The sequence below is a fragment of the Silene latifolia genome, chromosome 11, assembly GCF_048544455.1.
Source record: "Silene latifolia isolate original U9 population chromosome 11, ASM4854445v1, whole genome shotgun sequence".
NCBI lineage: Eukaryota > Viridiplantae > Streptophyta > Magnoliopsida > Caryophyllales > Caryophyllaceae > Silene > Silene latifolia.
In genome coordinates this window covers 118,009,844-118,081,932 of record NC_133536.1, presented here as the reverse complement: position 1 = coordinate 118,081,932, position 72,089 = coordinate 118,009,844, and the positions used below count along the sequence as shown (strand labels likewise).

Here is a 72,089-nt window from a genome sequence, read left to right as displayed (position 1 = left end):
GTGTTAATAATGTGTGATGAGTGAACATGGTATCTTGTGAGTTAGGAGCGGGAGACATAGGTTTATGGTAAGTTGTTCAATCGATGTGGATTTGAGCCGTGTAAGTAAATTGGCGTATGACTTTGTGAAAGAGAAAGAGTTATTTGAGAAATAAGGAAGTTATTAGTCTAAGTTGTGGAAATGATTGTTAGTGATTAAACTAGATTCGATAAGGTGGTAATGTGGGTATTGTGGGTAAAGAAATTGTGAATGAAAATGATTGATGTAAGAGTATGTGTTAAGGAACATAGAATATGAAAATTTAGAGATATGAGGACGTAGAATGGTTATTGACTTTTGAGGAAGAAATCTTTTATGTTAAGCGGTGATATTGGTGATTTTGTGCATAATATATCTTGAAAATTAGGAGTATGAGAAAGTGACTTTTGCTTGCGTAAGGTGTCTTGAGTTGAGAAAGATGATTACATGAGGCAAATTTTGGATAGTGAGTTAAGTGTAATCTAGGTTGGATATTCGTTATACGCTTAGACTTATGGATAGTGAATGAGGTTTGAATTGCATGTTAAAGGATATTGTTAATAAGCATGACTTGGGGAACTTTGGTTGGCAGATAATCGGGATATATGATCGTCCATTTAATAGTACCATGTTTGATTTTGCGGTCATGAAGTAAGAGTGTGGCCTTTAGTGCTTGTGAATTCAATCATATTGTTAAGGTAGTTGTTCATTCGTGTTAGAGAGTATAACCGTTTAATTTAAGTGTATATGCATGAAGTGTGAAAATGGTTATGTGGGAATATGACCCTATGAGTGGTAGTATAGATGTTGTATAGTTGCCTCCCAATGGTCAGGTACAGCGTCTATGGTATACATCGTGATTGTTTTGTAGTGTCCATTTGGGTGATGTTGTTGTTGTTATTCCGTGAGAGAAATGAGTGCTTAGGGCCGTGTCCATGAGGTAGTATGTGTTGTGGCTACCGACGTGACTATTATAGTTGTTGATGACGGTATGGTGATACCGTCGTCGGGTATGGAGAGAAAATAGAACTGTTGCGAAAAGAACTATAAAATAGTATTTTTTATCGGTAGTGTGTCTCAGATGTTTTATTTTAATTGTGTAATCATGATGGTCATAGGGCCAAGGGTTATGCTCAAATTCGGTTATTTAATGGTGTGTTAGGCACCATCGGAGTCTATTAGCATTTATGTGATGAAATAGGGAAATTTGGAATCGAGTTGAGAATGAAAACATTCTGCCCAGGTGACACTCGACCGAGTGCACCATGCACTCGACCGAGTGGTCGCCTACTCGGCCGAGTGGTCACATAAACTCGACCGAGTGGACTGCTTTGACTCTTGTTTTGTGGACCGAATATTGAGTGAGTGATTGATGATAGAACTGATATGATGATCTTGTTTGATGTGTGTTACTCGACGTAATTTTATTCTGCTGTGTAAAAGTAAGATGACAAATGCAAATTATGTGTCGTACAGTGGTCGTTTGCATGATTATGATTGTGGTCTTCCGTATAAGCGGAAGTGTGGATGATGGATGGGAACAGATATAGAAACACATTTGTGATCATGTGGTGGATTTGACGCGGTACATGCGTGGCATGATGTCCGAAAATGGGAGTGTTGATCGTGGTTGATTCGCATAACGAGAAATTTTGCATTATTTGTTTTATTGAGTCCACATATTTGTTATTGATTTGCATAGATGTTAATGTATGAGATTTAAGGCGATATAGATATCTAATAATAATCAATTTATACCTCGTGATAGATATGTATACATATAACCAACATGAATTGGGAGTCATTTGTAGGTTTATAGATTGGAACCGTGGATTTCACCTGACACCGGACTTTTGGGAGGCTTGTAGATGGTGGGGGGGGGGGTGTTTATATTGATTGAATTATAAATATATGAGATTTGATTGTAGATTTACAATAGGAAAGAGAGAGTGTTGAACCTAAAACACAAGTATTTCTGGAATTTAGTAATGACCGTATGAGAGCACCCTATGAGGTTTGATGGTTGAACTTCGAGATGAAGTTTTATTTAAGAGGGAGTGAATGTAACAATTAGGAAATTAAGGAATGAGAAAGTACGGAATGTGACGAAGTATGAGATTTAAACAAGAACGTTGGGATGAGTGCGATGTTATAAAGGAATTTATTCGGTAGACAAGCAGGTGAGGCAAAAGAGAGTGCATGAAAATCAGTGATGAGACTTGAGGAAATGAGAGAGTGAGGCGAACTTCGGGGACGAAGTTCATTTTAAGGGGAGAAGATTGTAATACTCCGAATTTATATTTTATAAAATTATATTATATTGTATTTATACGAGTTATATTTGAGACAGAATAATAAAATAATAATAATTATTATTAGATGGTAATGATGATGATGATGATAATAATAATAATAATAATAATAATAATAATAATAATAATAATAATAATAATAATAATAATAATAATAATAATAATAATAATAAGTTGTAATGATAATAATAATACGTAATATGATACATGTATACATATACGTATACTAGTAACTACCCTTATATAATCTACCCTACCCCTTATCCACCACCTTATCCACATGAAATCTCAAACAGAATTCTCACCCAAGACTTTTTAGAGAGGAAAAGATAGGAAAAAAGAGAGATTGGAAGAATGGAGATTTTGTTCCTCCGCCTCGAGATCGTAAGGTAAAACCATCTTAAACTTATTTATCTATTATTTAATTTATACCATTGACCCGCCTTGACCCCGACTCACCTCTGACCGTCATTGACCACCGCGTTCACAGCCGTTGACCATGTAATTAGGTGTTTGACCGAGCCTTTAATTGGTTATTTGTTGTTGTTGTGTGACCGTCTTAAGACGAATTTTTAACCCACATTTTTTCTATCTTGGGCTGAACTTCAGTGGGTTTTGTCGAGGTTTGAGTGGGGGTTATAGTGGTGGTCATTGGTGGCGGAATGGGTGGTCGTAGGTGGTCGAAAATAGTAGGTTTTGGAGGGCATACGGGTTGATTGTTTGGTTGTCATTGTTGTTGTTCTCGTGTTTTGGAGCGGTGATGGCCGTGGTTGGTGCCAAGGCTGGCGGCTGGGTCCACCGTGGTCAAGGGAGGCCATGGTGGTGGCGGGTGGTTGCTGCATTGGTGGTGTTTAGATGGTGTGTATGTGTCATGTATAAGGTTGCTTAGGCGTGTATTGTTGCTGTTGTTTGGGGCGGTCGTAAGGGTCGTGTGAGGTGGCTGACGAGGGTGGTGGTTGGCCTTGGTGAAGGTGGTGAAGTCGGCCATGTGTGTGGTGGTTGTCGGGGCTGTTTTATGGGCTTTTTTGGGGGCGGTCCAACACGGGTCAAACCGTGTGTCCATGGGTGTGTTGGGTAGTTTTAAGACGGGTTTTAATTATTAAATAATGGGTATGAGTCGCGATTTGAAACTATGTGGTTAGTGAGTTGTTGAGTCGGGATTTAAATAGCTTTAACAAGGGTTTTTATTATTTAATTTATTGAATTCGTATGTAATTAAATTAGATTAGTTTGTAATTAAATATATTTAATTATTATATTTTAGGTGACGGTTTTTGTGGATGATTATTTTATTCGGGTTGCTTATAGAGATTTGCTAAAAGGTAGGTTTATCCTACTCAGTTTCAATATTGTGTTTATTTGTTAAATGAGTCATTTATTATCAATTGCATTAAGTGAGTCAATAATTGGCATGTTATATGGTATATCGTATTTATTGTGTTGTCTTATATGTCGGAGAATATGGTGGTTTGATTGGTTACTTTTTTTGGAGACATAAGATGGTTGGGAGACCGTCTTAGGCTTGAGTCACCTCTTGGAGCTTCCCACTCCAAGAGGGATGTGCACATTAATGACTTGAGTCACGGAGGGACGCGTGTGGTTGAGACACGACGTCTGGAACGGGATCTGGTTAGCTTCCGGACCCTGTACGTCTGGGCGTGTCCCAGTACCAGTGTGGTTGTTGGTATGTCTGAGCGTGTCTCGGTACCAGTGTGGTTGTCAGTATGTCTGGGCGTGTCCCGGTACCGTGGTGGTGATTGTTGGATAGCATGTCATTCATATCATAGTCTTGTTGCATTTTCACACACTCGAGTCGTGTCACACTTTATTTGTTGAAACCGACGTTTGTTGGGTCTGTGTATTGTCACCCATTCTCTGGGGTAGCCTGTGTCGATCCATATGATATCCTTTGGTCATATGGGGAGCATGTTAAGTATCGGTTGTTAGGATAGTACGCGGGAGACGGGACGAGCTTGATGTGTCACGATATTAGTCTAGTTGATTGGAAGAGTATAGTTGTCATGAGTTGTACTTTATTCATTTGTTTACGTTTATGTATAATTCATAAAATATTTAAATTAACACAATGTTCTTTGTTGAAGTTTTAAAACACTACCTCGGGAAACCGAGATGGTAAATCTCCAATTATGTTGGCCAAGTAGTTGGGGTGGTACACCATAAACATAAGCAAATGATAAATGAAATACAACTCGTCTATGACTCTATCATCCATGCTACACTACTCGACTCCGTGTCCAAGGCGCGGCCCAAATCCCGATCACGTCAACAAGCAAACCTGTACTCAACGTGTCCCCCATAGGATTAAAAATATCATATGGATCCACACAGGCCACCCCAGAAATAGGTGACAATTATACAGACACACAACACGTCAGTTTCAATAAAAATAAATAAAGTGTGACACGACACGAGTATGTGAATATGAAACATCACTATGATATGAATGACATGCAATCAAATAACCACCACCACGGTACGGGACACGCCCAGACATACCGACAACCACACTGGTAACGGGACACGCCCATACATACCCACAACCACAAACAGGTACCAGGACACGCCCAGACGTACCGGGTCCGGAAGCCAACCGGATCCCCTGCCAGACACCATGTCTCAACCACACGAGTCCCTCCATGACTCAAGCCATTAATAAGCACATCCCTCTTGGAGTGGGAAACTCCAAGAGGCGACTCAAGCGTAAGACGGTCTCCCAACCGCCTTACCTCTCCATAACAACAAGTAAACCACCATGTCCTCCGACACGCAAGGTAATACAATAAATGTAGATACCGTAAAACATGCCTGTTACCAACTCATTCAATGCAATTAACCAATATCATGTTATAATGCAATGACCATTAAAATACAACTCACACGACCATTCAAACATATATTAAAACTGAGTAGGATTAACCTACCTTTTAGCATACTCCGTAAGCAATCCGTCTAATAATAATCTTCCACAAAAACCATCACCTAAATATAATGATTAAATAAAATTAATAACTAATCTAATTAAATTAAATACGCAATTACTAATTTAATCTAATTACTAATGTAATTATATAACAATATTAATTAAATTCAAATCCTGACTTGATTCTCGCTAATTAATCCCTCCATACCATACCAATGGTAACATTGAGAATCTTGGCACTATTCATGGTCGTAGGGAATCTTCGATATTATTCTTAATCTATAAGACAAAATAGAGTCATGTGAGATCTTGTTTTATTTATCGTCACGAATGCTATAAGAATATCAAATTTTTATAATTTTTAATAATGTGTAATTAAAGATATTCACGTTGCAAAACGTGTCTCGACAAGTGTGAAAAAGTCCCGACAACAACCGTACCACAACAACACAACACACATGACACATACCCATACAAACACCACCATTTTGCGCCACCAATGGAGCCACCACCACGGTGGTCATGGCATGACCCACATCATTGGCTGCCACCACCAGCCACAACAACCGCAACCAACATCATTAGCAACCACACGATAAAACAAACACAAACCAACCCGTATGCCGCCTTTTGGACCCATTTTACACCACCCAAACGACACCCATTCCACCACCCATTTCCACCCCTATAACCCCCACTCAACCCTCGATAAAACCCACCCATGGTCAGTCCAAGATAGTCATAAAAGGTGGGGTAAAAATCCGTCTTAAGACGATAACACAACAACCACAAATAACCATATAACAAGTCGGTCAAACTCGTTTTTTGGCGGTCAAGGGGGTGGTCAATGATGGCCAGAGGTGAGTCGGGGTAAAGGTGGGTCAATGGTATTAATTAAATAAGATATAAACTAGTTTAAGACTATATTACCTTACGATCTCGAGGCGGAGGGATAAAATCTCCATTTTCTCTCTTCTCTCTTTTCTCATGTTTTGGTGGATTGTGTTGAGATTTTTGTGTGGATAAGATGATGGATAAGAGTAGGGTGGAGTAATAAGGTGAGTTGGAGTATATGTATACGTATGCGTAAATCGTATTATTACCGTTACAACTTATTACTATTATTATTATTAATATTATTACTATTATTATTACTATTATTACTATTACTATTACTATTACTATTACTATTACTATTACTATTACTATTACTATTATTGTTATTATTATTATTATTATTACTATTATTATTATTATTATTATTATTATTATTATTATTATTGTTGTTGTTATTATTATTGTTGTTGTTGTTGTTGTTGTTGTTGTTGTTGTTGTTGTTGTTGTTGTTGTTGTTGTTGTTGTTGTTGTTGTTGTTGTTGTTGTTGCTGTTGTTGCTATTATTATTAGGGTAATTTAATAACTTATACCTTGAATAAGTCACTTTTTCAAATCTTATACCTAAGGTAACTTTTTTTAAAATCTTATACCTAAAATAATATTTTCTTCCAAACTTGATACCAAATCTGAAAAAAGGCCTTGAATTAACAATTTTACCCTTACTAATTAAACATTGTCATCATTTGCCTCACCTATTAACACACACATCCACGATTACCACCACTCAAAACCATCAAATTAGTAAGGGCAAAATCGTTAATTTAGGGATTTTTATAAGATTTGGTATCAAGTTTGTAAGAAAATGTTATTTTAGGTATAAGATTTTAAAGAAAATTATCTTAGGTATAAGATTTGAAAAAGTGATTTATTCAAGGTATAAGTTATCAAATTACCCTTTTATTATTATTATTATTATTATTATTATTATTATTATTATTATTATTATTATTATTGTTATTGTTATTGTTATTGTTATTGTTATTGTTATTGTTTTTTTTTTTTTTTTTTTTTTTTTTATGAAGGGATGCGCGCAGCTTTCATAAAAATAAAAATAAAAGTTTACATGAAATTGGTGGGGAGCCGAGAGACAATCTGGGCTCCCACACCCTTAACAATAGCAAAGCTAAGTCTAGTAAAAATGTAAGCGGCCACCCGAGCCCCCGCATCCTGAGATACCGAGAATTTCTGGATCTGCTTGATCAAGGCAACAGCATCCGAACCCAGCTCCCCAAGTGAAGAGAAAGAGAAAGGTAGGAAACCATAACCCGCTACCGCGCACAAATCCCCATACATAGCACACTTTCGCTGAGCAGCATCAGCGACAACCCGGCCCGGCACAAAATCTGCTAACCCAGTCTGAGTCAAAGGTGAAGAACCTGTCAGGTCGACGCACACATCACGCCCCCTGTCCCAAGAATAAAGCAATAAATCCGCAGGACGAAGAGAGCCACCATGCCCATCAACCAAACCGATATCAACCTCCTTCCTCGCAGTAATACCAGATCTATAGCAGATGTCGAAAAGAGTGTCCCGGACAAGGTTATGCCGATGTTTAACGCCCACAGTACCAGTACAAGAAACAGCGTGGTCCCCAAAAACATCCCCAGCAAAAACCCGAGAGCAAGCAAGACAGGGCCTAGATAACGTGAATAACGGAACACCCGGCGATACCCCAAAGACACTACGGTAAGTCCTCCCGTTCATAGTCCGACCCAACCCCGAGATAGGAACCGCACGTAACCAATCGGAGGGGTGAGAACCTGCTTTGAGACTCGCCATAAAGCAAGGCGGCGCGGTGTCAAAGAGAAAACAGACTACGAGGCAAAGAAGAACCGTCGTGAAATAAATATCTCAATTTCTTCATAAGTTTGGGGCGAGCAATTTCACTAGGGTGACCTAATATACCGAACCCGTAGTCACAAATAAACACTGCGCGCATCATCAAAAGCGGGACCAGCAGCTACAATACCGAGAAGGGCCGAGGAGCTTAGCCTCGCAAATCGCCAGACTAAGCGGGACGCAATAAAAGCATAAAATAAAACATCTCCCGCCGCATAGACACCAAGACCAACGAGATGAAAAGGGAATGTAGCGAGGCGCCACTGCCAATCCCCAAAACCCGGCCCCGACGCGGTGACAATACGTTCCAAGCTAGAACGCAGAGCGGCATCAAAAGGAAGATGGACAGACCCAAAAACACAAGGGGAGCAAGTACGAAGGGAGAAGTAGAGCTTAGAAATACCAGTACAAGCTCGAAGAAGAAGCAACTCACATTGCGGGTCCTCAATCCTCGCAACCAAGTCCATTAGCTCAATGGTCTTAGTTACTCTCGTCGCCACAATCTCACTGCTAAAACCAGGACAAGTACTGACAGGTCCTCCCAAAATAGTAACACCGCGAAATGGCCAAGAAATAGAAGTGGGGAAAACCCCAGGAAGCCAACTCCGTGGATCCTCAACAGGCCAAAAGACCTCCGTCTTGGAGACATTAAGATGTAATCCAAAACTAGGGCCATCCAACATAATCAAGTCCAAAACCTTCCCCACCTCCAAAGTATCACCCACGATGGTGCCATCATCTAAGTACCTAGCCTGCAAAGTAAGGTCAAAAGTGTCCCGGATCTTGCAAACTAACGGATGCAAAACCAAAGCGAAAAGCAAAGGGCCCAAAGGATCACCCTGCTGAACACCCTGACAAGACCACAAGCAGTGCTCCCCATAAAAAAGGCGGGCCGGGCTGGAATAACAAAACTCCACCCAACGGGAAAGTGCCGGGCAACGATGGCGGACCTCCTGAAGCATGATCGAACGATCAACAAGGTTGAACGCATTCGAAATCAACCAAAGAACATAGAAAGCCCCACCCGAGCCCCCCGATCCTCAACAAGCCGGTTCAAGGCATGCAAGATAGCCTCTCCTCCACCAGACACCCCAACACCGAACTGAAGCCCATCAAAATAGGAAGATAAGGACGGACCAACCATAGAAGCACCAACCTTGGAGACAAGCCGTCTCCAAACCGTACCAACAACAATAGGACGAACCCCACCACCCGGTTTAACGAGTGGCATGAGAGGAGCGCTAGCAATGTACTCACCCAGAGGAAGAGGACAACGGCCCTCAAGAAAAAGATTAACCACCCTAGTAATAGAAGTGATCAAATCATCCAAATAGCCACAAAGCAGCCGCCACTCAAACAATCCATAAGGTGTCTTTGGGCACGAAAGCCATCCCTCCCACAGAAGTGCCACGAGGAAGCTCAATCATATCCAAGACCACGGTAAAGAGGCAACCAGAGGATGATGATCCCCGGACAGAGGAGGCAAAGAAGGAGGCGGGGCAACAGGATGCTTCTCACGCAAGGCCACGAGAGTGGCATCGGAGTAGGGGCGACCCAGGAAGAAAGCACTCGTACAAAGAAGATATAATGGCCAACGAAATCTTCCGCCGACATTGGCGGAGGTTAAGCTCACTCAAATCCAGCTCCTCATCCACAACAAGGGAAGAAGGACCCTCATCAAAACACTCCTGTAATAACCGCAACCCCTCCCCCCCCCCCCCCCCCCAGGTGTCCCCCAAGCAAGTATAGACCTGGAAATACACTCCTCCTGATGCTGACGCCGAATAGCAGTCCGACACTCATGATTACTCTAAGGAGCAAAAGTCCTGAGCAAACAAAGGGGTAGAACAAGCAACCGAACCCAGCGGGAGAGATCACTAGGGGCATCAAACACCGCATCCAAGGCCCCTTTCAAAGCCCGAGCAAACCCAAGACGGCACTTACGAGGAATAGATTTGACGGTGCGAAGGCCTAAAGACAAAGAAACGATCCAAATAAGATATATACCACCGAACGAGCTCTACACTATCATCAGAAGAAACCGAAGTAGAAGGAGCCAAAGGTCTCGGAATACCATGAATATGGAAGGTGTAAATGCCATCAACACACCCCGGATGCTCCACAATATCACCCCGATTATGCCGACATCTAGCTCTAACAGTACGGGTCATAAAACACACCCCACACAACCAGAGCCCCATCCGTCTCAAAGAACTCTCGGCATTGGAATAAACAAATCAAACTATCGAAAACTTGATGCGCGTAAGGTCCAACGCCCCGTCATGACAATGTCGGACTGAAATGTTTCTTGCTAAGCGCTTTGTAAGGCCCTTACCGAAACCATCCCGACACCCATGAAGACCCGAAAAAGGACAATGGTACCTAACTAGCTCAGGCATGAAAGGACAACAACCCAACACCCTTCCTTGCGTACCACGGCGTCGAAAAGCCGACCACCAGTCAAAAAAGATAACCACCCGCAGCTTTAGAAACGGCCCAAAACCCTCCACACCAAGTAAACCGTAACACCCACAACAACCAAAACCCACCCACACAAGGCAGTGGCAGCGGCGGTAGTGGCTGGTCTCAGGCAGAAGCTCCGGCAACCGCAAAGCACAAACAGCTTGAAGAATAACAAAACAGCAGCCAAAAAGAAAAAAAAATATAAAAAAGAGCGAGAAGGAAAACGAACCCACACCGGCGGAAGGAAAATAACAAGGCTGTCGTCAGCCCCCACCAAATGGCCGGCGACTTGAGGTCTGGTGACCACCTGGTGATGGCGCATGCCGATAATGATCGCAAAGACGGCGACGCTTATCCCTGAAAAACGACAGACACGCAACCCCTTCACAACCCGGACCCACCGTACAAACAACCCACAACAACTGCCCCTGACCGGCGACGTGAGGTCTAAAGGTCGACGTGGGGTGGTTGTTGGCTGTTGACGGCGGAAGAAGAAACAGAAAAACACTGCCCTAATCCCAAACGACAAAAACACGAAGCCCTAGACACCGTAACTGCAACACCTCAAACAAACGCCGACACCAACAACGGCGAGGAAGGCCGGCGTGAATGACGACAGTGGCGACGGCGAGTAACGTGGCAGAGACAGCGGCTGGAAGGATCGTGCAAATGCCCTATGGAAGGATTGTTATTGTTATTGTTATTGTTATTGTTATTGTTATTGTTATTGTTATTGTTATTGTTATTGTTATTGTTATTGTTATTGTTATTGTTATTGTTATTGTTATTATTATTATTATTATTATTATTATTATTATTATTATTATTATTATTATTATTATTATTATTATTATTATTATTATTATTATTATTATTATTATTATTATTATTATTATTATTATTATTATTATTATTATTATTATTATTATTATTATTATTATGTTTCATGCATAACTCGTATTAGTAATATATATATATATATATATATATATATATATATATATATATATATATATATATATATATATATATATATATATATAGGGTTGAGATCCTATGAGAACCCTCTTCCTATGAGAATCATGAGAACCTCGGTTTCAGAACTTTTGTACTAAAGGTTCAGAATATTATTATCAAATGTTCAGAACCTTTATACCTACCAAAAGTACATGGACTATTTTTACATCTTGCCTCTTTTGCTGTACCTAAAAAAAAAGATATATGCATCTCGCGCATATAATATGTACACTTACTACACTGTACACCTTAGTTTTAGTGATACCAAGTAAACAAGAACATTAAAATTACACCTCATTACTTTAAACATTTACCCTATATACATTACATTTTATACGAGAAAACTTAACATGTACATTTCCCCTATGTATATTACTCATCAGACATTCACACTAATATAGAATACATTCACACTTAACATTAACATCGACATACACCACATCTAAGCTAACAATTATTGCATGTTCGTCGCTGTCGATATATTGCTAGTCATGGAAACATATTTTTTTGTTACGAATACGGGTTTAGTAGGACTACCGACATAGGAGCTCCGATGAGGGACGAGAAATTCGGTGGTTTCCAGTTTGCACCATTGATTGCCAACATAATAGCTCCAACGAAAGTGATGACCGCTACGGGGAGATCGTTGAGGAGTTATGACATATTACAATTGAAAATTGAAGGAATATGATCGTATGCCAGGGCGGATGATGTTGGTGGGCGGCGTAGCTATGACAATGGTAAGGCAGATCTCAAATAAGAGTTCGGTGAAGTTTTGACGATGGGTAGTTGTGGCTGTAGTCTTGTAGTTATCGAGGTAGATGAGAGTTGAGATTATATTTGAGTGTATCTCAACCGTTGCTTTTTATTAGATCTCAACCACTAATTTTATAAAATCAGTGGTTAGGATTGTATAATAATTCTGAATCTTTAGTTTAATATTGTTGTACCTTTAGTATAAAACTACTGTACATGAGAGGTTCTCATGGTTCTCATGGGAATGAGGTTCTCACAGGATCCTAAATCTATATATATATATATATATATATATATATATATATATATATATATATATATATACCCATTTACCGTTTACTAGCTGTTCCGGGTGTAATTCCAGAGCAGTTATTTGGTACCACCCGTGCTTGTAGAATGACGTCTTTGACTGAATCCTCCTTTCGGTATCCTGAAACAATGAACAAACTGAGGGCTCGGCTTTGGACCGAGCGAACTCACTCCGACGCTCAAGTCAGTAAACTTAGAGAGGCAAGTTGTTGTTACTTGGCGAAGTATATATTGTAGAGAGATAAGGAAGATATTACCAGATGAATAGTGATTCTTAGGTTAAATTGTGGATCCTTTCCTCAATGAGAGTTGAGGAGTATTTATAGACTTTCACCTTTTGTCACGTAGTGGCCAAGTGGCCAAGTGGCTAGCAGGTGGAAAGACTTATCTACCCTCGGCCGAGGGACCCGTGGCAGGCCGGCGGGCCCTGTTGACTCGCCGCCGAGGGGTCTTGGATATGAGTTCGCGGATGTGTGCCCCGGCTGGCTAGTTGTCCTAGCCGAGGGACAAGAGACAGGCCGACAGGCTGCGTCGGTTAGGCTGTCTAAGCCGTTGACGTGCTGTGGATATCTTTGACCTTGCTCAATGTGTTGACTTGGTCAGCGGGTGTAGAATATGCCCCATCAATTTGCCCCCAGCGTAGTCTATGCCGTGGTATGGGCTCCGATGTATGCTGAGCGTATATTCTGCGTAAGTTTGAAAATTGTTCTGCCCCGGCTTCTTCTTCCTCGGCTTGGTTTTGCTTAGGCCGTACCATATCCCCCCTCCACATGGATGTGTAATGGACATCAGATGTGGAAAAGAAAGTGGTGTTGGCCGAGACCGAGGTTGTGAGTGCCGCGTGCTTTTGATTGCCCCCAGCCGGTGCTGACAAGCTTGGTTGATCATGTGGCCGGCGGAGAACAGATACTTAGGAATTTGTTGAGGAAGATGAATAGGCAGAGAGGTATGAAGGGGCGTGTTGAAGACGCTTGGTCACTGTTGCATTGATTTACGTTCAACTGTTGCAACGATTGACATTCCGTGGTTGCATGTCTGACATGTGTCTGTTCGCTGATTGGCTGACGTTTCATGGGCTGTGCCCTGATTGGTCCTTCTTCATGGGCTTTCCCCTATAAATAGGGCAGTTAGTCCCTGGAATTGGCCACCAATTTCATTTTCTCAAAAATTTGCTTCTTTCTAGCCCTCTTTGACGAAACTTCTCTCTAGCTTTCAGAATCGTTACTCCGGCGTAGCACTTTTCTTCAAGGTAAACAAACAAATTTTTAACTTTTTCATTGTTAAGTTTTCGTTGTGAATCATGTCTTCTGCTGATGCCGGTCCCAGTAACCGTGCGCCAGGGGGTTCCCCGTCGCGTTTTGATGAGGAGGAGATACTAGACGCCGTCCCGATAAGGTCTGGGGGCCCTAGGTCTCCTTCTCCCGAAGTCGGTCCAAGAGTTTTGGAGGATTGGGAGGATGATGATGATGTTGATGATGACAGTGATGATGCTGAAAGGGCTCATCCTAATGAGGGGAGGCAGTACATCATGGATCACGGCGACCCTTGTAAGGTCCGCCCTGACCGTGCTTGGACCCATAAGTTCGCCAGCTGTTCCGGCGAAACACTTTTCGAGGGCCATTTCTACTTCGGCAGGGGGTATAAAATTGTTATCCCCGAGGAGGGTCAGGCCGTCTGTTCTCCTCCCCCGGGTTGCACCGGCGTATACATCCGGCACCTGGAGTACGGGCTCCGGTTTCCGCTGAATGATTACGTTATGCCCATCATCAGAGCCATGAACGTCGCCGTGGCCCAGCTGCACCCGTTGGCTATTAGAACCATAGTCGGCTTCACCACCTTCGGCCGTCATTTCCTGGCCGCGTCGGATGGTACAGCGTGCAAATGGAGCCGGGTTACGTCTCCGTTGATAAGCTTTCCTCCTGCAAGGACTGGAAAGATCGGTGGGTGTATGTTGAGGTGCCGGATGACTATCCGCTGCCCCGGTCCTTCCAGCACCAAGTTAATTTACGGTGCGAGACTAAGGCGGAGCACGACAAATGGGTCACCCGGAGTAAGCTTAAGATGGATGCCAGCAAGGTCCCTCTTAATGCGGATGAGAAGCTGGCGATGAGGCTTTTTGAGGCGGACAAGAGTGGGGTGTCGAAAAGATGGATTCCCCCGACGCAAATCATTCTTCAGGATGAGCTGCTCTGCCATGTCGGCCTCATACCGGCCCTAGCACAGGGTGAGTGGGGTCGGTGTGAGGCCCATCTCGGCTCTCAATGTTTCTGTTTCTTGAACTTTGATTTATTTTTTCTTCTTAACTCTTGCTTCGTTTCCTTTGCAGACCACTTTGGACCAGACTTGTCTGAGGATATCCTCCGAAGAATGGGGCTGCACAATGATAAGACCGTTGCTGATTTGCATTCTAAGGCTCTGGCCCGTGATCGCAGGACGTCGCCGAATGATCTCATGGATCAGCAGCTGAAAGGCTTGAATGTGGAGGCGGCCCAGGCGAAGGTTGCTAGTAACATGCCGCGCCGAACGCGGAAAACAAAGTCTTCGGCGACGACGGCGTCGACATCAGTACCACCTCCCATCCCTTCAGTCCAGAAGGAGACGGTGGTGATCGTTGACATTACCAATGGGGGGGGGGGGACTCCGACGCGGAGGGATCTCCCCTTGTCCGTAAGAGGAAAGAGCCTGCCCTTGCCGCTGATGCTTCTACTGCTGCCGGCAAGGAAATGCGTCCTTCGACCAAGAAGGCCAAGCATGGTACAGATCTATCCTGTGGCTCAGACTTAGCCGGTTCATTAGGAGTTCCTGATGACAGGCTCTCTGGTATGTCCATGTATGTTGACACGGATGCTTTAATTGAATTTTTTGTAGATCAACCGCTGCCGTCCACCGGACACAATGTGGAACGGCGTGCTGAGAGGAAGACTTTGCAGACAAGTGGTCAAGATACCACCGTCGTCACCTCCTTCCAGAAGCCTACCCCCCTCCAGATTAGGTCGGAGGGAATAAGTTTGACCAGGTTACTGTCGAAGTGGGTTGATACGGCCGGTGCTCTTATTGTGGAGCAAGAGAAGACCATTGCTGACGCTTCCCCACAGCTCGAGCGGCTAAGGCTTGAACTCGACGCAGCGAACAAGTAGGCTAAGAGGGCCAAGGCTGAGGCTGAGGAGGCAGTCCGTGCCGAGAGAAAACTCAGGGAGGACGCTGAAAAGGAGGTCCTTGCTGAGAGAGCCAAGGCCGAGGTCGCGCGACCGAAGCCGCTAAGCCGCTGGAGGGGCGTGACCTCGTTCAGAAGCACGCCGACCTTTACCGTACGCAGAGGGACGAACGGAGGGGCATGTTTCAGGCCCAGGGGAAGGTGGTTCGGAACAAGGACGCTATCATCACCCAAAGGGAGGAGGACATTGAGATGCTCCAAACCGTTATCCTCCCTAACATGTGCGCCCAATACCGGGACCTGGCCGAAGAAGCTGCCAGGGAAGTGATTGGGGAGCTCTTCCCTCTTGATGGCTCCTTTCCAAGGGACAAATTTGACGAGCTGTTTGATGACAAGCTCGAAGCTAAGGAGAAAGCCGCGGAGGAGAAGGCCAAGGAGGAGGTAAGGGTGAAGAAGGAGGAAGAGGTGGCATGCGGAGAAGGCGACCCTTCCGAGAAGGCTAAGGCGGCCAAGGAGGAAGCCGAGAGGATGAAGGCAAATGAGGTTCTTGGCCGAGGCTGCCAAGAAAGCCGAGGCCGAGGCCGCCGAAAAGCCGAGACTGCCAAGACAGACTTCGGGTCGCCCATCAAAGATGATGCTTTACTAACGCTGCGATGGCGGGCGGCAACGGCATAGGGAGACGGCGGTCGTCACCGAGGCTCACCGGCGTCTCGGATAGCTGCAGCTGTTCGGGAGCCAATTATTAAGCCTTTCCTCCCTGCCATCTTTTGGCGCTTCAAATGATATGTCTGTAACCTTTTGCTTTTCTTTTCCTTGTTTTTGTAAACTTTGGTAGGTTGCGTTTTGGCTTATCCCTATGGGGACGGCCGTCGTCTGTATTCTCCTCACTTGTAACCTGTTATCATTTTTAATAAGAGTTTGCTTATTTTGCCTCTGGCTTGGCCGAGGTCTTTTCTTGTCTTCGACTGAGTTGTCTTCTTACGCTATTAATTGAGCGCTTCTTTTGTTTCTGCCTCGGCCTGGCCGAGGCAGTTTAGAGTGCGTATCAGCTGTGTTTTACGTTCCTAAGGCATGTTGATCGCTTTTGCGAGTATCAACTGCGCTGGTAGGGTCGCCGTGACGTCTGCTTCCTGATAGTGACTGCCGTGGTGTCTACCTCTTGGGGTGACTGCCGTGGCGTCTACTTCTTGATAGTGACTGCCGTGGCGTCTACCTCTTCGAGTGACTGCCGTGGCGTCTACCTCTTGGGGTGACTGCCGTGGCGTCTACTTCTTGGGGTGACTGCCGTTGCGTGTACCTCTTGGAGTGACTGTCGTGGCGTCTACCTCTTGGGGTGACTGTCGTGGCGTCTACTTCTTGGGGTGACTGCCGTTGCGTCTATTTCTTGATAGTGACTGCCGTGGCGTCTACCTCTTGGAGTGACTGCCGTGGCGTCTACCTCTTGGGGTGACTGCCGTGGCGTCTACTTCTTGGGGTGACTGCCGTGGCGTCTATTTCTTGATAGTGACTATGGGGAAAATGAACACTGTGACGGAAAACTTGGACGATTCTTCATTAGATATAAACATGCGTCGGGGTGCCCACAGTTGTCTTGGGTACCTCCGCCGCTATACAAAGTATTTCCCGAGATTGTTAGCCGGTATATACCCGGCCTCATTTCTTCAACCACTTTGTAGGGACCTTCCCAGTTAGCCGTCAGTTGCATCCATGAGGTCGCCCTCCTGCTGTAAGGATGGGCTTTTCCCTTTCTCTGAATTCTTTGCCCCTTTGAGGGATTGCATGTTGCACCCTCTGGCGGATATCTGGATGTTGACCACCTCGTCCTTCTCGTCCTTGGAGACGAGCTTATGCGCCTCCCCCCGGTCCGAGACATACATCAGTGTCGGGGCCGGATGGACATCAACTTTGCATCGGCCTCGCTCAGAGTGACTCGGCTATGAGAACGTTGTAGGCGGACGAGCCGTCAATGACCACGAACTCAGCTAGGACATTCTTAGCCGCATTCCCCTCGCCGAACATCACTGGCGGTCCCGATTGACCCCGGGGTACCAGTGCCGGCCCGAAAAGCTGTACAGTGGATTGGTGCAGGGGCTCAAGTCCTCGACTTTCAGACCGAGGTTGAGAAAGCACTCCCTGAACATGATGTTCGTGTAGGCGCCTATGTCAATCAGGCACCTCTTGACCAGGTGGTTGGATATGTCCAAGTGGACTACGAGTGGGTCGCTGTGAGGGGCGATGACTCCCTCGTAGTCCTTCTTCCCAATAGTCATATCGGGGACGTTGGAAGCGGGGATCGCTGTTTTGGGCACAAAGTTGATGGCCTGATACAGCTCGTTCAGGTGTCGTTTGTGCCCATGAGCGGACCCACCGTTCTCTTTGCCCCCGATGACAACATGGATCACTCCTATCCGTTCAAAGATGGATTTCTTATTCGAACCGCCGGCATCAGTCTTTTGGCCTTTGGCAATGTACTTGCCGAGGCTCCCCTTCCGGATCAGCTCTTCAATGGCATTCTTCAGATGCCGGCAGTTGTCAGTAAGGTGACCGGTGTGGCCGTGGTACTCACGATCGGCTCGTGTCACCGTCCCCCTTCGGCTTGGGAGGCCTTTCCCACTTCGACCCTCGTTCTTGCTCGGGCGAAGACCTCGGCGGCGGTCGACCGGGGTGTGATCTTTGTACCGCTTTTGGTAGTACGTTTCGAACTCCCCGGCGCCCGCCGAGTTCATTTCTGGCGGACTGTCGACCGTGACCTATTATTGTCACGGCGTCCTTCATCCGGGTTGTCCTCCCGGCGGTTCTTTCTCTCTGAGTGCCCGGCCTCGCTGGGGCCTACCCAGGTTTTGTGATAGTCCTCCACTTTTATGGCTTGATCGGCCATCTTCCTGGCGGACTCCAGGTTCAGGCCGCCGCACTTGATGAGCTCATTTTTTAAGTCTCCCCTCGGGAGGCCTTTAATCAGCGCAAAGGCCGCCAGTTCGCTGTTCAGCTCACGAATCTGCTGAACCTTGGCATCGAACCTCTTCACATAACTCCGGAGAGACTCGCCTCCCTCCTGTCTGATAGTCAGGAGGTCCGATGTCTCAACGGCCCTCCTCTTATTGCAAGAATACTGGGCTAAAAATGTGTCCCTTAGGTCGGCGTAACAGTATACCGACCTATCGGGTAGCCCCTTGTACCAACTTTGTGCCATCCCATGCAGGGTTGTTGGGAAGACTCGGCACCAAACCTCATCAGGTTGCTCCCAAACCGACATGTAAGACTCGAAAGCCTTGGTGTGGTCGGTTGGGTCGCCTTCTCCTTTGTATGCTATGGGTGGCAACTTCAGCTTAGTCGGCACCGGGGTCTCTAGGACGTAGGCGCTGAGGGGCTGTCTGACCACGTGTCGAACGACACGCGGCGATCGGCTCCTCGCATCCCTAGTCCGGCTCCTCTCCCCGTGGCGGGAAGGGCTTCTTCTCCGACTCTGGTGAGTCGGGCTTCTTCTCCGACTCTGGTGAGTCGGACTTCTTTCACTCCTCTGGGGCATGCCTCGTAGGTGCTGCGGCGACGCCGTCCTCCCGCGAGTACGGGAAGGACTCAGGTCTACCACTAGCACTTTGGGCTCCCCCGGCGTCTTGACAGGTCCGGCTTCCTCCAGTGCTCCGTTCAAGTCTCTTGGAGTCACATTCTGGGCCCTGGTCTCCTGGACGGGTTCCGCCGCTCTTGTCGGTGTGACAGTGTGAGCCGGCGTACTACTAATTAGGTCCAGGAGTAGCTTCAGTTTTGCTGCATCAACCACATGTCCCATGATGGTGACCTGGTCGGCGGGCAGCGGCGTATCTGGTATTATTGGCATCCCGTACTGTAATACTCCGTATTTATGAGTCTTTGGGTACTCTATCGAGTTGGCCTTACTCTGTCGAGTAAGGGTATGTCGCGTTTTAGAAAAGTTTCTGACCTGTTGGGTACTCGATCGAGTAGCTAGGATACTCGATCGAGTAAGGGGGTACTCGATCGAGTACCTCGGGTACTCGATCGAGTAGCCGGTTTTACGGGGAGTTTTCTCGGGTTTTATTAATTATGCGATTAAGATATATAATCTTTCCGTCATCATTCTAAACACTTTTACAAAAACCTAATTTACTGTCTAAGAGAGAAAGCAAGCAAGTTCTTCATCCTAATCGCATAATTAGCAATCCCCGGAGTTTGGAAGGTCAGTTCTCGTCGTTGGTTATACCGTTGAGTTCCTTGCGTCGAGGGTAAGATCTATGTACCCTTTTTATTGTCTTTCCTTTTATTTGGTTAAACCCTAATTTAGAGATTTGGGGGTTTATGTGTAGTATGTGATTTGGTAGCCTTTATATGTTGTATGATAGAAGGTGGGTTCATAGAGGAAGCTTTTTGATTAAGCAGTAGAGACCGTCTGATTGTGTGCTTACCAGGTAGGATTTCCTACTCAGTATTAGTCCCATAATGGGATGATTGTTGATGTGTTGTGGTTGATTGAATAATATAGTAATTGTAATTGTATTGTGACGGTTGTGATTGTGATTGCTGTCTGTGGTTCTCGAGGCGTGTCCTCGGCTGAGTGGGGTCACTTGCGGGAGTGGCTTCACGCCCTAGTTTCGCCTTCTGTGGAACCCGCCACAGAAGGGATGTGCACATTAATGGACAGGGTTATCGCTCACTATGTGGAGCGGGGATTTGGTGGGTACGGCTGCGGTCCCCTACTGGCAGGGCTCGTCCAGTGGATAGTCAGTGATTGAGATGATTGGAATTGGTTGGTTGTGTGTGTGTGACAGTTAAGCTGTCTGTTTATCGTATTGTTGATATATGTATTGAATTGTGTGATTAGTACTGACCCCGTTTAAATGTTTTAAAAACTGTGGTGATCCATTCGGGGTGGTGAGCAGTTATTGAGCAGGTATGATATGACGCGTATGGGATAGCTGGGATGAGTCATCACGTGGCAGTTAAAAGCCTTCCGCTGTGTCAGACGATGTCTAGTAGCTTTGATAGTTTTAGAAGTAGACCGTCTGAGAACCTTGTAATTCCTTTTATTAGTTTTGGTTTTGATCATGTAATCACTTAAACTATAATTACTTTAAAAGTACGTTTCTTTATTGTCTTATGATATTCATTGCCTCGGGCAACCGAGATGGTAATATCTTCATACCTGAGTGGTCCTGGTAAGTGATGTGAATTTTGGCGGAAGCGGAAGACATTTTTGTAGGGTTGTTTTTGTGTTTTGAAATAAAGGGGATATTTGTTTCAAGATCAATGAAGACCTCGAAAACAATGGGATATTTGTCGTAGCTAGACCTATAGCTACGCCAATGGGTGAATTGTTTGATACTCGTCAAACAATCCGACTTAAACTTAGGATCACGTCCCTCGTTCAAGCAAGGTGCGAAATCGCGTTTCGACCTCTTAAGCCAAACTACTCGTGTAACAACACAAGAAGACAAGACAAGTTTTAGAGAATACTCTCAAGTTTTTACTTCAAAATTGGATGATAAACAAATGAGGGCTACAAGCCTTATATAGGCCGAAATTCCTTGGTGCCCAAGGCTAGCCTTTAATGCTTTATGGTGAATTCTAGGCTATGTAGAAGAACTAGGTAAGACTAAGCCAAAAACTAGGAAAGACTTTTGCAAAAACTAGGCTATGACAAAAACTAGGTGATCTTTATTCAATGCCCTTGGACTAGCCCATTTTCGAGGTTGGACCTTGCTCCACACGGTTCTCCTTGCTCCCATTGGGGGTTTATCATGCATTTTTCTCGACTATTATTCGAACCGATCCAGGCTTGGTGAACCGGGTTGTCTTGGTTGCTTGTTTCGAGAATTATTTCATCCAGGTGATTCGTATTCACATCAATTCCTCCCCCTTTGAAAAGAATTGTCCTCAATTCTTGCCTCGATATCTTAGGGATCAAAGATGAATATTATAAACCCGAACAAGCCCGAACACGTAGTCGAATCATCTTTGATGCCACCGGGATCAAAACAAATCCGGAAGTTAGATTCAAGCTTGATTAAGAACATGAAGCAGTTTACGCACCCTGTTGATCTCTTCTTCAGCTCATCATTTTCAATGTAGTCTTCATGCTTATCCCTCTCCGGTGATTTGAATTTGAAATGAGTATTGTCAATCACAACTATTTTATGGCATCTTTGCTTGTGCTTTACTTTCTTGTGATTTCCTCCCCCACCATCTTTCATGCACAATTCTACCAAAATCCAAATAATGGTTGCTCGAAGCAACAAGATCATCATGAGTTCCCATGAAAATTGACTTCAATAAGAAATTAGCGTTCCCACCATGTAGCTTCTCATCAATGCATTTATCAATTGGTGATTGATACGGTTCTTTCACTTGAGAATCAAAATTAATGTGATTGCCCAGAAACTCCTCATCCAAGATTGGCATAAGATTATTTTGATTTGCATCGTCATAACTTGTATGATCACTTTCTTTTTGGGGAAAGTTAAGCTTCTCATTATAAAGATCAAGTGCCCATTACAACAATACAAATATCTACCTAAAAAGACTTGAGTAACACAACCTCAAGGCTCTTTAAGGTAATCAATCCAACTAATCACATTTGCGTTCTTACTCTTAACATCACAATGATATAGTCTACTTTGCACATCTCGTTTGACCCGAGTAAAAATTATCTCAGGCCTCCATACACATCCTTCCAGTCTGCTCATATTTCTCACCTGCCATATATAGTACATTAAACAGGCCAATATTAGAGCAGTCACTTTCTTTCTACACGCAGCAGACTGTCGCCAATTCACCAGCCACAGAATGCAATTACTATCAGGAACCCTGACCTTACACCAGTCAGTAACCATGAAGAGACATTTCTTACTGTATACACAATCAAAGAATAGATGAGGATGGTTCTCTTCTTGACTGCCACACAGGAAACAACAGTTGCTATGCGTAATGCTCATTCTCATTAGCCTGTCCTGAGTAAGCAACCTCTGATGAGCAATGAGCCAGCAAATAAACGAGTGCTTAGGAATAATCCATCTATTCAACATCCACGGATACCACTGCACCTGCATCCCACCTGGTTGCAGCTTCTGATAGCATTCCTGAATGCTATAATTCTCTAACCCATCTCCTGAGAATAAATGCTCCTTAATAATATCCTTGACCTGGCATATTTTCCTCCATGCCCAGCTGCTGCCCATATTTGGTTTATAATCCTTCCATCCAGTGCTCTTAATATATATTGCATTCACCCACCTGACCCACAAATGATCTTTCTTTTTTGCTATCCACCATACATACTTACCAATAGCAGCCAGGTTCCAAACATGTAAATTCTTCAACCCCAGTCCACCATGCTTCTTGGATTGACATATCCTTTCCCAAGACACCAAAGCAGGGCTTTCTTTAGGATCAGAGCCATGCCATAGGTAAGTTCTACAAATAGCCTCAATCTTACCTATAACAGTCTTTGGTAGAATAAAAATTCGAGCCCAGTAGCTATGCAAAGTTTGTAGGACAGCTTTTATCAACACCACCCTCCCTGCATAAGATAACTTCCGTGAACCCAAGCTTCTTATTCTATCCACCACCTTGTCCACTAAGCAATTACAATCCATAACAGATAATCTTTTAGGAGACACATTTACCCCTAGATACCTGAAGGGGACTGCTCCTCTTTTGATGCCAGAAGCCAGCATAAGCTCAACATGATCACTTTCTTCCACGTGAGCTTCATCATAAACTTCTTCAAATTCTTCATCAAAAACAATTGGTAGATTTGGATCAAATAAAGAAGTACCTCTTGTATGAGGTTCATACAAGTTGGAAAATATGTCATCTTCGATCACATCTTTAATTTGATCATCATCACTCAATGGCTCCATAATCTCGCCTTTTTCTCTTTCGTCGAGTTTGAACACATCACCCAATCGTTCCTCCTCATCAAACAACTCATCCCGACAAGCAACAACATCTCTCGAGGTAATCAATCGTTTATTTGGACACGTGCTTTGATAATGCCCAAACCCCGGATACTTGCAACATCGTGCTTTGGAGAGACTTGTTTCCTGAGAATCGGGCGTTCTTGCCGTGGAACTAGGGGTGGCAGCCGACTTGGGTTCGCCAACACTACTCGCCGGACTCCCTTGGTGGAGATTGGCGATCTTACGATAAGTCGCAAGCGTATAAGTTCTTTGGAACATATTTCTTACGCAACTTGCGTTTAAGAGAATCCCAAGATGATAATTTCTTTTTTCCAGCGTGAGCACGCCTTGCTTTCAAATTCTCGTACCATAGTGAAGCCCCTCCACTAAGTCTTCCAATAGCGTACTTGCAGCGTTTCGTGTCATCCAGAACTTTGAAATCAAACATTCGTTCGATTTGTCTTTCCCAATCGAGATAATCCTCGGGTCCGTGTCTCCCGTGAACTCGGGTAGTTCACCGACCTTGAACTCTTCAAATGGCTCGTTCTCGTCTCGGCATCCACTTGGGATCGTTTTCTTGTAAATTCTTTAAAGCCCTTTGAAGATTCTTGAGAAAGTTCGGATTGTCGAAATTCATTTTTGGATGTTGGTTGCTTGAAATTTCGAAACTTTTTTTTTTTTTTTTTTATGGTGAACAGTACCGTGAACAGTGACCTTTTTTTTTTTTTTTTTTTTTTTTTTTTTGTGAAGAAATCAAGACCCCTGGATCGTCTTGATTAATGGAAATCAAGAGCCGAAGCTCTGATACCACTTTTGATGTGAATTTTGGCGGAAGCGGAAGACATTTTTGTAGGGTTGTTTTTGTGTTTTGAAATAAAGGGGATATTTGTTTCAAGATCAATGAAGACCTCGAAAACAATGGGATATTTGTCGTAGCTAGACCTATAGCTACGCCAATGGGTGAATTGTTTGATACTCATCAAACAATCCGACTTAAACTTAGGATCACGTCCCTCGTTCAAGCAAGGTGCGAAATCGCGTTTCGACCTCTTAAGCCAAACTACTCGTGTAACAACACAAGAAGACAAGACAAGTTTTAGAGAATACTCTCAAGTTTTTACTTCAAAATTGGATGATAAACAAATGAGGGCTACAAGCCTTATATAGGCCGAAATTCCTTGGTGCCCAAGGCTAGCCTTTAATGCTTTGTGGTGAATTCTAGGCTATGTAAAAGAACTAGGTAAGACTAAGCCAAAAACTAGGAAAGACTTTTGCAAAAACTAGGCTATGACAAAAACTAGGTGAGCTTTATTCAATGCCCTTGGACTAGCCCATTTTCGAGGTTGGACCTTGCTCCACACGGTTCTCCTTGCTCCCATTGGCGGTTTATCATGCATTTTTCTCGACTATTATTCGAACCGATCCAGGCTTGGTGAACCGGGTTGTCTTGGTTGCTTGTTTCGAGAATTATTTCATCCAGGTGATTCGTATTCACATCAATTCCTCCCCCTTTGAAAAGAATTGTCCTCAATTCTTGCCTCGATATCTTAGGGATCAAAGATGAATATTATAAACCCGAACAAGCCCGAACACGTAGTCGAATCATCTTTAATGCCACCGGGATCAAAACAAATCCGGAAGTTAGATTCAAGCTTGATTAAGAACATGAAGCAGTTTACGCACCCTGTTGATCTCTTCTTCAGCTCATCATTTTCAATGTAGTCTTCATGCTTATCCCTCTCCGGTGATTTGAATTTGAAATGAGTATTGTCAATCACAACTATTTTATGCCATCTTTGCTTGTGCTTTACTTTCTTGTGATTTCCTCCCCACCATCTTTCATGCACAATTCTACCAAAATCCAAATAATGGTTGCTCGAAGCAACAAGATCATCATGAGTTCCCATGAAAATTGACTTCAATAAGAAATTAGCGTTCCCACCATGTAGCTTCTCATCAATGCATTTATCAATTGGTGATTGATACGGTTCTTTCACTTGAGAATCAAAATTAATGTGATTGCCCAGAAACTCCTCATCCAAGATTGGCATAAGATTATTTTGATTTGCATCGTCATAACTTGTATGATCACTTTCTTCCACGTGAGCTTCATCATAAACTTCTTCAAATTCTTCATCAAAAACAATTGGTAGATTTGGATCAAATAAAGAAGTACCTCTTGTATGAGGTTCATACAAGTTGGAAAATATGTCATCTTCGATCACATCTTTAATTTGATCATCATCACTCAATGGCTCCATAATCTCGCCTTTTTCTCTTTCGTCGAGTTTGAACACATCACCCAATCGTTCCTCCTCATCAAACAACTCATCCCGACAAGCAACAACATCTCTCGAGGTAATCAATCGTTTATTTGGACACGTGCTTTGATAATGCCCAAACCTCGGATACTTGCAACATCGTGCTTTGGAGAGACTTGTTTCCTGAGAATCGGGCGTTCTTGCCGTGGAACTAGGGGTGGCAGCCGACTTGGGTTCGCCAACACTACTCGCCGAACTCCCTTGGTGGAGATTGGCGATCTTACGATAAGTCGCAAGCGTATAAGTTGCTGGAACATATTTCTTACGCAACTTGCGTTTAAGAGAATCCCAAGATGATAATTTCTTTTTTCCAGCGTGAGCACGCCTTGCTTTCAAATTCTCGTACCATAGTGATGCCCCTCCACTAAGTCTTTCAATAGCGTACTTGCAGCGTTTCGTGTCATCCAGAACTTTGAAATCAAACATTCGTTCGATTTGTCTCTCCCAATCGAGATAATCCTCGGGGTCCGTGTCTCCCGTGAACTCGGGTAGTTCACTGACCTTGAACTCTTCAGCGGCTCGTTCTCGTCTCGGCATCCACTTGGGATCGTTTTCTTGTAAATTCTTTAAAGCCCTTTGAAGATTCTTGAGAAAGTTCGGATTGTCGAAATTCATTTTTGGATGTTGGTTGCTTGAAATTTCGAAACTTTTTATTTTTTTTTATGGTGAACAGATCACCGTGAATGTGACCTTTTTTTTTGTTTTTTTTTTTTGTGTGAAGAAATCAAGACCCCTGGATCGTCTTGATTAATGGAAATCAAGAGCCAAGCTCGATACCACTTTTGATGTGAATTTTGGCGGAAGCGGAAGACATTTTTGTAGGGTTGTTTTTGTGTTTTGAAATAAAGGGGATATTTGTTTCAAGATCAATGAAGACCTCGAAAACAATGGGATATTTGTCGTAGCTAGACCTATAGCTACGCCAATGGGTGAATTGTTTGATACTCGTCAAACAATCCGACTTAAACTTAGGATCACGTCCCTCGTTCAAGCAAGGTGCGAAATCGCGTTTCGACCTCTTAAGCCAAACTACTCGTGTAACAACACAAGAAGACAAGACAAGTTTTAGAGAATACTCTCAAGTTTTTACTTCAAAATTGGATGATAAACAAATGAGGGCTACAAGCCTTATATAGGCCGAAATTCCTTGGTGCCCAAGGCTAGCCTTTAATGCTTTGTGGTGAATTCTAGGCTATGTAGAAGAACTAGGTAAAACTAAGCCAAAAACTAGGAAAGACTTTTGTAAAAACTAGGCTATGACAAAAACTAGGTGAGCTTTATTCAATGCCCTTGGACTAGCCCATTTTCGAGGTTGGACCTTGCTCCACACGGTTCTCCTTGCTCCCATTGGCGGTTTATCATGCATTTTTCTCGACTATTATTCGAACCGATCCAGGCTTGGTGAACCGGGTTGTCTTGGTTGCTTGTTTCGAGAATTATTTCATCCAGGTGATTCGTATTCACATCAGTAAGGCACTTGGAGTATGAGGGTGTTACAAATGGTATCAGAGCGACGATTTTGGAACCTGTAACAAACGAACATAATGAACATAGGGAGTCTAATAAAATAAACCTGGTGTATGTGTAATGGGAGCCCCAGCTGATGCTAGGTTTTGGTTGAGTAGGCGCCCTCATTTCAAAATCTTGGCCCCATGATACTTAAGCCAGTCACATGGTGTGGGAACGTGGAGTTCGTGTGTATATGTGCGACGTGTATGTTAATTGTGCTGTATATGGTTTGTCGAAAGCATGTTCATGATAGTTGGTTTACATGTTGGTTGGAATCGTTGGAAAGGTATATGAGAATGATGAATGATATGGTAGGAAAAGAAAGTAGTTCGTATATGATGATGTGTGATGAATAATGATGTTGCAGGACGAATGATTTATAATGAGGCAATCATAATAACATGTGGTTAGGGGGTGTGATAATATTTGTTTTCGTAGTTTTGTTTGCGAAAAGCTATATATTAAGTTCGTATAATTGTCTACTATCGTATCATATGCGCTTGTTAGATGAAGTATGTGATTGAACTAGATGAATTGATTGGAAAAGATGAAGTGGTAATTTCGTAAGGATATGAATTTCTTGATTACGGAAGTGTTTGTGATGAAGTGGATTCGTAATGTTGTTGTATTAGCAACCTGGAAATAGGAATTGAAGTGTATGGGTGTGGTTTGTGTTATGAAAAGTTATGAAAATTTAAAACATGCGGGTAATACATGATTGAAAGTTGATTGACATATGAGCATGATAAATGGTAATGTTTGGCTTTTGGTAAGTAGTAACATGAAGAATAGAGGTTCAATGATATGTGTTTTATATAACGAATTGGGTGAAAAGCATGATGGATGTTTATAACGTGGCACTTGATAACATGAAGTAGATTATTTTGTTGATTGTATGAGGAGTCGCGCAGACTTGAATGCGTAGTTGTAATCATAATGTTGAAATAATAATGAATGCATAGTACGTTAGGGTATGTGAGATAACATTCGGGTAGTATTCACGAGTCTGCATGACTCGATCGAGTGGGTTTGACTCGATCGAGTGGGTTTGATTCGATCGAGTGGGTATTTGTCGTTATTTTGACCAGAATCGTGTTTTTGGGCACTCGATCGAGTACCTCGGGCACTCGATCGAGTATGGGGTCACTCGATCGAGTAGCCGGGTTACTCGGTCGAGTAAGTCAGAGATCAGAAGGTCTGTTTGGGTTCTGGAGTCGGGACACTCGATCGAGCATGTTGGGCACTCGATCGAGTAGCCTGTTACTCGATCGAGTAGGTTTAGGCACTCGATCGAGTAGGGTCTGTGCCGGTCATATGCGTGTTTCGGGTCATATGTTTGTCTTTGACATTCGTTGCATATTATGTTTAATTCAAAGGTGTTGTATTACTTCTTTATGCATTGTTTTACGTATGTGTTGGTCCTGAAGCGTAAGTTACCCAATCTTTTGATGTAAAGAGTGGCACTATGATGAGTATGAGTTCGGTGGGGAGGACATGACTTATATGTGATTATGATAGATGGTGGAAAAAGAAAAGGAAGATTGGTATAGTTTATTGAGGCATGGCGCACGTTTTGCGAGACGGGATGAGTGATATGATTGTGTGTTGAGTAATGTAAAAGTAAGTGAATATGGGCAAAGGATGATGTGACTATAATGAACGTGAGAATAAAAAAGATTGAAAGTAAGGATGTGGATAGTGACAGCTTGAGATGTGTAAAGAGTTATGGAGGGAAATGGTTAGGAGTCGTGTGGGTTATGGATATATGTAGTGAAAGTTCGTTTAAAAGGGGTTGAGAAGAGTAATATATAGTGAACTTTGTGGAGACATGTCGCGAGGTGTATTTGTAGACAGTGAGTGAGTTTGGGAGGTTTGGTTTATTAAAAGATGAAACTACTGTGTGATTTCCTTGGGTAATTAACGGTATTAAATGAATTCTGATTTCTAGAGATGTAAAAAGGGAGAAGCAATTGGTTGAACATTAAACGTTGGTTCTATGGATAGATTAGTGGCAAGTATGAGTGATAGCATAATAAGAGAAGATCCATGGTAAGAAAGAGTGAGATGATGTCGGTAGAAAATTATGGAATTCGAGTTTTGGAGCAACGAAGGGGTAACTGGATTTCTAAAGAGTAGCTAGAAGGAATAAGGAATTGAACTATTAATTGGTATTATTGAGTGTAAAGAGAAAAGAAGGATAAAAGTAAGCTGAGGAAAATGTTCACCGGAGCTATGTGATATAAAGGTAAGGAATCATCGAAATGTGTGATAGTATCACGAGGATGTTAGCTAAAGGTTATATAGGAGTTTCAGGACGACATGATTGATAATGAGTTTCGAGGAATTAAGGGAGTAAGAAGTTGGTGGAGTATTGGCACGATACGAGATATTTGGTGGAGAGTTGGATGACAATACAAATAAGATAGCATTGGGAATAATGTTGAGGTAATTTTGTGGATGGCTTTGATGTTCGTTATTTGGAATGTTAACCAAAAATAGGAGAAAAACCATGTTATTTTGATATGAGTGTAAGAGATTTGATATACGAGCAGTGGTGGCATTGTGGTGTTATCACTAGTGGTTAAGAGTGATGGTATATTAGAAAGGTAGCGATTCTAAAGAGGTTGATTTGGTAGGGACCTGATTGTTGTGTATGATTGTGAGAGGGTATAAGATGTGGTTAGATGGGGCGGATGCTATTAGTTGAATAGTAAAGGTATGGTTATATTTGGCAGGAAGTGATGGTTGTGCGAATGGGGGAATATGTTATGAGGGGCATATGAGTTAAACTCGGGCGGCAGGTAACCTTTTTCGAGTGGTAACTTACGTGGTCAGGATTGACTAGTTGTTTGTGATTACTGGTCTATGATATGTGTAAATGTTTGTGTGAGGTTCTGACCTCACAAGAAGTGGTATGGTGTGATAATTATAAAGTTGTTTTATGAATGTTCTGTAATATATATGTTGGACACGGTAATTTAATTGAATGATATCCAAAAAGGTAATAATTTGATTGATTTGACATGGCTAGTTATAATTTTATGTGTATTGATAACACATGTGTATTCCGTGAGATGGTAGAGATGATGTTCATGAGATGCTTATCTGTTTATCCATATAATAGGTTGCGTGGTGATTTAATAAGTGGATTTGAGTAAGTTTTTCTTGTCTGAGAAGTTATGCTGAGTCAGTATTTATGGGAATTGTATGCAGTTGTGATGTCTATCGGTGTGGTTGTGGTGCCCTGGGTGGTGATCCGGGCACAGTACATAGTGCTGTGATGCGGGTATTTTCGCACTACGGTGTGGCTGTTGGTGGCGGTGTTGAGATGCCGTCACTGGTTGTGGTGGAGTAGGCGGGATGATTATGATTCGAGTTTCGAAAGTACATACCAGTTATACATAGATTGTTGTTTTGTTTGATGTTGCTCCCTGCGAGTTTCAGTTTGTGCTGATAGACAGTTGTCTTGTTTATTGATGTCTTCTTTACCAGGTTAAGTTGGGAATGAGGTAGAGTATGATATGAAATAGAGTTGTATATGTTTCGTTGTTGTCATGGGATAGTGATATTCTGTTGATGGGACACGGTTGTGAGAGGTTGTTCTGATAATTTTAATCTTGTTTTCGATGATGAGACATCGTTAGACATGGTAATGGAAAATGATTCGTGGAACATGTGTTGTAATGATCTGAAAGCGGCAGGTAGTTCATAATCTTTTGTTGAGACAGTGAGTGTAGGGTGTTGGGGGAATTAGTGTCATGTTAAGTTGTGTATGAGTTTTGCGGTAATGAAAGAAAGAACTTGAGGATCTAGTATGTGTGTACGTAAAGAGTGAGGATCGTGAGTTATGCTTCTGGGAGATAAGTGCCTTACATAGAGAGGTATGTTGTTTGGCAGTAATAATGAAGAGTGGGTATGTTGATTTGTTACGAGTTTATGGTATAGGTTAGGTGCTATGCCGAATGAGTTGAGGAATGGGAAATGTTTATGTATGAGAGCCTTGGATATAAGAATGGTGAGTGTTTGGTTTATAGACGGTTATCTTTGACATGTGGTGGTACAGAGGGTAATGAGATATAGATATGGTTTGGTATTAGTGAGTTACGAGGACGTAACATTTGTCTTAAGAGGAGTAGGATACGATAAAACAGATTTTGATGGTTGTACATATGGTAATATATTCGGAAGTTGAGTCTTGATGTAGAATAAAAGATCGATTCGTGTTGTGGGTGATTTTATTAAAGGTCATGACCGTGCTTGTAGTAGCGTGATGTTTAGGAGTGTGAGAATATTTCACTAGTGTTGACAGTTGGATGATGAGGTTACGAGTGTGAGTAAACTTCGAGGACGAAGTTCCTTTTAAGGGTGGTAGAATGTAACATTCTGTTTGATGTCTATGAGTGTCTTGGTATTGGATTTGATAGTCGATGATATTATGGAGCTAGCAGCATTAGGGAATGGTAGTTGGTTATGTATGGAGTTGGTGTCGTGAGAGATATATATGTGGTAGATACGATATAGTGAGTCATGTTGTGGAAGTAAACATAGTTGGTGGAGTGGGTGTTAAGAGTTCATGTTCTATGTTCGGTCGAGTTCTTGAGTCCTTAGCTAAGTTGTTGTGTTTTGGTCGAGTCAGTATGGTTGTTTTTATGTATGGGTTGAACTTCGGGGACGAAGTTCTTTTAAGGAGGGAAGACTGTAATACTCCGTATTTATGAGTCTTTGGGTACTCTATCGAGTAGGCCTTACTCTGTCGAGTAAGGGTATGTCGCGTTTTAGAAAAGTTTCTGACCTGTTGGGTACTCGATCGAGTAGCTAGGATACTCGATCGAGTAAGGGGGTACTCGATCGAGTACCTCGGGTACTCGATCGAGTAGCCGGTTTTACGGGGAGTTTTCTCGGGTTTTATTAATTATGCGATTAAGATATATAATCTTTCCGTCATCATTCTAAACACTTTTACAAAAACCTAATTTACTGTTTAAGAGAGAAAGCAAGCAAGTTCTTCATCCTAATCGCATAATTAGCAATCCCCGGAGTTTGGAAGGTCAGTTCTCGTTGTTGGTTATACCGTTGAGTTCCTTGCGTTGAGGGTAAGATCTATGTACCCTTTTTATTGTCTTTCCTTTGATTTGGTTAAACCCTAATTTAGAGATTTGGGGGTTTATGAGTAGTATGTGATTTGGTAGCCTTTATATGTTGTATGATAGGAGGAGGGTTCATAGAGGAAGCTTTTTGATTCAGCAGTAGAGACCGTCTGATTGTGTGCTTACCAGGTAGGATTTCCTACTCAGTATTAGTCCCATAATGGGATGATTGTTGATGTGTTGTGGTTGATTGAATAATATAGTAATTGTAATTGTATTGTGACGGTTGTGATTGTGATTGCTGTCTGTGGTTCTCGAGGCGTGTCCTCGGCTGAGTGGGGTCACTTGCGGGAGTGGCTTCACGCCCTAGTTTTGCCTTCTGTGGAACCCGCCACAGAAGGGATGTGCACATTAATGGACAGGGTTATCGCTCACTATGTGGAGCGGGGATTTGGTGGGTACGGCTGCGGTCCCCCATCGCGGTAGGGTCCAAAGGACGATCGGTGATTGAGATGATTGGAATTGGTTGGTTGTGTGTGTGTGACAGTTAAGCTGACTGTTTATCGTATTGTTGATATATGTATTGAATTGTGTGATTAGTACTGACCCCGTTTAAATGTTTTAAAAACTGTGGTGATCCATTCGGGGGTGGTGAGCAGTTATTGAGCAGGTATGATATGACGCGTATAGGATAGCTGGGATGAGTCATCACGTGGCAGTTAAAAGCCTTCCGCTGTGTCAGACGATGTCTAGTAGCTTTGATAGTTTTAGCAAAGAGACCGTCGAGAACCTTGTAATTCCTTTTATTAGTTTTGGTTTTGATCATGTAATCACTTAAACTATAATTACTTTAAAAGTACGTTTCTTTATTGTCTTATGATATTCATTGCCTCGGGCAACCGAGATGGTAATATCTTCATACCTGAGTGGTCCTGGTAAGGCACTTGGAGTATGGGGGTGTTACACGTACTCTGGTTGAATTACCCGGCCGGTGGAGGGCTGCGCAATTCCAGAATTGTGGACGGTATCATCTTGGTAGAATTCGGTTTCGTCAGTCACGAATACCTCTTGTTGTTTCGACATCTTCTTAGCTTTTTGGGTGGGTTTTTGTTTTTGTGTTTTTTTTTGTTTGTTTGGGAATGAATGTGACTAGCTTCTAGTATCTATCCCCACAGATGGCGCCAATTGTTCCGGGTGTAATTCCAGAGCAGTTATTTGGTACCACCCGTGCTTGTAGAATGACGTCTTTGACTGAATCCTCCTTTCGGTCTCCTGAAACAATGAACAAACTGAGGGCTCGGCTTTGGACCGAGCGAACTCACTCCGACGCTCAAGTCAGTAAACTTAGAGAGGCAAGTTGTTGTTACTTGGCGAAGTATATATTGTAGAGAGATAAGGAAGATATTACCAGATGAATAGTGATTCTTAGGTTAAATTGTGGATCTTTTCCTCAATGAGAGTTGAGGAGTATTTATAGACTTTCACCTTTTGTCACGTAGTGGCCAAGTGGCCAAGTGGCTAGCAGGTGGAAAGACTTATCTACCCTCGGCCGAGGGACCCGTGGCAGGCCGGCGGGCCCTGTTGACTCGCCGCCGAGGGGTCTTGGATATGAGTTCGCGGATGTGTGCCCCGGCTGGCTAGTTGTCCTAGCCGAGGGACAAGAGACAGGCCGACAGGCTGCGTCGGTTAGGCTGTCTAAGCCGTTGACTTGCTGTGGATATCTTTGACCTTGCTCAATGTGTTGACTTGGTAAGCGGGTGCAGAATATACCCCATCACTAGCCTTTGACCATGGCAATAAAATACGGGGTATTACAGTCTTCCCCCCTTAAAATGAAGTTCGCCCCACTCTCTCCTTTCCTCAAGTCTCATCACTTATTCTCATGCACTCTCTCTCTCGTCTCATATGCCTGTCTACCGTATACGTTCCTTTATAAACATCACACTCATCCCAAGGTTCTTTGTTCCACTCTCATTACTTTCTCATATTCCTTACTTTTCTTCCTTAATTTTCCGAATTATTACATCCACTCCCCATAAAAGAGAACTTCGTCCCGAAGTTAAACTATTAAACCTCATAATGTGCTCTCATAAGTTCATTTCCAAATTCCACAAATGACTATGATCGAGGTTCAATACTCTCTCTCACTCATTGCAAATCCGTAATCAAATCTCATATAGCTATAATTCTATTGATATAATCCTCCATCTACAAGCCTCCCAAAGGTCAAGTGTCAGGTCAAACCCACGGTTCCAATTTTTAATCCCATAAGCCACTCCCAATTCATGTTGGTTATATATACATATCTATCACGGGGTGTAATTCGATTATTATTACGTATCTATATCACATCAAATCTCATACATTAACATGTATGCACATCAATCACGAATATGCGGACTTCATGAAACAATCAAGTAATGCAAATTTCTTGTTATGTGACTCAACAAGGATCAATACTCCCATTTCCGAACATCATGCCATGCATATACCGCGTCAAATCCACCACATGATCACACATGCGTTTCCATATTTGCCCTCACCCATCTTCAACACTTAATTTGAATATTTTCTCTTACTTTTACACAACTAAATAGGATCACTTTGATTAACATACATCAAACAAGGTTATCATATCATTTTTTGCCATCAATCCATTCATGTCGAATCAACAATTTCCATTTACTTGCAACATGCCACACCATGTAATCAAACATAAACAATTCACAAAATATCACCCATGCATGGTCAACATGCTCATCCAAATACAAGTCAACTAATATAAACCGTGAAATAAGGGTATACACTCAATATTCGGTCAAATAGCAACAAAACCAGGGTTAAGAAAAACCACTTGGTCGAGTGTAGGAGGCCACTCAGTCGAGTGCATGGTGCACGCGGTCGAGTGTCACCTGGGTAGAGGGTTTTCGTTCTTAAACACGGTTACAAATTTCCCTATCTCATTACACATATGGTAACAGACTCCGATGGTGACTAATACACCATCAAATGACCAAATTAAAACAAATTCACGGCTTAATATCTATCATTATTACACAATTATTATAAAATATCTGGGACATGTTACCGACACGACATACTATTTCATGGACACAACCTAAGAACTCGTTATTCTCAAGGAATATTAACAACATCATCACCCAAATTGACACTTGATACATGAGGGACATAGATATATGTTTGAAACGCAAGTTTGAGTCACTCTTGACATTTTAGATTCGTTGACCTGATTTCAAAGCTAAATATCTTAAAAAATATGGCTAATTTTAGTATGATGATGGTTTAAAATGAAAGTACATGATGTTAGCTTTCCAACAAGTGGTCACACGCCTTATTTAGATAAGTAACGAAGGAGATATGATCATTTTAAGTTGAGCTATCCAGATTACACGCGAATAAAAAAAGATGAGGACAATCAACATGTTTGAAAGATGGAAGCTCGGATGGAATTGATATCAAGATTAGTTCCTAAATCGAGTCTTATAATTAGTTTCCTAATTCGAGTCAGTTTGTTATTTTTTTCCTAATAAGTATAGGAGAGTTTCCAAATAAATTTAGGAAAGTCTGTTACTTTCCTAATCCTAGTTAAGGTAGTTGTTATATTAATTCCTATTTAGTTTAAGGTAATGTTAGTAGTATAAATAGAGAGCTTGTATGTCAATATTATTAAAAATCAATGAGAGAGTTTAATTCAAGTTTTATACTTGTGTGTTTTATAGCTTGCGAGTTATAAGATTGTTATTTCATTCTTGTGAGGGTGAGATAGTTACTATTCTTCCTTGCGAGGTTGAGTATTAGTTGTGTGTTGTTTCGAATTTCTTGCGAGGAAGGAGAACAATTCACTTCATATCCTTTATTTTTTGTGCATATTTCATACAAAAAATCAAACAAAAACACAACTTATTCCACTGCAATTTTATTAAACTAAAACTACCACAAAAATTGTACTTATTTTTACATCAAAGTGGTTACCAGAGCCAGGATCTTAATTATCTTAAATCCAAGACGGTCCTAGGGTTTTATCGTTTGTTACCAGCGCTGCCATGTCTCGAAGAAAGCTCAAACAATTTTTGAAGGAGTTGGAGGAATTTGAGAAAGAATTTTTTTCGAAGGAAATGGAAAAGACAATTGATCATATTTCATCCAATTTAGAAAACTTGGAAGGTTTACGTTTTTGATCTTGTGAAAGAGAGAAAGAAGAGGAAAATATAGAGGCTTTCAATGTTGATCATGAAGAAAAAGAGAAAGTAGAAGATGTGGTTGAAGATGAACTATTTTCTTTCAATGAGGAATGTCATATAGAAGATACATAATTATTTGATCCTAACCAACCGGCTATTTTTGATGAAGAATTTGAAGAAATTTATGATGAAACTCATGTGGAAGAAAGTGATGATACAAGTTATGAGAATGCAAGTCATGGAGATCTTAATCTTATACCAATCATTGGTGAGGAATTAGTATATGATTTTTTGGATTCTGAAGTTAAAGAACCATATAAATCACCACTTGATAGATCCATTGATATGGTGCTAGACGGTGGAGATAATCAATACTATTTCTTCTTGAACTTAATTCATGTGGATACATTGGATGGTCTTGTTATTTCAAGCAAGCATTGTTTTGCTTCTTCTAAACTTGTGCAAGGAGGGAGGTGGGGTGGAAAGAACAAGAAAAGATGGCACAAGATGATCATTGATTACCATGTAGGTTATCACTACTTTGACAAAACAATTAAAACGGAAAATCTTCGAAAATAAATTGAAGATGACGAACTAAAGGAGCGATCAAAGATGTGCAAAAATAAGTCCGTGCTCTCTTTAGGTGTTCTTACATACAAATTTTCCAGATTTGTATTTGATCCTGGTGGGCATAAAGACGGATTTTATACTTCATAATGTTGAAGATTCGAGGTCGAATCTTTTTGAAGAAGGGGAGAATGATACAGGAGGGACATAGATATATGTTTGAAACGCAAGTTTGAGTCACTCTTGACATTTCAGATTCGTTAACCTGATTTAAAAGCTAAATATCTTCAAAAATATGGCTAATTTTGGTATGATTTTGGTTTAAACTGAAAGTACATGATGTTAGCTTTCCAACAAGTGGTCACACGCCTTATTTGAATAAGTAACGAAGGAGATATGATCATTTTAAGTTGAGCTGTCCAGATTACACGCGAATAAAAAATGATGCGAACATTCAACATGTTTGCAAGATGGAAGCTCGGATGGAATTGATATCAAGATTAGTTTCCTAAATCGACTCTTATAATTAGTTTCCTAATTCGAGTCAGTTTGTTATTTTTTTCCTAATAAGTATAGGAGAGTTTCCTAATAAATTTAGGAAAGTCTGTTACTTTCCTAATCCTAGTTAAGATAGTTGTTATATTAATTCCTATTTAGTTTAAGGTAATGTTAGTAGTATAAATAGAGAGCTTGTATGTCAATTTTATTAAAAATTAATGAGAGAGTTTAATTCAAGTTTTATACTTGTGTGTTTTATAGCTTGCGAGTTATAAGATTGTTATTTAATTCTTGCGAGGGTGAGATAGTTACCATTCTTCCTTGCGAGATTGAGTATTAGTTGTGTGTTGTTTCGAATTTCTTGCAAGGAAGGAGAGCAATTCACTTCATATCCTTTATTTTTTGTGCATATTTCATACAAAAAATCAAACAAAAACACAAGTTATTCCGCTGCAATTTTATTAAACTAAAACTATCACAAAAATTGTACTAATTTTACATCAACACTACAAGAAGATCACGATGTATACCACAGACGCTTTCCCTGACCATTGGGAGGGAACTTTACAACATCTATACTACCACTAATAAGGTCAAGGTCCCACATAACCCTTTTCACACTTATATACACTTACTCAAATTAAACGGTCATACGATTGACCCACATACATCACATATCGCACTCTAAAATTCATAACCATGTAGACCAATTTGGTAGTGTTACATCTATCACTCTATCTCATATGATGACATCCCCGAATAACCGACTCTTAATGGACACCCTTGTCTTTTATTTCACAAACTAATACTCCCCGAAAAATCGACGTCGGTATAATAATATAACCATCCATTACCATGTCACACATGTACAATAACTTTCTAGTAATTTCACCATTTATTTGTTACTACAACTTTTACTAGACATCTCTCACCGTCCAATCTCATTAATCGCCTCATTCTACCCCTAGATACCTAAATTGCTTTATCAATATTCCACAGTTCAAATCTCATTTATTTATCAACCAAAATTTCCAAGTCATGTCCAACAACAATATCCCTCAATATGCAACCCAAACCTCACTCATTATCCATAAGTGCAATCACTCAACAAACGTTCGAACTAGATCACACGTCACTCATTATCCACAGTTACCTCGCACAATCCTCTTACTCAATTCAAGACATCTTACGCAAGTTAAAGTCACTTTCTTGTATTCCCAAGTTCCAAATATGAATTATACACAAGTCACACCCCAACTTTTCTTTTTAATCCACTAAACACACCAATAACTTTGGATCACTCCTTTAATCACTTCTTTAATCGTATAATATCATTCCTTAGCATGAAAGGTTCCTTCCTCAAAAGCCAACAACCACATCACATTCTCATATCTCTCAGTTTTATACTCTACATTGCTAATATATACTCATAAACAACTCATTTCCATTCACTATTTCCTTACTCACAATATTTACACCACTATTTAACCAAACCCAATTTAATCTCTAGCACATTATTCAAGGTTTCAACCAATAGTATCCTCATTCATCCCATGACCTACTACTCATGATATTATACATGTACCTCTCTACTCGGCTCGAATCCACATCAATTAATCAAATTTACCTCAATCCCAATAAAACACGTGTTTCTCAATCATAACCTTCAAGGTGTAACACTCACTCATCACACATTATTAGCATTTGCCCAACTACCCTCATCAAAACTACCACTCAACAAATTATCTACACATCTTTACTCATCGAAACTATACGACCCAAAAGGTAGACAAAGGATTGATCCATATATAAGCAAAAGAACACATTATTAACAAATATTGCAACACTATGAAACAAGGAAACCATGTTTTAAATAAGAAGATTTAAAAATTTAAGCATATATATGTGTATATATATATATATATATATATATATATATATATATATATATATATATATATATATATATATATATACATATATATATATATATAAAGGCGGGATCTCGTGAGTTTGGTTCTTACGGTGAGTTGTGAGTTTGGAAAATCTCAGCCACTAGATCAAAAGAAACCAAGGGCTGAGATTGAATCTAAAATTAATAGAAACACGAAATTGACGACATAACAAAGCCGGTATTGAGGTTCTTCTGATTTTGCTCTCATTTTGACCATATATTTCTTTAAATTCAATGACACGTATACATTTCTACAGTTTATCACATATTTTATGTGATTCATTGAAATCGAAAACTACTAATATTGTTTCCTATAATCACTGCTCATGGGAATTAGCTTTTGCAGATAACTAGGGATATAGATCCGCTTGATCAGAGTTGGGGAGAGGCGGACCCTCAGCATTACTGTGTCGATTGAATTTTTTTCTTTTAGTTTTCATCAGCGAAACATCTTGGAGGCCCGTAATTATAGGCTCCGAATTAATCGTGAGCTCGGATAGTACATCTTCATAAATCCGAACGAATTCCTCGGTAGTAATCGCAACATCGTGGATCTCAGCTAATTCGACCACCGATGGTGACGGTAATGTCGATCTCAGTTCAAGAAGCGGATGACCAACATTACCTAATCGCAATCGCTATGATTAAGCAGATTAATCGCAATCGTTATGATTAAGCAGATTATTGGGCGTTAGGGATTGTTTTCGTTGCGGTCGTTAATGATTTGTTAGGCAGGTATAGTTCTTTTACCAGGAGTGTTTGGAACGGGTCGAATTTGGGGATTAAGAGGTTATCTGGGTTTATTTTGATGAGATGGGCGGTCAGGGATGCAGTCACGCAGGTTTTAGAGTTGTGGTATTTCGGCGAAATTCGTGATCAGTACTCGTTTTTTAAGCTCTTTTTGAGGTTGAAGTTAATGCCTTTTTCTGTGGCGTCCCCTTGGGTTCCTGGCTATGATAAGGAGATTTCCGGGTTTTTGTTTGCGTGGTTTTTGATTGATTCACTTGTTTCTTTTGTTCTTGCGGTGAATTCGTGGGTTACGATTGTGAGCACGAGGCGGGATGGGAGGGAAATTATTAAAGAAGGGTGGCTGGGTGGTACTTGCTGGCAATAATGATTCACGTGTCTATACAGTTGAAGTGTTTGGAGTTGATATTTTGTGGGGAGTTTATGAGGTCCGTTCTGGCAAGAGTATTTGGTGATTCGATTGCATTTATATTGCAGGCATTGATCGAAGTCTATTTTATGGTGTCTTGGTTGATAAATTACTTGGCTGCAAGGTGTAAAGATGCTAGTTTGAGTGGAAGAGAGTTCGGCAGGACAGAGTTGGAGGGCGTAATTGAGGGGCTTAGATGACATGAAGTTGTAGTCAGGTAAAAAGTCACCTGCTTAACTTCGGTTTATGTTTGCAGGCACTGATTTTTACAGGAGATCGTTGTGTCAAGTGTGATCTTATTGCCACAGATGTGCTTCAAGTTGTAAAAAAAATGAAAGGGACACCGGAATAAAATCACAATAACACCAGAATAACAGCACAATAACATTGCGGTTAATAAAAAAAAAGAGAAAAAAAAATCAATGTTGTAAAAAAAATCAAAGGGACACCGGAATAACATCACAATAACACCAGAATAACAATACCACCAGAATAACAGCACAATAACATTGCGGTAAAAAAAAGAGAGAAAAAAAAATCAATGTAATAAAAAAATCAAAGGGACACCGGAATAACATCACAATAACACCAGAATAACAATACCACCATAACAGCACAATAACACTGCGGTAAAAAAAAGAGTAAAAAAAATCAATGTAGTAAAAAAATCAAAGGGACACCGGAATAACATCACAATAACACCAAAATAACAATATCACCAGAATAACAGTACAATAACATGCTGTAAAAAAAAGTGTAAAAAAGTCTAAAGTAGTAAAAAAAAAAATCAAAGTTACACCGGAATAACATCACAATAACAATACCACCGGAATAACAGCACAATAACATGCAGTAAAAAAAAGTAAAAAAATCAAAGTAGTAAAAAAAATCGAAGTGGTAAAAAAATCACAGTGACACCGTAATAACATCACAATAACAGCAGAATAACAGTAGAATAACAGCACAATAACACGTGGTAAAAAAAGGAAAAAAAATCAAAGTCGTAAAAAAAATTAAAGTAACACCAGAATAACATCACAATAACAGCGGAATAACAATAACAGCACAATAACATGTGGTAAAAAAAAAGAGAAAAAAAAAATCAAAGTCGTAAAAAAAAAGCACAATAACAGCATAATAACACAGGGTAAAAAAAATAAGAGTAAAAAAAAGTTCAAGTAAAAAAAAATCCGGTACAAAAAGAAAAAAAAAAGTAACATAATGAGAAAATTAAAGAAAAACATAAGAGAAAAAAAAATCAAAGTGGTAAAAAAAAAGCACAATAACAACATAATAACACGAGGTAAAAAAAAAGAGAAAAAAAATTAAAGTAACATTAGAAAAAAGAGAAAATAAGTAAAAAAAATTAAAGTAAAAAAAAGGTAACATTAGAAAAAAGAGAAAATAAGTAAATGACAGTGGTTTTATATGACATGTAAGATTAGATCTTGACCATTCATCTCTAATATAATCTAGTGGTTGAGATTTCAAAGCCAAAACTCACAACTCACCATAAGAAACCAAACTCACAAGAACATATATATATATATATATATATATATATATATATATATATATATATATATATATATATATATATATATATATATAGAGAGAGAGAGAGAGAGAGAGAGAGGGGGGGGGGGGGAGAGATCAAGTGAGTCCTTAAATATGTATTGAGTCCATAAGTTCTATTATGAGCCATTGGATAGAGGGAGATGGAGGGATGAGATGAAACCCACCCAAAGTCATTAAAATGCTAATTAACACACATTACTAATCCACCCTAATTAATCACTAATTTACTATATATTTGTTTTCCACCCACCCATTTCTCTCTCATCTCACACATTTCACTCATCTCCTCTCTCAAATTCCCAAAAAAAACCCAAATAAATCAAAAACCCAAAAAACTCAAATAAATAAAAAAACCGAAAAAATCCAAATAAATAAAAAAACCAAAACCCCAAATAAATCAAAAACTTCTCTTCTTCATACACACCACCCCATCCGACACCACCCAACCACCGTCCCACCACCACGATCTCGTTTCAGAATAAGTTAACGTCTTTTTTTTTTTTTTTTGTCTATCGTTTTTCTTTTCTTTTTTCTTTTTTTTTCCGCTTTTGTGTTAAATTTGTTTTTTTGAGTTGTTTTTTTCTTTCTATTTGTTAGTATTAATATTAGACATATTAAAGTTATTATAATGCATATTTTGACATTTTAAATATCGTCTTGTTTTTTAGTTTTTTAAATATTGTCTTGTTTTTTGTTTTTTCAAATATAAATTTTTCAGTTTTAGTATTTAAATTTCAATGTATATTTATTTATTTTCTCAAATTTCAATGTTTTATAAATTATTTAAAATCTCGTCTTGTTAAATTTCGTGTTGTTATATAAAATATTCAGATTTAGTATTACACTTTAATATGTATAACTTCACCGACGTTATGTATAACTTCAATCCACATTATGTATAACTTCACTGACATTATGTATAACTTCAATCCACATTATGTATAACTTCACTGACATTATGTATAACTTCAATCCACATTATGTGCAACTTCAATGTCATTGTGTGCAACTTCAGTGAGCATTAGTGACATTATGTGCAACTTCAATCTCATCTTGTTATTTTGTTGGTTTCAAATGTGAATTTATATTTGAGCTAAATAAAGTTATACAATTTTGGACTAAAGTTACACGATTTTGGACAAAAGTTACACAATTTTGGACTAAAAAAAATGGACTAAAGTTACACTATTATGGACTAAAGTTACACGCACAAAATAGGAGTTACATCAACTCAAAATAATAAATAAAGTTACACACACACAAAAAGGACTAAAGTTAAACTATTATACACCAAAGTTATAATAATAAGGACTAAAGTTACACTCTTAAAGTACTAGAGTTACATGATTTTGAATACATAAATTGTATTTGAATAATTTTAAGTCAATATTGTATAACTTTAGTCCATATTTGTATAACTTTAGTCCAAATTTTTATAACTTTTGTAATTTACAGGTAAAACATTATTTCTTGAGAGTGATTTTTATTAAATTTTAAGGCAAGTTTATATAAATTGTCGTACTGTAACTTTATCTTTTTTTGTATAACTTTAGTACAAAATTATGTAACTTTAATCATAAATAGTGTAACTTTAGTCATTTTTGTATAACTTTAGTCCAAAATTGTGTAACATTAGTCCAAAATTGTATAACTTTAGTCCATTGTATAACTATAGTTTATAACTTTAATCCATAATGATATAACTTTTGTCCTAAATATTGTAACTTTAATGTTTAAAGGGTATAACTTTAGTCGTAAATAGTGCAATTTTAGTCATAATAGTGTAACTTTAGTCCTTTTTGTAGAACTTTAGTCCAAAACTATGTAACTTTAGTCCAAATTTAAATTCAGATTTGAAACCAACACAATAACAAGACAAGATTGAAGTTGCACATATATCCATTGAAGTTACACATAATACCACTAAAATTGCGCATAATGAGCATTGAAGTTGCACATAATACCACTTAAATTACGCATAATGAGCATTGAAGTTCTACAATTTCATTTTGCACATAATGTGTAATAAACCAAATGTAAAATAATTTAACAAAAAAAATGATGGCAAAGAATAAAGAAGATATGAAAAAAATAAAACAAAAATTCAGCCAACACCCAATTCTAAAATTTTAAAAACCGTAAATTTAACAAAAATCGTAAAACTAACCAAAAAAAATTAAAATAGATCTATAACTTTTGTATTTTATGAGTATAAATTTAGTACTAAGTAGTGCAACTTCAATATTTAAAAAATTAACAATGATTTGAAATTTTTTAAAAATTAACAACAATTTGAAAAATAACAAAGATCAAAATTAAAAATTTGAAATTAAAAACAACAAAGATCAAAACTAAAACAGAAATAAAAAAACAACACCACCATCCAAATAAAAAAATTTAGAAAGATGGCAAAGAATAAAGAAGACAAAAAAAAAACACTCAAAAAAAATCAGAAAGATGGCAAAGAATAAAGATGGCAAGGAATAAAAAAAAATCAGAAAGATGGCAAAAAATCAGAAAATCTGACAAAAACACTCAAAAAAAAAATTAACCAAAAACAAAACAAGAACCGAAAACCTGCTCTGTAAAAAACAACAACGAAATAGAAATCGGAACTGCAACAACTAACAACAACAATAACCACTTTAATTTTTCAGATCTAAAAAATATAAAGAGAAAGGAGAACGACAATGGTGGCAAGGTGGAGAGCAGTGGTGGCAAGGTGGAGAGCAGCCGTCGTCGGTAGTGCAAGGCAGTGGTGGTGGCGGGAGTTGTGGTGCGCGCGTGAGTTGGGATAGCGGTTGAGGTGGTGGAGAAAGGAGGGAGGACGGCTGGTGGAGGTTGTGGGTGATGTCGGCATGAGGGGGTTGTGGCGTGTGGTAGTGTAGTCGGTCGTGTTGGGGCGAGTTGGGTTGTTGGTCGGGTGGTGTAGTCGGGTTTGTGGTTGTCGTTGTGGTTGTCGTTGTGCGGTTCTATCTGGACGAGGACGGCTGGTGAAGGTTGTGGCTGGTGGTGGACGTAGGTGGTGGCCTGGTGGTCACCGAGAAGGAGAGGGAGAGGGAGAGGTTTTGTGTTCATTTTTTGGTTTTTGTTTTTATTTGGTTTTTTTTTCTTTTGAGAGAATGAGAGGAAAACGAGAGAGAAAGAGGGGATGAGAGAAGTGTGAGAGAATGAATAATGAGTGAGTGAGTAGGGAGATTAGAATGAGGAAGGAGTTATACAGATTAGGAGGAGTTATACAGGATTAGTGAGGGAGATTAGGGAGGGAGATTTATGGCCCTTCATTGAGATGTAATCTCATCCTTCCATTCCCTTCATCCAAGAGCCCTTATAAGGACTTAGGGACTCAATATATATGATGGACTTACGAGAACCCTTCTATATATATATATATATATATATATATATATATATATATATATATATATATATATATATATATATATATATATATATAGTGTAAAGTTCAAATGAGTCCCTTCATATGCTTTGAGTCCATGAGTCCTTTCTACAACCCTTGGATCATGCATGGTGGAAGGTTGAGATTGAAAGCAAGAAACACACTGAACACTAATTAATTCACTTCTCTCTCTAGCTTTAGTAATACATTCACTAATTCATTATCATACACAATTAACACCACCTTTTATCTTATACTTCAAAGTTTATGAAAATTTTGTTAACACTTTTCCTGTTTCGGTTTTTTTCGTTTTTTTTCGAGACAAGTTTTCGACATTTTAGGATTTTGCGAGTGTAATTCTAACAGCAAAAAGTGTAATTTTAAGGAATGTTTACGAGAATTTTACGTTTTACAAGTTTAACTTCAGTCTTTTTCGAGTGATTTTAACGAATAATATTTTGAATTTTTGTAATTTTATCACAAGTTATTGTAATTTAGCATTTTACGAGTGTTATTATAACGACAAAAAGTGTTATTTTAGTCCAGGTAAGAGTAATTTCATCCCAATGAGATTGTTATTTTAGTCAAGGAGAATGTAATTTTACTCCAGAAAAGTGTAATTTTTTTTCCAGAAAAGTATAATTTCAGTCCACTGAGAATGTAATTTTAGTACATTGAAAGTGTAACATTAGTCCAATGAGAATATGAGAATATGACCAGGTCCATTGAGAGTGTAACATTAGTCCAATAGAAGTAAGTGTAATTCTAGCAGAAAAAGTGTAATTTTAGCCGAAAAAGGAGTTATTCTAGCAGAAAAAAGTATAATTTTAACAGAAAAAAATGTAATTTTAATGGAGAAAAGTGTAATTTTAACAGAAAAAAGTGTAATTCTAACAACAACAAAAAGTGTAATTTTAACAGGAAAAAGTGTAATTATAATGGAGAAAAGTGTAATTTTAACAGAAAAAGGTGTAATTTTAACAAAAAAAAGTGTAATTTTAATAGAAAAAAGTGTAATTTTAATAAAAAAAGTGTAACTTTAATAATAGAGAAAAATGTAACTTTAATAGAAAGAGTGTAACTTTAATAAAAAAAAGTGTAATTTTAATGGAAAAAAGTGTAATTTTAATAGAAAAAAGTGTAATTTTAATAAAGAAAAGTGTAACTTTAATAATAGAGAAAAATGTAACTTTAATAGAAAAAGTGTAATTTTAATAAAAAAAAGTGTAATTTTAATGGAAAAAGTGTAATACCTTAAAAATAAGACTATATTTTAAATATATCTAAGATTAAAATCAACAAATAATCTTAGATCTATTTAGTAGATCTAAAACTAAAATAAAAATATCTCACAAAATAAAAATAAGAACTAAGAAAAAAAATATAAAGAAAATATTTCATATTTAGTATATTTAATATTAAAATCAAAATATAATTTATAATAACACCACTAAAACTGAAAAACAAAAAAAAAAATACAAAAAAAAATGAAACGAGATCTGAAAAAAGGAGTTCACCCACAACACCCGTACCACCACCGACATCCAACAACAACACCAACATTACCGACAAAAAAAAATATAAACAAGATCTAAAAAATTTCAAAAATAAAAATCTAGTTCATAATAATAATAAAAAAAACAAAATCAGAACAGAAAAAAAAAAACCAGATCTGGAGCGGAGGCGGCACGACAATCAGTTGCACACCATGCACAACAACCGCCCCATAACTACCAAAAAACACCCCAAATCTGAGAATTAAAAAAGCAAAAAAAAAAAACGCAACAACCAGATCTGGTAAGGAAGAAAGGGGAAAAAAAAAGAGAGCAGGAGGAGCGTGAGTGGTGGCGGTGTTTGCGGAGGTTGGCGTGCGGAGTTTGGCGAGCGGAGGTTGGCGTGCGGAGTGGCTGTGGGGTGTAGTCAGTGGAGTGGGGTGGTGGGGTGAGGTGGTCGTGGTCGTGGGGTGTTCGTGGGGTGGTCGTGATCGAGTGAGGGTGGTTGTGGGGGTGGCGGTGGGTGGTGCCGGTGGGAAAAGTTGGTGAGGAAGAGGGGGGGGGGGGGGTTATTTTTAGGTTTTGAAATTGTTTGGTTTTTTTGAGAGGAGAGGTTTTTGAGAGATAAAAAATGAGTGAAATTATGAGAGATGAGAGAGAAGTGGTGTTTGGAAAAGTATATATATTAAATTAGTAGTTAATTTGGAAGAGTTAGTGATTAATTAGTATAGGTAGTGAGTGAGTGGTATATTAGCTTATTAATGACCATTTTGGGTGTTTAATCTCGACCCTTCATCTTCATTATCCAAAGGCTCATAATGAGACTTATGGACTCACATGTAAGAGGAGGACTTACATGATCCTAATACTATATATAATATATATATATATATATATATATATATATATATATATATATATATATATATATATATAAATATAAATATATGGCAAAATTTTAAGGTAAGATTCTGAAATTAAGGCAATGCATAACATTATTAACAAAATTGAAGTCTTATTACCCAATTAAATCAAGAAGGCTTTAAAAAAAAATTTAAAATTTTAACACCATACCTAACATCATTTAAACAACATTTGGATCAACAAAATACTACATCAACAAGGACTAAGTACTAAGAAACAATTAGATCATGTTTGAGTGCCAAAATCAAAATAATTTATTTGGAGACGAATTTTCAAAAGATTTTGGACAACATTTTAAGGTGAAATTTCAATTCAAGATGGTACATGTCATTACCAACAAAGAAAATTAAAACTTAAGCGTGAGAAGATTCTTGAGCCTCATCAGTCAACTAGACTAAGATTTCAAACACGAAAATCAAAACTTCCGCATGAATATTAAGGTTTCAAAATTTTCGGGATGGAATTTTCAAGACGAGATTTCAAACATATGACAATAATTAGCAATAACAATCAACTTTAGTCCTTGTTAAACAATTAACCAAGCAACAAACACAAATTAAATTATTGACTCGAGAATACATATTTTCGGATGCATAAAACTTTCGGGCAAAATTCAAAATAAAATTTTACACTTGACACCATAAATGGTATAAAAAGGTGATTAATATCATGAATCAAACAAATTATGCGATTAATTGACAAAATTTGGAGGAATCGCGTGGATTTAAATGAAATCAAGTTGGAACAAATTAAGAGTGATGAGAAAACCATTTACATTGTTAATTAGTAAGAATTAAGAGGATAAAATGGAGTAGAAAACATAAGTCCAAGCAACAATCATCCACAATGGAGTTTTAGAAAAAGATTTAAAGATATTTTGGTATTTGTTTTATTATGAGAAACGATGAAGAAATGCAAGAAGTAAGGTAGTAATGCAAATCTTGCGAATTTCACAACACAGAAAGTGGCATTCGGTCGAGTGCTGAGTCCGCTCGGTCGAGTGCCCTCTCCGCTCGGTTGAGTGACTCACTTCCAGAAATTTTCAAGTTTATGCAATTTGGTCCACTCGGTCGAGTGGTAGGGTTCACTCTGTAGAGTGACTGGTACTCGGTCGAGTACTAGCTCGCACTCGGTTGGGTGCCTCTCTATGGTTTTCAATTTTCGACAAAGAGATACTTTTCATATAGTAGCAACTATTTTACTAACAACCATTATTAATCACACTCTAACTATAGCATTAATAAAATTAAAACATATATACGATATTGAAATGCTAAAGGACGAGTTTAAGACTCCTCACACACTAACACGTAACAAGAATTATCAAAACATGGCATACGTATCATTACTTTCATCCAACTCCTACATGTTATCACATATCATACGTACAATTATATCATGCAAGAATACTATCAACAATTCAAATTAGGGCTTCAAAACTCATCATATTCAAACACGCAACACTCATACAATTAATTGCATTTCTATGAAACAATCTTCTACTCGCATCACATATATCTCACTTAAGTGGATTCCAATTCCATTATTTCAACTATCACATGGTATCATTTACCACACACAACCTCTATATCATGCAAGAAATTTAGAAAAATTATAACACACATGTAATCACGCACCATTTAACTTCATATTTCCCGACTCATAACCACCTACGTAGTGACCAACCGAAACAATAAGATCTAGTTTTGAAATGAGGGATCCTTCTCGCCCAAAACCGGCCTCCTATTATACTCATGTCGGATTCATTTTATTAGACACTCCTAGATTCATGTTGGTTCATTGGTTTAGGTTCCAAAATCGTCGCTCTGATACCACTTTGTAACACCCCCTTCTTACCCGGCCAAGGTAATTGGGAGAAGTTACCATCTCGGTTTTCCGAGGCTGTTAATCAGAGATACAATCAAGAAACATTTATTATAAATAAATAGGTTTAGTGATTACAAACCATAAATGTAATCAAATGATAAATAAAATACAACTCGTCTTTGACTATATCTTCATGCAACACTACTCGACTCCGAGTCCAAGGGGTGGTCCAAATCCCGATTAGTCAAGAAGCAAACCTGTACTCAACCTGCTCCTCATATAATCAGAAATATCATATCGATCGATACAGGCCACCCCGAAAATAGGTGACAATTACACAGACACAAAACACATCAGTTTCAATAAATATAAATAAAGTGTGACACGACACGAGTGTGTGAATATGCAACATCACTATGATATGAATGACATGCAATCAAACAACCACCACCACGGTACCGGACACGCCAAGACATACCGACAACCACACTGGTACCGGGACACGCCCAGACATACCCACAACCACAAACAGGTATCGGGACACGCCCAGATGTACCGTGTTCGGAAGCCAACCGGATCCCCTACCATATGTCGTATCTCAACCACACGAGTCCCTCTGTGACTCAAGCCATTAATGTGCACATCCCTTTTGGAGTGAGAAACTCCAAGAGGCGACTCAAGCAAAAGACGGTCTCTCAACCGCCTTACGTCTCCATAACTACAAGTAAACCACTATGTCCTCTGACACGCAAGGCAACACAATAAATGTGGATACCGTATAAAATGCCAGTTACCGATTCATTCAATGCAATTAACCAATATCATGTTATAATGTAATGACCAATAAAATACGACTCACATGACCATTCAAACATATATTAAAACTAAGTAGGATTAACCTACCTTTTAGCATACTCCGTAAGCAATCCGGCTAATAATAATCTTCCACAAAAACCATCACCTAAGTATAATAATTAAATAAAATTACTAATTAATCTAATTAAATTAAACACGCAATTACTAATTTAATCTAATTACTAATATAATTATATAACAATATAATTAAATTAAAATCCCGACTTGATTCCCGCTAATTACATGGTTTGAATCCCGACTCATACTCATTATTTAATAATTAAAACATGTCTCGAGTTCCACTTAAACATTCACAACCTCTCACACAAACACACGGTTGAACCGTGAGCTTGTACCCACGAAACAACCACCAAACGCCGCTCCTTGACCACGACGACCACTGATGTGACCATTATTTTAGCATATTTAGTCCCCGAATTAGCCTCGTTCCTATGCTTTTTAGTTCATATTTGGGTCATTTACTATCTTTAGTCCTTTGTTTTGCATATTCTTTGAGGTTTTGTTTCCTTGGTAGGAGAGGAGTGCAAACCTTGCATTTTCATGGCAAAATAGAGCTAAATTGATCGAATCTAATGACCAAGCATCAAAGAGAGGACAAGACTAAAAGGCCTTTGTAAATATTGTAGTAGATGGGCAATGATGAAGAAGCTACTTGCATCTCCGACAAAATCCCGGAGGATTGTTGGGAGAAGAGAAGAAGAAAAGAAGAAAAGGAAGGCTGGGACAAGATCCGCTCGTCCAACCAGGCAGGACGCCCGTCCAAGACTGAAAGAATCCGAGAGTCTTTGCCATAGGGACGCCCGTCCATAAGCCACCCAGGACGCTCGTCCAAGCTACTCGGACGCCCGTCCAGCCACCTGAGAATCCGCTCGTCCCGACCCTTGGACGCTCGGATTGTGTTACAGACCCACACGTCCTCTTCTTGCTCCATGAAAGATGCGCATATTTTTGAATGACTGACTAAAAGGAGACCCACATCTTTTTCTGAGAGGAGTGATTCTTCAAGGACTTAATCGTCATTTAAGCCCTTAGTAAACCCTAATTTGTGTACCTAATCCCCACTATAAATACCCCATTAGTCTAATTAGATTATGCATGTTCTTCTTATCAATCTTTAGTGTAGTTTATATCATTCTAATCTCTTCTTAATCTTGTAATCAACTTTTAATCAAATAATAATACAAATCTCATTTCCTTAATTTCTCTTTTGTTCATGTTTTATTTTGTGTAATTGAAGATTATTTGGGTTATTATTAAGAGATTGACAACCTTCCAATCATTCATCAAGTACTTCTATTATTCTTTGCATTATTATTTTGGAATCATCATTAGGTATAATTCTCTTAATCCCTTTTTAATTATTGTTAATCATCTTCATTTATTCATCATGTTTTGCTTTGTTAATATGATTGACAACCTTGTTAACATGTTAAACTTGATAATGAGTCAGTAGTTTCCTTAACTAGGGTTAATGTGTAATTAGGGGAAACCAACATGGGGGATGATTCATGCTTAATTTAATATGTTTTCATAATTTATTTGCTTGCTTGTTGTGATCTCAACGTATGCACATGTTATATTTGATGAAATGTGAGTCTATGAATCCTTGCATTTTTTACCCATCACTTACCTTTTCAATGAGACTTGTAAGACATAAACCAAATCGAGTCTCATTAGACCATGCATATAGTTGAGTAGGGAAGATTAAGTCGACTTGTAGGTGTTGTACAATCTAATCGATTCGTCTCCGAGACCCAAACCTTCCTAGGATTGTAAGATATAAACCAACTCGATCCTATCACAACAATAATTGCTTGCTTATAATTTGAGAATATGTTTGTATGATCAATTCCCATGAATCCCCTATGACCCCATGACACCCTAGTGCTTTTAATCAATTTTTTACATCTCATTTTAATCATCTTACTTGTTTACTTTTATTGCTATTTAGTTTAGTGATCTTCTTATCTCAACCCAAATCCTGACACCCCTAGACACCGCTACTTGCAATCGAAAATCCTTCATCAATACCCGTCCCTTGGGATCCGACCTTTACTTACCTCTTTACTAATAGTAGAGTTGTTTGTGGAGATATAAATATTGTTTTGGTCTAGGTGCTCCTAACGACAAGTAACCGAAATCTAAGCTCCAAGTGAGTCCGTCCAAAAAATGGCGCCGTTGCCGGGGACGGTGTTAACTTGATTTGATTTTCTTAGATTGTTATTAGTTGTGTCTTTCTTTGCCTTAGGGAAGTAAAACACCTAAAGGCTTGTTCTAATTGTTTTCAAGTTGTTTGATATTTTGCATGTCTAGAAGATCACAAGGTAACTTGTTACCCATTGATCACGAGATTGAAAGGACTTTGACAACCAATAGAAGGCTTGATAGAAACACTTTGAGAGGTATTGGTGAGGTTGTAGATATTCATTCTCTCGAGTTCATCAACCCTTTTGCAAGAGAAGGTGAGGAGAACCCAACACAAAATCAACCACCAAATCAATCACAAAATCAACCCACAATACCTAAATTTTCATCACATTCCGTACCAACCAAAGATAACCTACCCAATGGTACTCCTACACCGCAACACTTAACCGGAAATTTCATTGCAAAATCCGCATTTATCCAATTAGTCGAAAGAAGCCAATTCGGGGGGATGCCTAGTGAAGACCCTCATTCCTATATGGAAACTTTTTGTGACTATTGTGATGCGATTTCACAAACCGGTGTGACTCAAGACCAAATTCGATGGATCTTATTCCCTTTTTCTCTAATTGGCACCGCAAAACAGTGGTTGAAAAGCCTTGATAAAGTAACTCTTGGAATTGACTCTTGGAAAAAGTTGGCTCTAGCTTTCTACAAAAAATTCTACCCTCCGGAAAAGACTAACATGCTAAGAGCTCAAATTACGGGTTTTAAGCAAAGGGACGAAGAATCTTTGTATGAAGCTTGGGAGCGATTCAAAGGAATTTGTCGCTCATGTCCTCATCATGGACTTAGCGAGTGGTTCTTGGTACAACAATTTTGGAATGGTTTTATGTAGACTCAAGAAACATTCTCAACATGGGATCAAATGGTATGTTCACCGAAGTTGACGATAATCAAACTTGGAACAAGATTGAGGAAATGGCGGTCCATAATTCACAATATAGTAGACCTCGCAAGGCTACTAGAGGAGGAAAGCATGAAGTGGACTCTATTACTCAATTGGGTGCTCAACTTAGTGCTCATATTGATACCATCAACTTGAAGTTTGAGAAGGCTATGGCTAAACTTGAAGAAGCCTCAAAATCACCAAAGCATCATGTTAATGCCATGATATCATCTTCATCAATCCCAAGTGGGATATGTGAGAATTGTGGAACTTTGGGACATGACCAAAGTGAACGTAAGGGAACAAATGAAAAAGTGAATGCTTTTCAAGCATACAAGAGTGGTACCCCTTATTCCAATTATTACAATGAAAACACCAAATTCCACCCAAATCTCTCATACAAAAGCCAAAATGTTCAAAACCCTCATCAAACATACACCCCACCTCCCATGAGAAACCAAAATCAAAGACCCTTTTTCAACCAAAACCAAGGTTACCAAAATCAAATTCCATACAATCAACAAAATGACCAAGGTTTTGATGTTCAAAAAGCGGTCCTCCAAATGCAAAAGACATCACCATCAACAACATCCTAGCCCACACAAAAATGTTGGAAACTCAATTGACCCAACTAGCATCTTCAAACTATCAAAGACAAAAGGGGCAATTACCAGCTCAAAGTAATCCCCCAAGACATGAAACGATTAGTGCCATTAACTTGAGGAGTGGTACGAGATATGAAGGACCAAAGAAGCAAGTTGAGGATGAAGTTGTGGAAGGTAGTGACAAAGAAGAAGTTGTGCGAAACTCCAAGGAAGGAGAACCAACAAATCAAAAAGTTTCAAAGAAAAGTGAAGAAAAGGCCAAGGAGAAGGAGCCCATTATGATTAGACTTCCATTCCCGAGTCGTCAAGCTAAGCCTAAGTTTGATGACCAACTTGGAAAATTCATGGAAATTGTGAAGAATTTGGAAGTCTCGATTCCATTCACGGAATTAATCAATCACGTGCCTGCCTATGCAAAGTACATGAAGGACATCCTTACGAAAAAGAAGTCGATCCAGAAGCTTGAAACTATCGCCTTCACTAAGGTGAGTAGTGCAATCCTTCAAGGGAGTTCTCCTCCGAAACTTAGAGACCCGGGAAGCTTCTCAATACCGTGTACCATTGGAGACACCACGATCAACAAGGCTGTGTGTGATCTAGGAGCAAGCGTGAGTGTTATACCGTATTTGGTTAGTAAAAGGCTAGGGATGGGAGAACTTAAATGTACCAACATCATACTCCAAATGGCCGATAGATCGACGAAGACACCGTTAGGGATATGGGAAGATGTTCCCGTGAGAATCGGCAAATTCTTCATCACGGTGGACTTTGTCATTGTTGACATGGAAGAAGACTCCAATATACTGATCATCCTAGGTAGACCTTTCTTGCACATCGCGGGTGCGGTGATAGATGTGAAGCATGGAGAGCTTAATCTAGAAGTGGGAGATAAGACCATAACTTTCAATCTTGACAAGACCATGAGAGCTCCCCGATTGCATGAACCATGCTTTATGGTTGATCACTATAACCGGAAGGATTATAGGAAGAATTTGAAATTCCAATGGAAAAATAAAATTGATGATGCTCCATTCAATGAGCAAGGGAATAGCAATAAAGAGAGCTTTAAAAGCTCACCCATGACAAGTGAAGAAGATGGCCTCCTTGGCCGAGACAAGAAAGAAGGAGAGTTGTCACTATCAACTCAAGAAATTTTTAATGATCAAGTAGACGAAGTTTGCGGTCTTTGGGATGATGAGTTCGAAGGGATATTCAATCCCTGCATTGGTAATGCTATGAACCAAGACCATCACGGAGAACAACAAGTGCAAAGATCTATTTAGGATCTTTATCATGATAATGAACAAGCTTTCGACTACTTCTTCAAGGTGTTGAGTAACATCAACAACACCTTGAACATGCCCCCTTGACATCTCACATTGGATGAGAGTTTGGTGGAGTCCTCCCTAAACCACCATTTGTAAATATTCTAACCCCCTAACTTGCATTTCAATTTTTACATTGCATTCTTTGTCATTTTTGGATTTATATTTTTTGTGCCTTGATCAAGATATTCATCATTTTGAGAAAAGTGAGGGAGGGACTTATGATTTTATTGATGTGTAGTGCTTTGACTTAGTGTGGGGATAACAATTCCTAGGCTATTCATGACTTTGTAGTGCCCCTACAATGAAGAGCACGAGAATTGAAGGATGAAAATGACACGGGTTATGCAGTACCCACGGATGGACCTGAATCCGTGTGGTCAAAGAAGAATCCGAGCGGCCAAAAGGAGAATCCGCTCGTCGTCAAGGAATCCGAGCATCTAAGATACAATCCGCTCGTCTGGCAGAGCTGCAGAATTCAAAAAACTAGTCTGGCACAGAATCCGAGCGTCCCAATTGAGAATCCGCTCGTCTGATTCTGGACGCTCGTCTTACAGGAAAGACGCTCGTCTTTCTGCTGTTGAATTTTAAAGTTTCTCCTTGTAACAGAATCTGAGCGTCCGTCCAGGAAGACGCTCGTCTCAAATTGAAAAATCCGCTCGTCTTTGCTGAAAGACGCTCGTCCTGTGGCGTCTTTTCCTAAGATAAAACACGAAGAATCCGAGCCTCCCGACCCTCGGTCCGCTCGTCTTCCCCTGCTGTTTCAAAAATAACGGGTCTTTTAAACCCTCTTCCCTCATTCATTTTCATTTCTTCTACATTCAAACACTACCCAAAACCCAAAAACCCTCATCCTCTATATCAACAAAACAAAGTTTCCTCAACCAAATTCAATAAAATCAAATCCAAACTTCCTCATAACAAAAATTAATCACTCCTTTTGCAACAACAATTGATTCAAACACCAAAATCTTCAACTTTTGAGTCGATTTTTAAGATACAAAGCAACATTCTTTCATCTTAAATCGATTTGGGCATAACTAAAAATTGAAGATTCCAATCTTTCATTGGTGTAATCAAGCAAAGGAGAATGGCAAGAACTAAAGGAGGTAACAAGGCACCCCCAAAGAAGACACTTTCAAAAAGGCAACAAGCTCTTCAAGCAAAACAATTGTCAAAGGCATTGGTAGTCCATGAGGCAAGGTTGGAGGTTCAACAAGGTCCCTCTATGGAAGCTACAACATCAACAACTCCGGTCATTGAGCAATTATCCAATTATCCGGAGGTAATTTTCACTTCCGACTCTCATAGGGATAAATTTGTTCTCTTTGCTAAGAAGACCGTTATGCCTACAAAATTTATTTGTGAAGATGCTTTGACAAAAATGGGTGTTCTTGAACAAACCAAAACCTTCTTTGAGTCTATGGGATTGGGTAAATTATTTATCATGAAAGAATTGACATACCCCTCCCTCACCTTAGAATTTTTGAGTTCCTTGAAAGTCACAAGGGTGGAGACTAGAACCCACATCGAGTTTCGTCTTGCAAATGTTGATAGACGCATCACTTATGGCGAATTGAGTAAGATTTTAGGCGTTAGCGATACCCCGAAATACACAAAGATCCCCGACAAGTATGATCCTGCTCCTCTTTGGATGGCAATTTCCTAAAAGAAATTCGTGCGCTTTCATGATTGTCGTGCTCTATTAGTCCACCATCCGGGCATTAGAGTGTGGCATAACGTCATTGGGAATACTTTGATAGCAAGAAATGGCACTAATCATCTTACCAAGCTCGATTGTGTTCTTCTTGAGTCGGCCTTGAACATAGGAAGAGAATTTACTAAGCCATATAATGCTCTAAGACTTTTGTTGAACGATGGCTTAATGTCGATTGTGGTAAAGAGGGCAGCGCTTTCATTGTAAATGGAGGGCTAGTTACCCATTTGGCCAAGCACTTTAACCCAAATTTCAACAAAGACAACACTTATGTGGCGGTTAAAGGAGACCATCTCATTGATATGGACACCATGATTCACAAATTTAAATTGGTCAAGCATGATTCTCTCGACACCAAATATGGGTGGTTAACCAATGAAGCTAGATCCTTCACCTTGCCTTCAAAGATTTGCCGATTGAATGTTCACCGACCGAACTACCTTCTTCCACTCTCCGAGGAGACTGAGTATATTATTCAACAACAAAGAGGCGAGATTGACGAGGCCTCCTGCTCCATTATCACCCCACCTTACCCATTTGAGTATCACGAATTCAAACCCAAGGATGTTGAAGTGGGAAATGAATACATGACACTACTCATGAGGGAAATGCACAAGCAAGCTTACAATGATAGAGTGGATGCTTACAAGGCCCAATATCCACCCCTCCTACATCTAGCTAGGCAAGGACTTCTTGATCCATCATATCCTTTGCCTAGTTGGGCGGATAGGGAAGTTTTCTTTCCTAGCACCTCTAGTGGTGGAAGACCGGGTGGAGAGGAAAATGTTGATGATGAGGGTGTTGATGAAGAAGGTGAAGAAGAAGAGGTTCAAGAAGAAGAAGCTCAAGAAGAGGAAGAGGAAAGTGAGGAAGAGCAAGGAAGTGAAAGTGGGAGAGGAGATGATTCCACATCTATGGAGGAAGATGATGATAATGATGATATGATGGAGGATTAGCAAACCTTGGAGGCTCCTACATTCTTTCACCTCTATTATGGTTTGTCTACTTCCCTTGTTTTTATTTTATCTTGATCAATTAGTTTGTGGAGTCTTAGCAACATGGAGGACTAACACCTTGGCTTCATTAAGGTGTTCTTTTTATTGTTCCTAACTTGTAAAATCCAAAATGACAATTTATAGTTTCATGCATTGCATTCCATGTGCATGAACTACCCCGAAATTCAAGACATTAGAAATAATGTCTATTTTGGTTTAGGGAAGTCCATGCATATGCATTGGGAGCTAATTTAAATTATGCTCTCCGCCATAACAAAAACACATGCATCATGTAGTGTAGCTTAGTATAGCTTGCATTTAGTTTAGAAATCATGCACATTCATTGCATAATTTCCTATCGTATTGGCCATTGAGGACAATGCCCATACTAGTGTGGCGATGAGAAATTCTAACTTGACTTTTATTCAAAATCCAAAAAAATCAAAAATTTCAAAAAATCCAAAAAAATTGAAAAACTGAAAAATCCAAAAACATGTTCATTTCCTCTGTAGTGCAGTCTTGTATATATTGTGTTTGTTCATCCTTGTTTACATTGATTGACTACGCCACATCCGAGACATGCGGATATTGAAAACCACATGGTATGATTTTTCCAATCTCCTTTTTCCTCTTTATGTTAATGACTATGTGGCTTTATTTTGATTGATGCGGTAAAAACAATGTGAATTTTGGATTGCATTTAGATTATTTGGCATACTAGTTGGTAGAAGCATATGCATTAGGATGTATAAATGTTAGTTGCATCATGGCATATAGTTTGCATGTTAGAAAAATTTTGTGAAACCGTCTACTTGGGAAGCTTGACAAGTGTATATAGGCCCTAGTAGATGCTTTTTCTTCTTAAGACTTTGCTTGTTAGAATACTTGTAAAACACCCTAGGATGTGTCATGCTAGTATCCTTTGACCCATGGATTAAGGCCTAGTCAAGAGTACCTTGTGGTGTGATAACTCCTTGGCTAGCGTTTATTCCAAGGTGACCCTTGAAACCATGCAACCATCATTCATCCATGTTGTACCATACATTTTGTCATCAAAGGGAATGGGCACAAAAATTATTTTAAATTTGAGTTTAAGAATTTAAATGAAAATGAAAAAAAAAAGTTTGCAATTGCATCAAAAGAAAAGAGGAGTAACAAAAATGAAAACTCATAAGCTTCAAATATAAGGCACCCTCATTACAAATTGGGGTGACTTTGAAAATGTTCAAATGAAAATGCAAAAAAATTGAAAAATTGTCAAGTATTGAAAAGCCAAACATCAAAGAAATGGCAAAAAGAAAGTGTTCTCAAATGTTATATGCCACAAGAAATTGGGGGGAAAAAACAACAACAAAAGCAAACTCCCAAATGAAACTCAAATTCTATTGATCCCTTTATCCATCATATCTACTTGTGTGCATGGTAGAGAGGGGACGACCCTTCTTCTTGTCTAAGCAAGAAGGGGAATTCCGCGATCCTCAAGTTTTTCTAACACCATAGGGAGTCTATTCTTGACAAAAGCATTTAACGATTAAGGACAAAGGTACCCTAGCTTGACACAACTTGGAGGTGATTTATTGGTATCCTTCTAGGCTTAGTTGTTTGAAGAAATTGCATCTATGAAGGAGTGTGTACCCTTGAACTGCTTCCCTTGTAGATAATTTCCGCCACTTAGATGAGGAAAGTGACTATTCTTTTTGTAGATGCATCCATTACTTGATTTTATGTGTTTTAATGATTGGATGTGTCGTCATTTTGGCAAGACTCACCTTGCCTTGCAAGAAGGCATCCTACCTCATGGTTGTCTTGTTGTGAGTTGAAGGGGCGGAGTGAGATCCGCTAACTCTCTCATATCAGCTATATTAGTAGGATAGTTTAAATAACGGTCCTAGTTTTTATCACCTCTTTACTCAGGACGAGCAAAGGTTCGGTTTGGGGATATTTGATGTGACCATTATTTGAGCATATTTAGTCTCCGAATTAACCTTGTTCCTATGCTTTTTAGTGCATATTTGGGTCATTTACTATCTTTTGTCCTTTGTTTTGCATATTCTTTGAGGTTTTGTTTCCTTGGTAGGAGAAGAGTGCAAACCTTGCATTTTCATGGCAAAATAGAGCTAAATTGATCGAATCTAATGACCAAGCATCAAAGAGAGGACAAGACTAGAAGGCCTTTGTACATATTGTAGTAGATGGGCAATGATGAAGAAGATCCTTGCATCTCCGACAAAATCCCGGAGGATTGTTGGGAAAAGAGAAGAAGAAAAGAAGAAAAGGAAGGCTGGGACAAGATCTGCTCATCCAACCAGGTAGGACGCCCGTCCAAGACTGAAAGAATCCGAGCGTCTTTGCCATAGGGATGCCCGTCCAGAAGCCACCCAGGACACTCGTCCAAGCTACCCAGACGCCCGTCCATCCACCTGAGAATCCGCTCGTCCCGACCCTTGGACGCTCGGATTGTGTTACAGACCCACACATCCTCTTCTTGCTCCATGAAAGATGCACATATTTTTGAAAGACCAGCTAAAAGGAGACCCGCATCTTTTTCTGAGAGGAGCGATTCCGTAAGGACTTAATCGTCATTTAAGCCCTTAGTAAACCCTAATTTGTGTACCTAATCCCCACTATAAATACCCCATTAGTCTAATTAGATTAAGCATGTTCTTCTTATCAATCTTTAGTGTAGTTTATATCATTCTAATCTCTTCTTAATCTTGTAATCAACTTCTAATCAAATATTAATACAAATCTCATTTCCTTAATTTCTCTTTTGTTCATTTTTTATTTTGGGTAATTGAAGATTATTTGGGTTATTATTGGGAGATTGACAACCTTCCAATCATTCATCAAGTACTTCTATTATTCTTTTCATTATTATTTTGGAATCATCATTAGATATAATTCTCTTAATCCCTTTTTAATTATTGTTAATCATCTTCATTTATTCATCATGTTTTGCTTTGTTAATATGATTGACAACCTTGTTCACATGTTAAACTTGATAATGAGTGAGTAGTTTCCTTAACTAGGGTTAATGGGTAATTAGGGGAAACCAACATGGGGGATGATTCATACTTAATTTAATATGTTTGCATAATTTATTTGCTTGCTTGTTGTGATCTCAACTTATGCACATGTTATGTTTGATGAAATACGAGCCTATGAATCCTTGCATTTTTTACCCATCACTTACCTTTTCAATGAGACTTTTAAGACATAAACCAACTCGAGTCTCATTAGACCATGCATATAGTTGAGTAGGGAGGATTAAGTCGAGTTATAGGTGTTGTACAATCTAATCGATTCGGCTTCGGGACCCAAACCTTCCTAGGATTGTAAGATATAAACCAACTCGATCCATCACAACAATAATTGCTTGCTTATAATTTGAGAATATGTTTGTATGATCAATTCTCATGAATCCCCTATGATCCCATGACACCCTAGTGCTTTTAATCAATTGTTTACATCTCATTTTAATTATCTTGCTTGTTTACTTTTATTGTTATTTAGTTAGTGATCTTCTTAATCTCAACCCAAATCGTGACACCCCTAGACACCGCTACTTGCAATCGAAAATCCTACATCAATACCCGTCCCTTGGGATCCGACCTTTACTTACCTCTTTACTAATAGTAGAGTTGTTTATGGAGATATAAATATTGTGTTGGTCTAGGTGCTCCTAACGACAAGTAACCAAAATCTAAGCTCCATGTGAGTCCGACGAACCACCTCCCTCCTGCTACCACTAGGGCAACCACCACAACCAGGACACGGCCAACACCCGAAACAGCGGCAGCAACAACCCCACCATAACAACATAACATGCAGCCACCACCGTGGGTCACCACCACCATGGTGGCCATGGAATGATCCCACGCCCTTGTCCGCCACCAACAGCCACCACCAGCCACGACAACCGCAACCAACAGCAACAACAAATACACGACACAACAAACACAAACCAACCTTTTTGCCTCCTTTTGGACCTGTTTTACACACCCAAACGCCACCCATTACAACCCATTACAATCCCTATAGCCCCCATTTAACCCTCGACAAAACTTACCCAAGGTCAGCCCAAGATAGTCACAAAAGGTGGGGTAAAAATTTATTTTAAGACGGTCACACAACAACAAAAAATAACCATATAACATGTCTGTCAAACTCGGTTTTTGGTGGTCAATGGGATGGTCAATGACGGTCAAGGGTGTGTCGGGGTCAAGGCGGGTCAATGGTATTAATTAAATAATATATAAACTAGTTCAAGACGATATTACCTTACGATCTCGAGGCGGAGGGACAAAATCTCCATTTTCTCTTCTTTTTTCTCTCTTCTCTCTTCTCTCATGTTTTGGTGGATTGTGTTGAGATTTTTGTGTGGATAAGATGATGGATAAGGGTAGGGTGGAGTATATAAGGTGAGTTGGAGTATATGTATACGTATACGCGTATCGTATTATTATCGTTACAACTTATTATTATTATTATTATTATTATTATTATTATTATTATTATTATTATTATTATTATTAATTATTATTATTATTATTATTATTATTATTATTATTATTATTATTATTATTATTATTATTATTATTATTATTATTATTATTATTATTATTATTATTATTATTATTATTATTATTATTATTATTATTATTATTATTATTATTATTATTATTATTATTATTATTATTATTATTATTATTATTATTATTATTATTATTATTATTATTATTATTATTATTATTATTATTATTATTATTATTATTATTATTATGTTTCATGGATAACTCGTATAAATAATATAAAATATATTTACCCATTTACCGTTGACTAGCATTTGACCAAGGTAATAAAATATGGGGTATTACAATCGGTCTGCTAAAACATGCTTAGTTTAATTCAATTTCGTCCCTCTCGACTTATAAAGTGAATTAACAAATTTAATCTTGGATTGTGGCCAATAATCAAAGACTAACCATTCAATACAAGCATATGATAGAAACTTTTAGTCGATATAATAGCATCCTAATTCAATATTTACAAGTACTATTTAAGCATGGCTCCCCTAATCCCTAGACAAAATAAACTACTCAGACATGTTGAAAACTAAACTAATGACATATGATATAATGAACATGATGATATTGGAATGAATTAAGTACTAGAAATATAATAACCTTAACAATAGAAATGGAACTTGAATATGAAGTGTTGGAATATGTGTCCTCTGACAATAATGCGATCACGACTGTTGATCATGATGATCACATGTTTAAGTCTCATTAAAATGAATACAATTGGGAAGTAATTTTGTTATCACAATCGGTCAACATATATCGGTAATGATTGGCTTACTAGAGTTTGACATTACTTTGTCGTGTGACGGTGGTGATCATTGACCCCTAGGTCATACCTAAAGGGCAACCCTCTTAATTGATTATTTAATTAATCGTATAATGTTACGAGTTAATTAAATTACTTGAAAATTGACGGACGATTTTGGAAGTAAAATTTACGTATCATATTGAAATGTGATTAAATAAGATACGGTCTGAGTAATTAAATTGTATAATTACTCGGATGAAATTAATTGTTTAATGTAACAATTAAATTGAATGAATTGTTATAAATACAATCAGTTGTGATTTATAAATTGGTAAAATATTTTGGCACAAGTAATTATGATATTACCAAGTCGATTTTGTATGTGACGTATTTTTATTAATACGTTGATTTTTAATATGTTAAAAATACATAACAAATATATGTGACATATGACATGTAACATATAGACAATTGACAAAAATAATATGGATTCCATATTACCAAATGGACCGAAATTTAGGAGAGGTTTAAGCTAATTAATTGTTTAATTGGTAGCTAAACATAATGATTGTTTTGCTTTTTAGCCATGCAAGCCTATGGTGCATTGTGAAGACAAATAAATCCATGCATTGGCTCCCCTTTTCTTCTCCCTTTTACACGGTTTAGAGAAGAACAATTCATCATTGTTTTTCTAATTATTTTACCCATAATATACAAAAGATTGTAGATTATTATTCATTCCAATCTATCATCCAAAATACAAGTTTTCTAGAGAAATAAAATCCTCTCTTTATCTCTCATCAAAACCGAAAATATTCAAAGTGTTAACAATATTTTTGGTTCAATTTTCTCATAGATTAATATTATAACTAGTATTTGTAATATTAATTTAATTAAGAGGAGCCTTGGGTATTATATTTAGGGAGAGATCTTACTCTTAGATCTTTGTTCTTCCATTGGAATAAGCTCAAGAACAAAAGAGAAAGGTGATCTCTTTTGTGCCCAAATAACCCAAATTCAATATGTAAGGACATGATTTCTCCTCTATTCATTTTATTGTTTGCATGCATAAGATCCGTAATTAATTTTATGACAAATTATTTAGACATATAAGAGTATGTTTTCATGTACATGAATCTACATTTCCTTCAATTGGTATCATGAGCCACGGTTGTTTGCATGCAAATTGGTTAAAAGTTTTTCCGAGTTATATGAATAACAAAATAAAACTTGTAAAATTTGTGTTATTATGATATATCACGAAATAATTACATGCATGTTAATATTTCTGGTCCTAAAATGTTTTAGGATATTTTGGTTAATTTTTCGGATTTTTATTGTTCATAATTTACAATAATGGCATTTAAATGTGATTTTATGAATAAAAATGTCATTTTTGGTCGAAAATTAGCTATACTTCGAATTTTAAGTTGATCTTTGGATATGTTATCACATATATTATTTTGAGATAACCTGTAATTTTTCATAATTTTTGCACTTGTTATGCTCGAAAAATGAATTTTTCATTATTAAATTCGGATTTAAGAGAAAAATAGGTTAATATGAGTTAAATTTCGAATCTGGTCATAGAAAATTTATATGTTGTCACATGCAATTTTACAAGATGTGTGTAAAATAATTGGCTATAAAGAAGTCTTTTAGCATGATTTATGAATTTTTGAAGAAAAATGGCATAAATAGTGACATTATTAGTTGAAAATTAATAAAACATATTCTATGACTTAGGAAAAACGTATAATGTTGCATTTTATTATATTTTTCAGATCTAAAATTGAAAAGTTAGTGAAAATAATTTTTCCATGTTTTTATGATTATTTTATTATATATCGATAAACCACAACATTGTTTTCCTAAAAAATTTCAAATTTTTAACCTAAGATTTTGAACATTATGAGTGTCATGGAATTTTTCCAGAATGTTCATGAACTTAAATTTCAAATTTTGAATTTATTTGAAATTTTTGGATTTATTTGAAGATTAATAGCTTATTCTTGTAATTTTGGTCCATTTATGAACAATTTTTAAAATAAAAGTTAATTATGGTCAAATTATTAGTGAAGACTATATTTTGAGTCCTAAGAGGTTAGGGTAATTAACTTATGCATAAATATGAGTTTATGTATTTTTGTGATTATAAAATGTTGAAATCACGCAAATCCGTAAAAACCGAGTAATATACGATATTGGCTAATTAAAAGGCGATTTAGCATTAAAATTGAGCATGTTCATACATAATATAATGCTGCATTTTCCTTATGATTGTCATAATTTTAATTTATGTAATTTTGAATTATGTAATTTTACTTAGTATGGCCTTAGATTTTAATTGGTATTTCCCGAAATGTATGGGAATATCGATTCGGTTGTAATTTTTATTGTGATCTCGTATCACCGTTTTGTAATTTAATAGATTTATTTTATTTTAGTTACAAATGTATAATAGGAAATTATGTAATTTATTATGTAATTTTAATCATTCCGGAGTTCCAAAAGACGGATTACTTCAAGAATGGCGATACATAAAGACGGTGTTACCTCGAGATGTGCGACACAACCGAAGTTCAAGGGACCAATGGAGTTGGTTTCCGAATATGTAATAGATTAATAGTTTTTCTATTTTAGGAAAGGCCATACTAGGATTTATTTATCTTTATGCTTGCATTTTATTTTATGTCACATGCATCGCTAAATCGCCATAACTAAACATGCATTGTCTTTTATCGAGTTTTTCGACCGTGTCAATATAATTATCGTAGTTCACCGCTTTAGTTCACTTAAAACGTGATAGATAATAAATTGACATGACCTCTCGCTAAAACTATCAATTGAGACATAGCCTTACCAAATAGTAGAAACCATGAAAACCTATTTCGCGAGGGAGTGCGCTCGGCCCCACCGGGGTACAAACCTTGTTACGTAGGGGAAGTGGGTGATGAATGTCAATCCACCGAATTCATGTTGATGAGGGATGTATCGGCCCCACCGTGCCCAAGTTAATGTGGGTTTGGATCATGGACACATTTATTCGAAATTTGGATTGAACTCAACAAAAGTATTTGATAAGGGATGTATCGGCCCCACCGTGCCCTTGTCGATGTGTTTTGGGCTATAGAAAATTGTTAATGTAATATTATCGACCAAGAGTTCTAAAAGTAGAATCGATTAAACGTTAATCCACCGAGTTATATTGATGAAGGATGTATCGGCCCCACCGTGCCTAAATCGATATGAATTTGGGTCTTGGAATCATTTATCTAGTTGGGTAGAGGTCACTAGAAAAATGCTTATAACTTGTTTAAATCATACATTTTTACGAGTATAATTAAAACGACATTTGTTTTACTCCTTATTTTGTTTTGTAGACCACTTCTTATTCATAACAAATGGCAACACCAACTCCTAATGCTACACCACTCGCTACTTCATCATGGCTCCGATCCTTTATGGATCGATGTAAACTTGAAAAGAATGGGTCAAATTTCTCCGAGTGGGATGCCCAACTCAAATTAGCCGCCGAAGGTGACGACAAGCTTCGTTACCTTACCGAGGCCTCTCCACCCGAGCCCTCCACTAGGTCCACCGCGACCACTAGGGAAGCCTATGAGGCTTACCAAAAGGAGTCCGCCGCAATGAAAAATGTCTTAATATTTGCGATGGAGGCGGAACTCCAAAGGAGAGCCTTCAAAATGGGCAATGCTAATGAGATTTACTCCAAACTTGTGACCATGTTTTCACAAACTCCGCGGATCGTCCAATATGAGGCGGCCGCGGCATTCTTTGATCTCGACTTCAAAGAGGGCCAAAAGGTTAGCCCTCATGTGCTCAAACTCATGGAGCTTGTCGAGACCTTGAAGATTCAAAAGGTTGAAATCCCCAAAGAACTCATCGTAGATAGGATTCTACACTCCTTGTCTAAGGTTAAGGCATATGTGCAATTCCGGGTGAATTTCAATATGCAAGACAAGGATGTGTCTCTTGAGGAGTTGCACAAGTTACTTGTGCAAGCCGAGAGGGACATGGGGTTAAATGTGAACCCTCCCAAGGATGTGCTTAACATAAGCACAAAGAGTAAGGGGAAGTTCAAGAAGAATGGGAGAAAGGGTAAAAAGCAAGCTCCCACATTCACCAAAGCTAAGTCTTGTGAAGCTAGCACCTCCAAAGTCAAGAAGGGTCCTCTTGACAAATGCCATTATTGTAATGGCATGGGACATTGGAAGAGGAATTGTTCCAAATACCTTGGTGATATCAAAGCTGGAAAGATCACTCCAGTAGGTAAATGACTAACCTTCTTTTATGTTTCTAATACAACTATGGTAATGTGATGCAAAGTTGTGATAATGTATCTCCCTTTTTATTGTAAATAGGGCCTCCACCAAGCAAAGACAAAGGAAAAGAAAAGCAAGCATAAGAAACCATGAAGAAGCTAAGGATAGCTTTTATGGAGCTTTGTTTTTCATTGTCTTATTTTAAGTTATGTTTTAGAACTTTAAGTTTCCGTGTTCGACATGGAAAGGTATTTTGGATAATGGTTTGTATTTTGGATGATAGTGACTTGGTTTGCAACCCAAGTCACCCGTTTCATCATTAATCCTTTATGTTCTAAAAATTTCATCTTTAAATGCTTGCGTTTTGAAACATAAGATTATTCACTAAAAGTGATCTAATAGACAATTATAATGACGGGTTTCATTATATGTCCACATGCTTAAGGCTTGTGTATGATCATTTATAAAGTGACTTTGAGTCTATGAACTCTCTTAAAGGTATGTCAACCACCAAGTACACATATGAAATCAATAACAATTAGTCGACCTATGAGATAGTTCTCCTTATACTTCAACATCATTAATTTGTGTCTCATATGCTATCTTTGAATGCTTAGTGTATTCATTCTAAAGATAGAGTGGGAGAAAAATGAGGACACAACACACAAGGCAAGATAATTGTGTACTTGTGTAAATGAAGATCTACGCAAGAGAGAATGTTTTGAATGAAGGTATATCTATTTACATAGTATACCAAATAGATGAGATCTATAGTCTCAAGTTAGTTCTAAATGACTTAAGAGACCAAGTGAAGTAATCATAAGAGTTTATTCTCAAGATAACTACACGAGGAGACCAAAAGAAGTTTTGGAAGAAAAAAAGACTAATGTAAAGTCTTAACAAGCTTTTGACTAAGGTTATGAATCATTTGACCAAATAGTTTCAATCATGAGTTTTACTTAAGAGCCTAAATGAATCATAGTAACATACTAGTTATGATCAAGTTGCAAAGATTGATATTCCGATATCTTCAATAGCCAACGTTTTAACCACGCAAATGTCATTGTTTAACCTCGCTATGAAATGGTTAAACCTCCTTCCGAAAGGGTATTCCGAAGGACCTATTCTAAATATTATTTGTATTTGAATAATGACATTGCTACACATCATTATGACATGAGTGTGTTAGAGGTTTAAAATCTCTTTCCGTAAGGTTGAAATGAGACCACTTCAAAATAGGCATTTTGAAAGGATATGATGGGAACATATATGGTTTTATCCTAGTAACTTGGCAAAGCGATTTATATTTATATTCTTAACAAATTTCGATTGAGAAGTCAATTTCGAAATATGTAGAATCGAGTGGGAGTTAGGATATTCTCATGTGAAGACATGGAATTTAGTGGGAGCTATCATCCTTGAATGTATAAAACACATTACTCATTAAAGAATGACGAGCTAATACCTTCCTTCATAAAGAAGCTTTCGAGTTTTCAATTCTGGATGAAAATGGACAAAGATGAATCCAATTACCTCATGGGATGTTGGATTAGTATTAAAGAGATACACATCGTATCAACATATACATAGGTTATTCATATGAATGAAAATGGGATTACCATTAGCAGTCATGGTAGTTCATTGAACCTGAGAACGGTTGATCTCATGATTATTAGTAACTAATGTTTCCGCCATTAGAATAATCATGTACATGTCCAATTTTGAATCATATGCATAAGAGCATGATGATTGGTTGGTGAGCCATAATAAGAAACGTCATGAATTCTCGAGAAGAATCCGATGAGCGATTTCAGTGGTTGACGGAATGTTCTATTATGTTTCAAGAAGTTGCACATATTATAGAAAATCCGAGCACATATGAGGATTTATGAGAATCCCAATTCTTTCAAGCCTAGAAAGAAAAATGAGAAGTTTTGGAAAGATGCTTGGTTGAATAAGAGGTTATTCATAAACAATCTTTTCTAGTAAAAGCTAGGACTTATGAGAAGTGCTAAGCTAAATAATCTTGTCAATTGTTACAAGATTCTACAAAACACATACCTAGTGCATTGTGTGTGGATGAATACTTGATCAGTACAAGTTGTATTATTCATCGCAAATTAGTTCGTTATGAGATGATCAGTGAGAAAGTTCTTTCAAGTTAAAGAACCAAAACCAAGGTCAAGAACCTTAATGTGTACTTGGTAAGATTCATGCTATGAGAACATGAATGTGAAGGAAATTGCAAATGTAAGAAGTTTGAACACATGGACACATGGGATGTTAAACTTCTATTGCAATCAATAAGTGTTTACACTTATGATAAACATCACAAGGTTGTAATATGATATTGACTACCCGAGTGTGATGTCAACATTTGTCGTTTGAGTTATTATTAACTCACTTGGTACATTGTTATATCCAAACGGGTTGTGGAGACAATTGAACCCCGTTAAAGTGAACATGGATTAACATTGTTTTTGCCCATAGTTACTTATATGAGGTGACGTCTCGAAGTGACTAGAGTGTGATGCGATTGATGGCAAGTTCAAGTGCCATAGAGTCATGTGTGATGACTAGTCGATCACATAGGCGGATTGTTAGGAACATTTTTGTCGGGCCTTATGACCGCTTATAGAGTTCTGGCAAATTTATATAGCCTGGTCGTGGCGAGAGCTACTATAGTATTCAAATGAGTCGATTCTTTTGACTAAAGACTATTCACCTAAGATGGCACAGTTTGATTAACTTTGATTTGTGTTACTACGACCTTCGTAAATGGGGTCAAATGGGCATATTTTGGGTTATGATGGTTGTGGCTAGTCGAAGGGAATGAGTGCAATAGGAATTGTCCACCCCTAGTCAGGGTTATAAAAATATCTCAGGGCCACTCGAGGAGTAATGAACTGGAAATGCGTGGCCACGCTCGGAAGGTATCCAGTGTGGATAAATCCGGTCAATCAGTTATTCTCCAGATCGAGGAAACCACTCTCGATATGATCACTTGCAAGTACGACCTGAAAGACACCTTGCATTGAGTGGGAGATAGTAATAGGACAAGAGAATTGGTGACGCACACTTGTCGAGGACAAGTGGGAGATTGTTGGAATATGTGTCCTCCGACAATAATGCGATCACGACTGTTGATCATGATGATCACATGTTTAAGTCTCATTAAAATGAATACAATTGGGAAGTAATTTTGTTACTGTCAACTGGTCAACATATATCGGTAATGATTGGCTTACTAGAGTTTGACATTACTGTCGTGTGACGGTGGTGATCAGTTGACCCCCTAGGTCATACCTAAAGGGCAACCCTCTTAATTGATTATTTAATTAATCGTATAATGTTACGAGTTAATTAAATTACTTGAAAATTGACGGACGATTTTGGAAGTAAAATTTACGTATCATATTGAAATGTGATTAAATAAGATACGGTCTGAGTAATTAAATTGTATAATTACTCGGATGAAATTAATTGTTTAATGTAACAATTAAATTGAATGAATTGTTATAAATACAATCAGTTGTGATTTATAAATTGGTAAAATATTTTGGCACAAGTAATTATGATATTACCAAGTCGATTTTGTATGTGACGTATTTTTATTAATACGTTGATTTTTAATATGTTAAAAATACATAACAAATATATGTGACATATGACATGTAACATATAGACAATTGACAAAAATAATATGGATTCCATATTACCAAATG

At 38.7% G+C, this 72,089-nt stretch overlaps 1 protein-coding gene and 1 non-coding gene across 2 annotated transcripts; one reads left to right on the top strand and one right to left on the bottom strand.

Annotated features, from left to right (window-relative positions):
* The first annotated feature begins 36,597 nt into the window (after window positions 1–36,597).
* LOC141613858 (uncharacterized) lies at window positions 36,598–41,177 on the top strand. The gene is made up of 4 exons (XM_074432600.1): window positions 36,598–36,718; window positions 36,905–37,264; window positions 40,435–40,840; window positions 40,945–41,177. The coding sequence occupies exons 1-4, from the start codon at window positions 36,598–36,600 to the stop codon at window positions 41,108–41,110; spliced, it is 1,053 nt and encodes a 350-aa protein (XP_074288701.1). The 3' UTR covers window positions 41,111–41,177.
* A 12,721-nt stretch (window positions 41,178–53,898) lies between these two features.
* Window positions 53,899–54,005, bottom strand: LOC141616576 (small nucleolar RNA R71). The gene has a single exon (XR_012530914.1). It is a non-coding gene; the product is annotated as a small nucleolar RNA R71 (small nucleolar RNA).
* Window positions 54,006–72,089: the final 18,084 nt, after the last annotated feature.

Bases quoted from the DNA above. Each gene is read 5' to 3' on its own strand.
- LOC141613858 (XM_074432600.1), top strand. From the start codon at position 36,598: ATGTCTCGAAGAAAGCTCAAACAATTTTTGAAGGAGTTGGAGGAATTT. The intron at 36,719-36,904 runs GTTTACGTTTTT...TTTTTGATGAAG, and splicing joins CAATTTAGAAAACTTGGAAG to AATTTGAAGAAATTTATGAT. The intron at 37,265-40,434 runs GTTATCACTACT...ATGATTAAGCAG, and splicing joins GATCATTGATTACCATGTAG to ATTATTGGGCGTTAGGGATT.